Consider the following 68,663-nt stretch of genomic DNA (forward strand, 5'->3'; position numbering starts at 1 on the left):
TATCCAAAGGAAAAATGAAACGTATCTAAGAAACAGAAAACAATGATGACTACACTTTCTGTTGTAATTGTAAGAGGGAGACACAAATATGTATTCTAAGATAGACGAAAAGTTATGGACATAAAAGGTGTGGACAAAATGTATGGATGGACGTAAATTGTATGGACCAATCGGTTATGGACAAGAGAACGTGGACGAAAGGTAATGGACGAAACAAATTGTGGAACGAAAGGACCGCTCACTGAGAACAATACTAATACTGTGATTGGAAGAGATTGCACTTGAGTAAATTTCAAAAACGTCTATAAGGAATAAAGTATAAACAGATTGTAAAACGAGGTTCATTTCAATGTTAAGCCATGGCCTATTGACTGTCCTTACAAATGGCTTTTATAGAACCCGAAGATTCATTGCCACCCTCACATAAGCCCGCAATCGGTCTCTATCCTGAGCAAGATTAATCCAGTCCCTACCATCATATCCCACCTCCCTCAAATCCATTTTAATATTATCGTCCCATCTATGTCTCGGCCTCCCCAAAGGTGTTTTTCCCTCCGACCTCCCAACTAACACAGTAGTCTATATGCATTTTTGGACTCGCCATAAGTGTTACATGCCCTACCCATCTGGATTTACTTACTTACTGGCTTTTAACGAACTCGGAGGTTCATTGCCGCCCTCACATAAGCCCGCCATCGGTCCCTATCCTGAGCAAGATTAATCCATTCTCTATCATCATATCCCACCTCCCTTAAATCCATTTTTATATTATCTTCCTATCTACGTCTCGGCCTCCCTAGAGGTCTTTTTCCCTCCGGCCTCCCAACTAACCTCTATATGCATTTCTGGATTCGCCCATATGTGCTACATGCCCTGCCCATCTCAAACGTCTGGATATAATGTTCCTAATTATGTCAGGTGAAGAATACAATACGTGCAGTTCTGTGTTGTGTAACTTTCTCCATTCTCTTGTAACTTCATCCCTCTTAGCCCCAAATATTTTCCTGAGAACCTTATTCTCAAACACCATTAACCTTTTCCTGAGAACCTTATTCTCAAACACCATTAACCTATGTTCCTCTCTCAACGTGAGAGTCCAAGTTTCACAACCATAAAGAACAACCGGTAATATAATTGTTTTATAAATTCTAACTTTCAGATTGGGCAAATCGCAATATAGCGAACTTAGAAGCTCCGCCACGATCCCTTCCACTTTTCTCCTACTAGCTCACCAAACACTCTATGTGATAGGCGAGTGTTGTGTCGAATGCACATTTCATGTGGGTGGGGATAACTTCCTCTACTGGCGTTCGCTATATTGCGATTTATCCTTCAGATTTTTTGACAGCAGACTGGATGATAAAAGCCTATTGACTGTCATGATATTAAATATAAATTGGTTTGGTGTAATGAGTGAAACATATCGACACGAGTAATAACAAATGGGGGGGATGGGAAGAGTTGTTGATATACCTATATTGTTGCTTTCTGTATCGTAACAGGTCCAAGTATAATTGAAAAAAAAAAGTTATTCGATATTGCACACTAAATACAGTGAATATCTTTTAACTGTTCCGTAGAGTTGCAATTTCCCTGTGGCGGCCGCTGAGCGACTGTCTCCCCGCTATGCATGTACCTGCTGTTCGCCATTATGCATTATGTTAAATATTTTAAAATGTAACTTTTTCTATAATTCATGAAAAAGTATTAATAAAATAAACTAGCAGCATTGCTTACAAAATAAATGCATAAAAAATGCAGCTACCTCATAAATACTAGCACTAAAAATTTCATTGTTTGATTAATATTTGGCATAAAAAGTTGGTGTTGAATCAAGAAAAGTAAACTTGTGGAAAAATAAAAGTAAAATGAATATTTATGTAACATATACCCATTAAAATTCTTCTCCGCTACATTCATCTAGTAACTTTAGGGAGCCAACTTTAGAACAGAAAGTTACTGGATTTGTAATAATAAATTTATATAATATAGAGGAACCAAGTGTTTTTAAAATAATCATAAAATAGTTAGTTTTTGTTTTCAACACAATTTATTGGTAGAACAACATTTGTGAGACATACCATTTTAATTATGACCAGAATATTACATCTGGCATGTGAAATCCGTCTGCGTTCAGGCATTGTTGAAGGCGCTGACGAAAATTGACCTCTACTCTTCCCAGGAGATCTCAGTTGATTTGGGTGATGTGTTGACGTATTGCGTCCTTCAATTCATCTAATATTCTGTTAACGGCTCCATTAAGGTGGTAATGGGCTTCATCACTCATTGTAACCATCATGTTTTCATACTGCTTATGGAGTGCAAGCATTTCCTGTGCGAAATTCACTGTTGAGGGTAATCCTTTACATAGAATTTCTGCACAACCACCCATCTTGTATGGGTGTAAATGTAAATCGTCATGCAAAATCCGTCTTACCGTACGATTGCTGATTCCAAGAGAAACTGAATGTCTACGAGCAGAGGGGTCTGGGCTGCGCAGTGTCGCTTGTCTGACTCTTTAAACATTTTCTGGAGTACGCACTCTGCGTTGGGGGCCGGGCGGTTTATTCTTCAGTTTTGTGCCTTTTGTTCAAAGATTGTTAACCCAACATAAGGTTGTGTCACTCACGGGAACAGAATCATTGCGATTAATATTGAATCTGTAGCAAAACTCACGCCGTACCGTGGTCACCGACTCGACAATCCTAACAAAATAATCATACGCAAACATGTGTCCACTGCTCCATGACGCCGACTGCAGGTGAAATGCTATGAGCCACGGAATGGACTGTCACATGCCGCACGTCTCTACCTTTCATAATGACCGAGTACAAGCCATTCCAAAAACACTTGGTTCCCACGCCCCACCTTGTATATTAAAAAAAAAATTCTTTGATGAAAATAATTTTGACAGCTCTTTAAATGTCACGCCACTTTACAGACTTAATTAAAAAAAAAAAAAACATATTTGTAATGGGGTATGAAAATATACATTCTAGAGAAGTGAAATAGCCAATAAAATTATATTGGAAAATTTTCATGATTTTCAATGGGGTCTTCCCTTAAGCATGAGATGGTTCAATTTGTATCCTATATATGCGATGATTGTCCAAATCCTGCAGGTGACCGGTGTATGATTCGTAAATATGAAGCTGACAGGTGCACCATCCTGCTCAGTCCCTGATAGAGCCAGGTCCCATCCCCTGACAAGTACGTTGATAGGCCCCACTGCCCCGGAGCCCTAAGCCGTTCCTATATGGGAACCGGAGACCCGTTTTTTATCTTTATACTTAGTGTCGTGTAAAACAACGAATAGGCTACTTAATTCGTGTTAACAAATCACCGGAGTATCATTTAATGTCATTCGAATAAGGACATAGGATCTGGCTCCTCAGAATGCTGCAGTGTCATATGAAACGAACAAAAATAATGATTGAAAATGTTATTGTTCATTAGTTTATTAAATTTAAGTACAATCGTATAATTGATACCGTAGAAGCTATGTAATGAATACTGCATAATTTAATTACTACATATCTGCTTGCTTATTAGGCCTACTATAATGCTACAGGAAAACTAAGTGCAGAGTGAGGTCATTAAATGATGATTGTTAACTGAGTCTGCTCGTGACGTCTTCAAGTTTCATGCCAGTTTTCTCAAGGTTAAATCAACTGCACATCTATCTATTCAGAGAATAGCAGCAGTTTAACACAGCTGAAAAATAACAAGAGGGACTAGTTGAACATAGCCGATCTTTAAATTTTGCTTTTTATGTTTAGATATAGATAGCGCAAGTAACAAAAATATTCATTTATTACATGGTTATATATTAAAAAAAATGTAAATTTTTTAGTAATTTCCTATATGAGAATGAAAATAAAGTATTTATAACACTGCTACACATATAATTCACTATAACAGCATTTATTTTTAAATAATGTAATAGAAAAAATAAATCTCTAATTAAGACAATTAATATCAAGAAAATAAGGTAAGTTTTTGTTTTTTTAGAACTTGAATTTTTTTAATATTTGACGAATGATGAAAAATCATAGGGAGGCAATAATGTAAAGCACCTGGTTATGACGTTGAAAATATTACTTATGAAGGCAGTATATTAAAGTATGGAACTAAATTTCAAGTATACGAGCATCGTGATTCATAACTATTCGAAATTACCCTCAATGAACTGATTACCATATACCGCTTTAACATATAGAAAAGGAATATTTCTGAGGACTTTTTTGCTCCATTTTAGCTAATCGGAATCGATAGTTTGTCTTTTCACCGCTGCCGTCTAATAATTCCGACTTAGCTCTAAAGCAAACACATTTATAGAAATTTGAAAGTTCATTAAATTTTGTATATGAAAATCGTGAAATTCCCAATTTTACTTACATAATTTCGAAATACACTGAACATTATTTTGAGACAGTAAGGGAAAACCAGCTGCCACTGTATTAAGACACGGCGTGCTCATAAAATATTATGACATTAATTGTTTGACTGTATAGAAGTTAGTTTTAAATTCAATTTCTTGAGAACAAAATTTAAAAGATAGCATATCTTAATTCTTGACGGCATTAAAGCTCAATGCTGTCATTTTTCAATTGCTTTAATCGGGATCATCACTTACTGGCCTCACTGTAACGTATCTAGTGACGCATTATTTTTATTTAGAAAGAAATACTGTATAGTTACTATATCAAACAAAGTTAACATAGAAATTATTATAAATGCACTCTCACAAAATTAGTCTCCATTTAAATGCTGAAAATAAAAATCACTCAACCTAAAATACAAATATGGAACAGTTAATTGACACTGGAACACAAAATAAACTCTGTAACATAATGCTTAATAAATAATGCTAGCACCTCAGGAGCGACAAAATGAAAGTAATTATAGCACGATGCGCGTAATTCAATGTGTCCATCTGTGAAGATAGAATACAATATTAATCACGCAGTAATATAACCTTATTTCATATACAAACATATGAAGTGATATTGCAGTATACAATTTGCACATGAAGCGTGACAAACGTGTAATCATATTAGAACGTATGGAATTCAATGTGTCCTTCTGAGAAGCTGGGATACAATATTAATCATGCGATAATGAAAATGGAATACAATATTATTGATACAAGAATATAACTTATTTAAAATGCAAAAGTATGAAGTGCTATTAGTGTACATATGATTATAACCATAATATAAAATCAATACATGTTTAAGCGTAAGAAAAGAATAGCCATAACAAATAATGTATCACATAATTTATACTAAATTATAACATTGTTAGTGTGATAATAATTCTATTATAAACCTACCACTAGACATTTGAGCTATGTGGGTGAGCTGTTGTCATGGTTTTTATATTTGTTTAGAATTTGTTCAAGTCATGTTGTAATGAATGTATTTAAGATGTTTCTAGATTATACAGAGTGATTCAGTGACTATGTTACAAAATTTTAGGGATGATAGAGGTCATAAATATGAACAACTTTCGTATAAAACTTTCGTATAGAAACCTATGTCCGGAAGCTTTCCGTTTCGTAGTTACAAGCGTAGAATCGAACTCAGGACCATCCTTTTGAATTTGGTTGCAGACGATCTGTTCCTGCAAACGTTAGTGTTTTCTCATAAACATGATATAAGTTAGTCGGCATAGTAATGATATTTTTACCGTTGAAACGTTGCAAATTTCCTTCCATTTCCTTTTGCTCTTCCATAAATGAAATGCATTTAAGCAAGCTTCAAGGTTTAATCAATCAAAATGGCATGTGCGATGCCAAATAGCTTATACCATGTTTATGAGAAATTACCAACGTTCACAGGAACAAGTCGTGTGCAACCAAATTTCAAAAGGATGGCCTTCAGTTCGAATCTAGCTGGTTACATCGACTGACACATCTTGGCTCTCTACTACCAAACGAAACGTTTTCGGACATAGGTTCCTAGATGAAAGTTGTTCATAATTGCCTCCTCTATCATCCCTAAAAGTTTGTAACATAGCCACTGAATCACTCTGTATATTGTTTCTACATGAATTTCTGTCCTAAAGTTTGTCTTCAATTTAAGTATATTTAATTAAAAGTAGAAACATTTAGCTAAGGAAATATCTGTATTTACCTTGGCGCGCGCCGTTTGTTATTAAAACATATGAACGACGAAGTAACGTTGCTTTCGCTCTGAAGTTAAATATTTCCGAATTATTGTAAATTCATTGCTAACACAATATTTCAATTGATTTTATTCTCTAGTATGGAACGAGTTTTCATTATCCGCGGCTTTGATGCGGACAGTGCTAAATTAATTTTTATTTACTTTTTCGTACATACTTAGGTCTACCGAGTCAAACTCAAGACAGCATTCTTCATGGTCACTAATAATATAAAAATAATTAATTATACTGATGATAGGTCTTGATTCTCAAGGACACAGCATAGTACTTGTACAGAAATTAGGTTTTTGTAAATTATGATAATTTATAAACAAAAATATCTGAGATAAGTGTGCCAAATAAGGCCATGTACACCAGTAAGGCCAGTTACTGTTTTACGAAGAACTGTCAAATATTGGTGATAAAGGGCAGCATCTTCCTCTTCCGCATTCTATGCTAAATGTAAAGGCATATCGACCACTCGCTTGTTGTCAGTTGTAGTGGATGCATAGCGGAAGAAAGCTGTACATCCGAACCCGATTGTGTTGATACTACCACGCGCGAATTGCTTTCTTGTTTAAAACTCCTTATAAATTTCATGAAAATGTAGTGTGTTATGTATATTATTACAGTATATTTGATATACAGTATTTCCAAGATCTCAAAAGGAGGACGTAATCAAAAATATAATTTTGTGTGACATTTGTCGCAGGTACATATGTGCATGGAGATTGTGTTGGGATCTCAAAACAACAGAAAATCGTACATTTTGAGTGCCCAGAATGTGAAAATGATAGAGTTGTGATATAATTTGAAAAGTTTTATGTTATTCATAGTGTAAAAACCATCTTCTCAGTGACTTACAGTTTTCTTTATTATATTAAATAAAATTTATTTTTATTCAGTCGTTTGATACATCAATTGAAAAGTTTATCAACTCTGTTTACTTTTAAAATTTGGAAATTCAGAGCTGGCCTTATTTGGAAACCTTGTTCCTAATAAGGTCAATTATCCCTTTGTTGAATTATCTACATTTTAATAACAAATAATACAATTTAACAGTGAAGATATGTTTTCCATTTCCTCATGAATAAATTTCTAATTGTTTTAAATTTGAAAAAGATTAATTGAGAAGGAACCAAATGCCATCGAAGCAATACTTAGCATGGCCTTATTTGGTGGACTTACCTTACTGGTAATTTCAAAACAAAATTGATCTTTTCTTTTGGAAAATATTGCAACAATATGGAAGACAATGCTGTTGGTATGTGCTACACCAACAGTTAACTTTCATTGTTTATTATAACAGCTGAAATAAGGACACATTTCACCAAAAACCAATAGTTAACTACATAGATTCAGAACAACCTCTGTAACAAATTTTTCTCATTTCGTCTGAAGCTTCGAAGTATTTATGACCAAATTATTCTATTTTATAAGTACTGAAATGTTTATGTTATAAAGATGAATTTCAGGAATAGTTCTTCAGTCTTCTTGCAATCAAGTATAATGTTGCGGAATAGTTTTTCAGTTTTTGTTGTAGTTTATTGGCCCGATGTAAGTAGCCATGCCTCTGATAACTGCAGCGTGTGTGGTAGAATTATTATGGTCGCCTCGCAGTCTTCGTTGTGCTCTTCTTGCCACTCCTCTGTGAATGTTAGAAGTTCATTAATACAGGGACATCATTTTATTTTTACTAACATTTTTAATATTAAACTGGCTATACCTTTGGATTAATGATTGATACCCGAAAACACCGTTTGCTACCCCCTCCACGACTGGAGTTCGATGATACTGGCGTAAAATACAAACAAGACACTTTACTAGGTACAGGAGGGAAGAAAAGTAGTTCATCCATTTACGTAAAGTAGGAAATATCGCGGTTTTGAGTTTGATAATTTTCATTAGGTTTTGTTTAATCAAAATACAGTACAGTATTAACAATAAGTGTTTTTACTCACGAACTGAGTTGTCCATGCGAACGTACACATTATGCAGTGTATATTATACAGTCTACAGCACATTTAGCGTACGATATAGAGAATGAAGTTAAAATTGAAAATAATCATAATATGGATATTTAAACACATTCATTTCGATACAGGCTTCAGTTCTTTTGCGCATATTATCGTATTGTGACAGCGACGTGAGATTCGAACTCACGACCAGCGTCCCGTAAGAAAGCAGATCGCGCGGAGCACGGAGGGACGGCGCGCGGCGGAGAGTAGTGGGGAAAGGGGCCTACACGCGAGGGGAGGCTGCGCGCGCAGCTGCTACTTAACGCAGTGAATGGGGAACGGACCTTCCCGACTATTCCAGAAGTGCGTCGAAGTGGAGATATCCAGATAATTCTCTACACACCTGTAGAAATTTCTCGCAACTATGATTTTGCTATAAAAGAAGAAACGCCAGCGAACTCGAGCAGAGTTTTCAGTTATTCAGTCAGTGAGTAAGCCAGAGCAAGCAAGCCAGTCTTGTGTACCGGAGTTCGACTCGAGTGTGCGTCCGCAACTGTATCAGCATCCGAAGGCCTGAGTTCGAGTGCAGTGGACCGCAGTTGGAGGGACCTGAGTTCGAGTACAGTGGACTGTCTCTGAAGGTCTGTGGTTCGAGATACTGTGAACTCGAGTGACTGAGCTAGAAGAACTGTGAACTGATAGTTCTGATTTCTAAATAGTGCTTTGTAAATATTAGTTAAGATTAACAGTTCATTGTTGTTCGTACTAGTCCAAGTAAATTGTCATTGTCGTCGGTGGAGTGCTATAACGAATACTGTGTTGAGTGAAAATCCAATTGTTGACGAGAGCGTTTAAGGCGAATTGTAGAAAGGAATTATTGTTGGAAGAATGAAATCCTATTGTTGAGTGGAAATAAATTCACAGTATTGTAGACTATTGCATCTAATTCCAATTACCAGTTTCGTCCTTCATACTAGTAACTCATGTTGAAATAATTCTGTACCTACTCTATAAAAGAGTACCTTACGTACTGTAAATTCAGTCTTCACTTCTGCCCGACCCGCACAGATACAATTACTCAGACATGCTATCTAGTGTCCGTCCAAGTGGTTATGTCGTAGGATCGTAGAAAGGGGGGGAGGAATCACGTGATAGTTAATTACTTAATGAGGCCCTTTTATTTAAGTTATTTTAAACAGTTGCATAATATTACGTAGACGTCCAATTAATTCCTAATAGAAATTAATGATTTCAGAAAAGAGCTAAGAAAGCCCAGCCACTAGTCTTTACAGTGGAGCGAGCAGAAGCAGGTGAGAGAAATCGGGATGTGACATAGGCAAACGGACGACAGTACCTGTGCGAAAATATGATTCAATATTGCAAGTTTTCGTCACTGGAAAACGCGAACATAGTTCTGAAACGTACTACAATCACTAACTAAGTACTGTGGCCTTGGTTCTGTGTGGAGGATAGTTGGAACTTCGTTAGTAGAAGGGGTGGGAGTGAAGTACATTCAAAAACTCAGGTACAATAAAAGTTGAAGTAAAAATAAAATGATGTCCCTGTATAATTTTAATACCATTGCTACAACAGATGCAAGATTAAAAGTTGATTTATTTGTCTCATAGTTTGAAGAATCAGTTGTGAATTATTTCCTCAATCGATATGAGAATAGCTGAACTCTGATTTCTGGAACGAAAGTCCATTAATTGCAATGTGTGATAAGATGATAAGAATAGAATAAAGAATTGAAGGGCTTAGTGCAGGCCTGCATAAACCGTAAGTAAGGGAAATATGACGTCAGCCTCACTCCACTTCTATTAGGGGATGATCAACTTCTAATGAACTTACCCGAAAGTTTGTGCATTCCATAATTCTTAATATGGGCTTTGTTGAAATGTGATTAAATATTGAAACGACGAGTAGAAATAAATTGGACGGACACAGTAAACCAGCAATTCTTTCGTCTTCAACAACAAATTAATCATATTCCCATTTCCTTTGGAAGTAGTATTTCTTTACGGGTTTAGATTTTGCCATGTTCCAGTTCTCTTTAAACTACAGTATGCATATTGTGTATTTATTTGTTTTTTATTTATTTATATATTTATTTATTTGACTGGATTGCGTTGTAATATTGAATGACAGCATTGACATCCGGTCAAATAGCTATCACTCACTTATCAACGTACAATTTATATATCGTCATATTACTATAAAACCAATTAAGACCAATAATGCAAGTTTTATAAAAATAGGAATTAAAACTTCATTAATGCACAAAAAAATCTTGATAAATTCTTCAAATAAAGTAATTGGTTTGTTGTCTTCATGCTTTACATTATATGCACACATGCATTTTAAAATTGATTTTACATGTCTTTTAACTTATTTATTTCCTTCATTCATTTTTCTTTTACTTTCTAAAGGTATGTTCCTAAGGATTTTATTATCTCTTCATTTGTAATTATTGATAGCGTATTGTATACCTGCCGCCGCGAGAATAAATGTTGATGCAGCCGAGTGTAACTAACTGGTAGAAAATGTGCGTGTTTAGTTTCTGGCCAGAACTAAATACACTAGAAGAATATGAAATATACAGACACACAAAAACACACCCCAACGAATTCTCAACATACAACTCAACTTCAAAACACACACACTCTTTGACTCTACACAATGCCACAGGAACACACCCTCACAGGAAACAGAACAAGTGGCGCCAAGACCAACAACGTCCAGTTCTGAAGATGACCCATAAATAGGTCGAAACATGTAAACGAGGTACGTTGAAATTTAACACAGGAAAGTCTTACCATACATATTCCTTTATATTCACCTTACAAATATTTAGGTAGCTATCTACGTCTGTGTTTGAAAAACTATGTCACTTTATTTGACTTTACCATATGCAGTGGAGTTCGATTCCTGGGCAATTCCATGAGATACACGTCAGTGTCAAATAGATTTAGAAAAGATCTTGCCTTACCTCGCCTCATATTTATGTAGTCTTAGGTACCTTATCAATTGTGGCTGGTTTGTTTTCTTACCTAAGTTCGTTTTCTTCCATGTTAGACTTCCTTCTGGTGTCGCTGTTAACTCATACGCTTCTGTGGACCCTGAAAGACAAGTAACTTATAACAACACCATAGGAAATTGTAGCTGCATATTTAAACTTTACAGTTACATTTACAGACAAAGACACATCTGTATCGGGGGGCGTGTTAGGGCGGACAGGACTAAAATTAATATGATCAAACTCTGATGGTATCACATAGCGACACAAAGCTCGGGAGTCATTTTAAAGGTTGACCGCTGAATCTACGACATTCTTAAGTAATGAATATTATTTGTTTTAATTTCTCGCTCTATTTGTGCAGTTCTGAAGTATGGGTATGTTATTTCTTTATGATGAGTGTTAATGATCTTTATACCATTATACCAGAGGTCTGCATCGGACGTTTTCGCTCGAGCGCCAAGTAGTTCATAGCATAATCCGATAGGTAGCGCACATGCATGATGGGTAAAATTGTCACGAGCGATAAATCCTCGAACGGTATAAGCCGAGCTTTAGACATTCGTTCTTGTTACAGTGATGAACTGTGTAGTAACATCATAGATGTTTATCATTTCAAAACTTTGCAGTGTTTAACCAACATCTCCATAATACAAGTACAAAACTTGCTTTAAAATGTAATAGAAATGTTGTAGGTATTTTTTTTTTCCCATACAGGAGTGATTTTGTTTTTGCCACATCTGATAGATGTTATTGGATGTAAATGTAATTATTTATAAACGGAGAACACAATCACGATAATGCAAGAACTATATCAACTTTTCTAGAAATAATAATAATAATAATAATAATAATAATAATAATAATAATAATAATAATAATCTCTGATAATTAGTGTATCAAGCTTTGCGCGTCTGTAACATTTGTGCAGCATGATTATTCGTTTTATTATATTTTCTGTGACGTTATCTCTGTACTAATATTATTATTAATCTACTGCTATATCAATAATATTTTGTAAAACGTTTCTACATTGTCGCAGGATATAGGCGGAACACTATGTATGGACCTATCGTGTGGTAAATCAAATATTGAATAATTATTAATTACCAATAATAACTGTATGTCGAAGTTTTTCATAGTATTTTATTTATAACTTCATGTTCCTGTTTTGGTACGTTCCATTGACTGTTCCATTAAATGTTTGTCATAAACGCAGAAAATAAAGCCTTATTTTTACCGTGTGAGGAAAACACATGTGTATCTTATCTCTCGCCTTCCATACAAGATAAGACATGTCGGTGAGATGACCTTGTACTGTGCTTCTATTTATTACGAGCGTATCACGACCGATCGTATCTCACTCGAGGGTGCGACACTCGACCAAGTTCAAGCGAGCGATTTAACTCCAATGCAGCACTCTGCTTTATACCTTTGTGTAGTTTATTTTATGGTATCTTCTTCACCCTCCTCGCTATCCGCTTCGACCTACCAAGGCGGGCGAAGCGGTTAAATTGCACTCACATACTTAAACCATAGCCTATATCCAGAATTACATGGAAGCTTGTGAAACAAACAATAACTGAACATAAAATATAGATGTCAGTCTTTCGTTTGATGCCATATATATTTTTTTTCAAATATAGGCTACTCATTACATTTTATGCTATTATATATCACAGCCATTTTACTGAAAAGTTAACCGATTCACCCGCCTTTACTTTATGTATATACAATAGTTCCAAAACATTGGAAATCTTAGTCCCCCTTCGCGCGGTATGGAAATTCGTTGAATAAATGCTCATTTCGAGAAATTCTGATACCGTGTGTAAGGAGTCTTGAGTTCCAGGACACGGTAGAATATCCAAAAGTCTGTTTCTGAAGGCAAATGCTGTTAGATAACTAAGTAAACAATATAAACAAATCCATGTTACTGCCAGTATTTAAGCTCGGAAAAACACGTTTCTCTATTGTGTAACGGATTTCGTAAAACAATTTATGACTTTGTTATACTTTGTTCTTACAAACTCCACAAATATTATGCAAATAGTTTATGTAGGTTTGGTTCAAAGCTGTCACCCAATATGGTATAATCGGTTGGGTGACAACAACAAAATTTACACTTTCGCCACTGATATTGCTTCAAAAGCGGGTAATTTGGTAAATGAGATCAATTGATTATCCACGTACAACTTTGATTTATTCAGATTTATTTATTTTTTTGTAATTGAACAAAGTATATATATATATGTATGCATTATTAAAATATTATCATAAAGATCATCAAAAATATAAAGAAGACTAGCATGTCTATTCTATCAGAAATAATTTGAATTTAGTAGAATCTAAATGTCACATAACCTGTAGATTAAATCACTGCCATAGTTACAGGCTAAGGTTATACTACTTAATATTGATAATACATCCAGACCTACAGTAGGTATTATTAATTTTGATAAATTAGGGAAAATATTAAGCGAACTATTTTAAATTCATGTAGCTTTTTATTTCTTCCTTTTTATTCAAACTTCTATTTTGTTCTTGATTTGATTTTCGTCTTCGTACTAATTCCTCTTTTGTAATTAGGCCTATTGTATTACTTTCTTTTTAATATTACATAATTTTTATTGTATTGTATTTGAGTACAAAATTGTTATTTATAGGAATTCCCCCGAGCATGAACTTCCTCAGATGGGTTTGGGCTATGTTTATTCTGTGTGCTTATTTTGTATTGTACGTAGAAATAAATTTAAATAAAAATACGAGGTTAAGAACTAAACTAAGACTGTGTTTATTTTTTGCAAAGAACTGCAATTAAGTATTATTATCCATTTAAACAAGTAGTTAAAATTAACAAACAATTGCAGCTTACCATTAACACCGGAATTTCGCACACCATTCTGTGTTGCACTACCAGAAAGGCTGAATGTCATTTCAAGCTCTCCTGTGAAAAAAATAATAACATAATTATGTATAACACGATACTTTCATTAAGTTTTTGCAATGAATTAAGACACAGTTTCAATATTTTAACGTTGAAATGAAAGTTTAACGTTGAAGAGTGTTATGTTTCTTATACCTAAGACTACAGATTGTAGCGGAAAGAGACAATTGAGTGCTTTCACACATTTTATCATAGGTTTCACGAGTTATACAGCTGTAATTACTGTAGGTTTTTTTAACATGTTGCAAATTATAGTAGTCCTTTATAGTTCATTTTATTGAATTTCTGTACTATTCCAAAGATATAAGTAATTTACTGTACACCCAATAAAGACAAATCTTTGTACTCTATGTTCCACGCAGAACACATCCTTTGCAATCCCAAAAGTAAGGCATTTTATTTCATTAAGGAACTGTACTGCTTAATGTAGTCTTGCGTATAATATGGTTAATACAAAGTAAAAAACATAGTTGAAATCAGTATAATTTCTAAACATTGAGCAGTGAGGATGAAGTAACCGATTATGGAATGTATGGAGAACAGAATTGAGTTATTTAGTCCTAAAACAATTTTTTCCTTTATTCTGATGCAACAATTAACCTTTGAGAAAGAAGCAGAATTTTGCTAGGCGTTTGGCTTGTTTACTAAACATATTTTACAAAGAAGAATTTGTTTAGTGCAACGTTATTATGAATGTTGTAGGAACTTCAGTGCTGGACTAAGAAGATATCGGACAAAAGTGAATCTGAGAACTGGTGCTTGTTCCATGCTTTCTTATCATGCATTTTTGAAGGGGTATGAAAAAACTGCTTCAGTTCATGAAAATAAAATCTTCAAAACGAAGAACTAATGATAGGCTATTCAGGTTGTAGAGGTTCTTCATGAAAGCCAATTCCTAGTTAGAGAAAACCTATCAGCCAGCGATGCTAATGAGTTAAGGAAATGACATGGTATAACACTGTTTGAAAAATTTTACGCAAACTTCTAAAAATGTTTTAAGGAAACTTTGCCCCACTTTACTCTCAATGGTGGAATCAACGCTCACAGTTGTTGAATATGGAGAACAGACAATCCTCGTTCTCAGACTAAATTCCTTTCTTAGCACATTCCATAGCCGCTTAGTCATCTTGATTGCTCAATTTCTTTGGAAGTTATACTTGGTGAGTCAGGAGGAAAGACACATGGTTTGAGGGGTGATAATATTGATGATTCTGAACAAGAAACTTTATATTGAACATATGTCCTGAGCTTAACGGGTTCGGAGAAAACTAATCGAAACAATGAGGAACGGAAAAAGTGCAGGTGAGAGTAAATTAAAAGATTGTTGCCTAATGTTCTGTTGAATTGTGTACTTTTCTTTACAGGACATGTTCAAAAAATTCAGTCACCTTCAATGCACTTTGCAGGTCTTGTAGACAGTAGCTGTGTAGCTGATCTGAGCTGACGCGGATATTCCTTTACTTGAGCACAAGCATGTAAAATGCGAGCGAGAAGTTCCTCCCTTGTTCCACTTTGCGCTTGTAGACTTCGCTCTTAAGCCAACCCACAAACGTAATCAGAGTAAGGTCAGGCGACTTCGGTGGCCAAGAAACGACTCCACTGCGACCGATCCAACGTCCATTGCGCATTGAAATGGCCAATAAAGACAATACTACAACCTAATGTTGTTTCGGTTGCGACCGAATGTGAGTGCTGATGAAGGACCTGAGACTGACGCCGGTAAGTTCCAAACAGTTGTACGTCAGATACTGATATAAATGTTTTTGTTCAGAATCATCAATATTATCACCCCTCACACCATGTACCTTTCCTCCTGACTTACCCTGTATTAATTCCAACTATGTTAGTTACTTTCTAAGAACCCTGTAATATATTAGTGTTTTCTAATGAGGGCATTCGATTTTTTCATTTCAACCGTATTTAAACCGATTAAGTTAGTTTGCACAGTTATTACCGGTTGCTCTATATGGTTGTGAAACTTGGACTATGACTTGATAGAGGAACAGAGATTAAGGTGTTTGAGAATAAGGTTCTTAGGAAAATATTTGGGGCTAAGAGGGATGAAGTCACAGGAGAATGGAGAAACTTACACAACGCAGAACTGCACGCATTGTATTCTTCACCTGACATAATTAGGAACATCAAATCCAGACGTTTGAGATGGGCAGGGCATGTAGCACGTATGGGCGTATCCAGAAATGCATATTTTATTGCTAGTAAGTTTCAAATGAATAAAAATTAATAAATACAATGAAAGATAAACTAGCCCAATCCTGAATGAGTAAGACTCGTGCTCAGGAGGGGATTCCAATACAGACAAAAACAAAATTAAAATTGAGAATGAATACAGATTAAATAGTGTTTAATATGTTTAAATCCAAACTATAAATCCAATACAATTTTTTTTATTTTTTTTTTTATTAATATGCAGGGGATTCGTGGTTGAAATATTATTGGAATAAAATTTGTTTAATAATCTGGGACCTTGACTCATGCTATGATAAAAAGCTGCATTGGTTTTACATTTTGATTCAAACAAACGCAGAGAATTCATATTTTTAGTTCTATATATTATGTATATACCTTCAAAGTTATTAAAATTTCTATGAAAATATTTTAATAAAATAAAATAATACATTTGTTTAATGTTGAAAACTTTGAAATGTTTAAACAATAATTCAGTTGGGTAATCTTTCTGCTTTTTTAAACAAATATTTAATACTTTTTTCTGTAGTAAAATTAACGGATAAAGGTTGGATTTATAAATATAGAGTGTTAATTGGGAGACCGGAGAGAAAAAGACCTTTGGGGAGGCCGAGACGTAGATGGGAGGATAATATTAAAATGGATTTGAGGGAGGTGGGATATGATGATAGAGACTGGATTAATATTGCACAGGATAGAGACCGATGGCGGGCTTATGGGAGGGCGGCAATGAACCAGCGGGTTCCTTAAAAGCCATTTTTCTCCACACCTGTGGAGTAACGGTTAGCGCGTCTGGCCGCGAAACCAGGTGGCCCGACCCGGATTCGATTCCCGGTCGGGGCAAATTACCTGGTTGATGTTTTTTCCGGGGTTTTCCCTCAACCCAATATGAGCAAATGTTGGGTAACTTTCGGTGCTGGACCCCGGACTCATTTCACCGGCATTATTACCTTCATCTCATTCAGACGCTAAATAACCTAGATGTTGATAAAGCGTCGTAAAATAACGTAATAAAATAAAAGCCATTGGTAAGTAAGTAAGTTGTAAGTTAGTTTGCATGAAAAGGAAATTTCAACTAGGAAATTACAATCCTTTGAGAAATAAGGCCTTTAAAATATGCAAATTGCAGTCTTATTTTTAGTCCTCTGCCGGATATGCATTACAATGATATATTAATTCAGAAAGAAAATATTAATAAAGGTATTTAGGCCTATAACTTATTTTATTAAATACAGGCTGATTAGTTTTCGAAGTGAAAATCGCTGTAATTTGAGATTGGTTACTGTTTACTTTTCAGTAATCCGTGAATGAATTCTAGAGGGATAGGAGTTCACCACATTATACTTAAACGTGGCCACCATTGTGTACACAAATAGAATTCACATCGTGAGACTAATCCTCCTCCCCATATGTAACTTACAATTCAGGGTATTATTTAAAAAAAACCTGGGAGAATAGGCTATTTGCTTTGAGATCATTAATATCCCTGTTTTGCCGTGCACAGACATCTTCTGTACGAAACTACTCCAAACAAAGAAATATGGTATTGTAATGTCCGGAGATTTTGGAGGCCACATAATTAGACCACCACAACCGCACCAGTTAATGTCAAATATTATTCAGAAAATCAAAAACGTTTTTTCCTCTATGAGGCGGTGCATAATCCTACAGTAGCACCATGTCCATGTGACTTTCCTGCTGTAGCCATGATATGAAGAGTGGGCCTAAATGTGATCCATTTTTGCAGATCGCGTAATGCCTAAACATGGTTCATGCAGGATAGGGATAGAGTTTTAATAACAGTGGCAAGTTGTGTACTCTGCGGACAGACGCCTTAGATTTGTAATTGGGATCTTTCCAATTACTACTCATCGCTAAAACGAGTTCAACTGATGTGTCAAATTTTGTAAAACAAAACACTCATTTAGTTTCTCTTCTCACAGTAGACGGCATTTGGTGTAGTCAGTCGATGATAAGAGATGAGGTTTTCCTTTGGTCGTTAGAAGAATGATTCAAAAGTCATGTGTTTTAACATCATATTGAAACTGAAAATAAATAACTTTTTTAGGCTCTATAACATTTATTGTCATTTTATTTTATCCTTTCCCAAACGGATCAGACTATAATTCTTCGCATGATGCAAAATCCAAAATTCTGTTGGTCATTTTGTTAGATGTGATAGTAAAATTCCCAAAGAAAATAGTGAGATGGTTACAATACATCGTAATTTTGTCATTTTAATTCCAAATGAAGACGGTTAATATCAGAATTCTCCTGTACGACACCTACCTGCATTACTTGGACCTTCTGCATTGTCTTCAAGAGACTTGTTCTTAGCAGAGGGAAGTTCCCCTCCACAATTGGGACATATTTCCGGATTACGTTTGCAGACTTTGCATTGACTTAAGTAATTTTAATTTTGATAAATTAGGACATATATTAAGCAAACTATTTAATATTCATGTCACTTCTTTCTTTTTCCTTTATATCATTCGAACTTCCATTCTGTTCTTGATTGATTTTCTATTTTCTATCTTCGTAATTCCCGTTTTGTAATTATAGAATTCAAGTTTTTTTAATTTTATAGAATTTTTCTTGTTTTAAATTTTAGTACAAAATTGTTATTTATATGAATTTTTCCCGAGCACGAACTTGCTCAGACGGGTGTGAGCTATGTTTATTCTATGTGCTTATTTTGTATTGTAGTGTGTAAAATTAAATATAAATAGAAATAAGAGTTTATGAAGTGAACTTACACTAAGATTATTTTTTTTTTTGCAAAGAACTGCAATTAAATATTATTATCTATTTAAATAAGTAGTTAAAATTGACAAACAATTGCAACTTACCATTGACAACGGAATTTCGCTGAGCATTCTGTGCTGCGACACCAGAAAGGCTGGGTGTGAATTCAGTCTCTCCTGTGAGAAGAATAATAACATAGGCTAATTATGTATAACACGATACTTTCATTGCGTTTCTGCAATGAATTAAGACACAGTTTCAATATTTTAAAGTTGAAATGAATGTTTAACTTTGAAGAGTGTTATGTTTCTTATAACTAAGCCAACAAATTGTAGCGGAAAGAGAACAATTTTCTCATAGGTTTCAGAAGTTATACAATTATAGTTACTGTAGGTTCTTTAACATATTGCAAATTATAATAGTTATTTATAGTTCATTCCATTGAACTTCTGTACTATTCAAAATACACGAGTAATTTACTGTACACCCAAGTAAAGACAAATCTTTGTACGCTATGTTGCACGCAGAAGACATCCTTTGAAATCCCAAAAGTAAGGCTTTTTATTTCAATAAGAAACTGTATTGTTTAATGCAGTCTAAACAGATACTTGTATATAATATGGTTAATACAAATTAAAAAAAGCAAACTGAAATCAATATAATTTCTAAACAAATTGAGCAATGAAAATGAAGTAACCGGTTATGGAATGTATGGAGAACAGGATTCAGTTATTTAGTTCTAAAAACAAAATGTTTCCTTTATTCTGATGCAACAATTAACCTTTGAGAAAGAAACATAATTTTGTTACGCGTGTGGCTTGTTTATTAGATATATTTTACAAATTTTACAAAATTATTTTTAAATCATCAAAGGAGAATTTTTTGGTGCAACGTTATTTTGAATGCTGTAGAAATTTCAATGCCGGATTAAGAAGATATCGGACAAAAGTGAATCTGAGATACGCTCCTTGTACCATGCTTTCTTATCATTAGGGAACGAAGTTTGGACACCAAAACTTTGCCTAGGGTTGTTACAGGTTTAAGGAACACTGGCTGTAGGACAACGTTAGTTGTTTCCAGTACTGATGTACCTTCATGTTCGTACGCAAAGTGAAAGACGTCGCATGAAGGGAACTCTGTTCATTCGAAGTTAAATAGGTGCGGATTTTGTATTGTAATACTTTGCATTATAATATGTTGTTTCGAAACACATGCCTGTTTCTTTTTGAAAAGTAAACATTTCGCAAGGATTTCAGTTGTGAAGACGATTAATACCAGAATTCTCTTGCACAACACCTACCTGCATTACTTGGACCTGCTGCATTGTCTTCAAGAGCCTTGTTGTGCGAGGGAAGTTCACCTCCACAATCGGGACATATTTCCGGATTAGGTTTGCAGCCTTTGCATACATTGTTGGCGTCTGCACACATTGCAACGAGCTCCTCTGTGAATTTCTTGCAGGACGAACATATCAATGAGGCCTTCATATCTTTGTTGAACCTATTCATGTCTTCGACGTAATGCTACCTGCGAACATAGACATTTTAACAGTTATTAAACAGCGCTGAACCAACTGCGAAATTATCTTTTGTCGGAGGAACTGGTGATAGCGAGATGGGATCGATAATTGGCTATGAGATTACCTGACATTAGCTTTACAGTTACGAATATCTTGAAAAAAGATAACCACTTAATTAGCTCAAGCGAGATTCGAAACCACAAATGAACGCAAACTTGGATCTCGAGTCCAGATCACTATCAACTGAGCTAAACCAGTTGCGTGTAATAGTTGAAGCTGAGTAAAATAAATGTATGGTTTATTAGTCTTATTGTCATTATTAAATGGGTTTCAGTAAGTAAAAGTATGATACTATTAAAGTAAACAAATCTGGTATGAATGACGTAAGATTCTAAGTGCTATTTCTACTGCATACACGTTAAGTTTTACAAGACGCTAGACGATCCATGGATGCAGTGAGATGTTTATTTCCAAACCACATTTTCTCAAGATATGGGGACATTTCATGGCCTGCGAAATCTCCAGATCTGACAACATGCGATTTTTTCTTATGGGGATATTTGAAGAGTATGGTCTTCAAAAATCCAACTCCACAGAACATCGAAGAACTCAAAGAAAAAATTCGTCATGAAGTTGATGAAATTCCTGTGGACAAGTTGCGTCGTGTAATGGGAAACATACAACTTAGATTTGAAGAATGTGTGCAACGAAATGGGTCCCACCTGAGGGCTGTAGTGTTCAGAAAATAAGAATTTTATGAGGTACCGTGTAAGTGGGTAAAGTCAATCAGTGGTGTATAATCGATCATTTACGATTTTTATTCAAAATTATATATTTTCTCAGTTACACTTGTTACAATTTTGTTATGCTGGCTTCATTAGCCTGACATTGCAAATGTAAGCGAGATGGACAACAAAAAGCCTGCGCATGCCAACAATGGGAGCACAGTGTAATTACCGTTGAAATGAAAACTGTTATTCTCAACTTTTTTCTCTTAAACGAAAACAAAGTCTTACACACTCTAAATTATCGTCAGCAGTGAAAGGAGACAGTAAATTTCGTTGAGATCGTTTCCTGAAATAACAGTTTTGCAGTTCGTAAATGTAAGTATTGGAACTTATTATTTTAAGAAAACTTGTACCTTTGTAGGATTAAGTCGATCATGCCATCAATATACTCGAAGTAGATAGAACTAGCAGGAAAAATAAATTATTCATCGAAATAACTCGAACTAACACTTATAAACAGAAAAGTTTCATAGTATAGCTTATATTGATGGGGTAGTGGGAGAAGAGGAAGAAGGAATTATGGTGAATTTCTTGCGTAAGAGAAGCACTGCCAAAGGAACATATTTTGTATGTATACCCAAGATAAATATTCATACACCTACAAATGAAATTATGGGTCCAATAGATGACACTACATTTCTCTGTACCTGACGATGGAAACAACGTAGTTTCTGAAGTGACTGCTAATGGTATGGGGAGGAGAAGATTTCAAATAATATCTGACATAAACCTAAGCAATGTTGAATAGCATTTTAGATCATAATTGAAGTGTGGTATTTCAATGAAAATTTTGAATTCTTAAATCTTTATTTGTTGGTATGTGAAGTATTAAAATGTGTTTTTAAGTTTTATAAGTTGTCAATCATAGTCAAGTTCGTATAGTGTAGACCTATAGGTCTAATTGTATCGAAATACATCATCACAGTAAGAGAAGATGCACTATATAATCCTACAGGCATATATTGTAGATTATTATTGTTTTCTACACCCCTTATAACAATAAAATATATGTAATACACTTAATTGTTTTTAAAACATGAACAATGATCGACTTTACTCCGCAACATTTTAAAATCGATCTCAAACTAAAAATTCAATGGTGATCGACTTTACCCTACTTAACCAGGTAACTTCGATCACAAGTCAAATAAAAAAAAATCAGTCTTTGATAGATTGTAATTCACTTCTTGTCATCGACTTTACCCTACTTAACCAGGTAACTTCGATCACAAGTCAAATAAAAAAAATCAGTCTTTGATAGATTGTAATTCACTTCTTGTATCGTGCCTTTCATAAGTGAAGGATATGACGACAAAATGCTATTTTCTGAGGAACTTCGCTCCATTGCATAACCTCAATATCATAAAAAAATTGCAAAATTTTGATTGACTTTACCCTCATCTACGGTACAGTTAAATACTGATGTGTATACTTTGAAATGAACTTTCAGTTTACTTTTAAAGTAATCAGTGCGATGATTATTAAAGTTTTAAAATCGCCCGTTTCATTCGCTCACCTTGCATTTTGTTAGAATTACATTTCTTAACAAGAATAAAAATGTTGCTTTGCATTTTTATCATATTGCTGTAAGCGAAGAAAAAGTGTTAGCACTGAGTATGTGATGGTTTTTCCACAGTTTCTTTACTCACAGCCTTTTCTCGTAGGAAGGTGATTGGATAAGAGAGTTGTATGAGTGTATTATTTTAAATGGCGACTTCTCCTTTTCTCTATTGAACTTCCTTACGGCTGAGGCGCTTGTCTGCAGACCCGGAGTTGCGCTGAGGCGCGGGTTCGATTCCCCCTTGGCCTGATTACCTGGTTGAGTTTTTTTTCCGAGGTTGTCCCCAACCGTAAGACGAATGCCAGGTAATCTATGGCGAATCCTCGGCCTCATCTCGCCAAATATCTTCTTGCTATCACCTATCCCATCAACGCTAAATAACCGAGTAGTTGATACAACGTCGTTAAATAACCAACTAAAAAAAAACCTCACGGGCAAAAATTGTGTTGGTTAAGTTTATTAGGCCTACTACTCAGACTTCCAGGTGAAGCGGCTACACATTACGGTGAAGCGATTTTGTGATTTGTGACACGCAAATAATAGATTTAATACCTATTGTAAAAGAAAAGAGTACAGTACATTGTGTAAATTCAGTAGGTCTCATGGGAATTTTCTAACAATTAAATTAATCTTTCCATTAAAACTAAAACAAATAAACCTTCATATGAAAAGTTTATTTTTGTATGAGAAGGTAATCTATAGGCCTACTAATAATAAAGCTGTAGCCGAAATGTTCCTGGTAATTTTCGATTTTCCAAAAATAATTGGTCCTAACATATATAATTAACCACCCTAAAACCGAAAATCACTTTTTTGAAATTTTTGTTTCTATGTCTGTCTGTCTGTCTGTCTGTATGTTTGTTACCTTTTCACGCGATAATGGCTGAACGGATTTCGATGAAAATTGGAATATAAATTAAGTTCGTTGTAACTTAGATTTTAGGCTATATGGCATTCAAAATACATTATTTAAAAGGGAGGCTATTAGGGAGTCTGAATTAAATAAATCGAAATATCTCGCTTATTATTGATTTTTGTGAAAAATGTTACATAACAAACGTTTCTTTACAAATAATTTGCAATAAGTTTTACTCCTTGAAAAATTTTGATAGGACTGATATTTAATGAGATAAATGAGTTTTAAAATTAAAATAACTGCCGTCTAAGGCCGTGTAATGAATTAAAAAACAAATGACTTCGTCTATAAGGGGTCTTGGACAGCAACAATCGAAAGCTATGAAAGATAGCCTACAGAGAATGTTTCTGTGTTTGTATGAAGTAATATCGGAAGCTAAATTAACCGATTTGTATAAATAATTGTTATTTCACCATTGGAAAGTGTAGTTTCTCTAGATGGACATAATGCTATAATGTTATTACAGTAACTTCTGATATAATAAAATATAATATATAATATAATATAATATAATATAATATAATATAATATAATATAATATAATATAATATAATATAATATAATATAATATAATATGTAATATTATTTAATATAATTTAAGTTATTTGGAGGGTTCAGAACCAAGCGCCATTTATTGAATACGTAGAAAACAAGGGTTAAAATTAAGTTATTACCATAATTTAATGGAAACCTATAATAAGTAAAATAAAATATATACATTAAATCTAAATGATGTCAATCTTCATTAAACTATGGTTGCATGTAATAAAAATTAATAAACATGTTAAAGGAATTGTCATTGCACCAAATGAGTGTCTCTGGATCAAAATGATCGCATTTTAATTATTTGGATGCAATTTAAATTCAATAACATATTAAACGATTTATCCTTCTATCAAACACGAATGTTCCCTGGATCAAATGTCCTATTTTAATTATGTAATTACATTATATTTATTTCTAACGGGTGCAGCGAAGCGCACGAGTACGGCTAGTTTAGGTATAATTATTGACAATCATTTAAAATGGAATAATCATATTCATTATATTTGTAACAAATTGCGTAAAACAGTATACAGTATTACTTTGTTCCTCTGAGAAATATTTTGTCAACTAACTGTTTGCGTACAATTTATTTAGCATTATTTCAATTTATATTTATGTATGGTATTATACGTGGTGGAACTTATAAATCCAAAATTTATTTATTTACACAAATGAACTGTTGTTTAAACATTGAAAGTTTTCAACATTAAACAAATTTATTATTTTATTTTATTACTTTTATTATATTTTATTATTTATTTTATTTAAATTTCATTCTGCAAAATTTTCGATAGCCAAAAAATTCACAAATCATCTAGAAGAAAAATTAGTCGCAAACAGGACTCCGAAGTACAGAGCTTATATTTTATCTCTGCTTCTGTGCAACGTCACATTTGTGGTGGGGAGGAGAGGAGATAGGAAGAAGTTGCAGTGCTTTTTAATACGTTGACGCCAACGGCTAAGTCGAGACGCTTGAAATTTAACGATCACTGACCCGAAGAGAGATATTTTATTTTATGTTTTATTATTATTGTGTTAAATTGTATTGTGTATTCTTATTGTATTGTGTATAAAATTGTATATGTGTTGTAAATTGTATTGTGTATTGTAGATTTTATTGTGTATTGCTTATCATTTTATTGTGTATTGTTAATATTGTATATACCACTGCCACCGGGTGCTTGCCCACTTGCAGTGTAAATAATACATACATACATATCATGAAAGTCTGTAACTCAATCTGCAACTTTTCGCCCAATCTGGCAACCCTGTGTGGCACTGTCTGCAGTTCTCTCGTTGCGCAACACAGAAACTAGACGAACGGATCACATCTGGAATGGCTGCGAAGATGGGCTATAAGGTGGCAGTAATAGTACGCCTAACTATAATCATATGACGTCATGAGCATGAACCCAAAGAAAGCAAGGTAATCAGCTGTACGAGGAAGAAATACATGTACAGATGTCTCTGTCGGTCAGTGACTGTTAAATTTTAAATAGCTTGTCTTAGTCGTGGGCGTTACAGTATTAAAAAATCATTAAAACCTTTTTCCGCCTCTCTTCCCCTTCTCACCGCAAAACTGTGAAGTTGCGCCAGTGTTGCCAGATTGTGGGAAATTTCCCACAGACGAGGGAAAAGTATGAAAAAATTTTGACTTGTGGGGGAAAAAGGGGGGGAAAAAAGGAAACTTGTAAAAAACGTGGGAAATTTAGACCCGAATAAAATAATGCTGGAAATAGACAAATTAAGAAAAATTGCAGAATAGGTGACGAGGCTCTCGACAGAGTTGCTGAAATACGATCTAATTTTAAAGCTAAAGGATGCACTGCTGTTCATTCAAGGTCAATAACACCCATATGAGGCTTCAGATTCAGATGTTTTGTATTAGATTTGGTGAGTGATAATTAGACATCGGATTTTTAGGCACTAAAAATTGCAGTTTTAGGCGCCTAAAATAAGCTCAAAATTTGTAAAATTATGCTCTATTTTAATGAAAATAGGCATTTTAGGCACATCAAGGTATCATACTTATTTCTTTCGCTGAAATTTTTAGTTATACACTAAAATACGCACAAAAAGTATGTTTAAACATTAAAAAAGAATACTATATTATATTTATAAACAGAGCTGCACAAATTTAATATATTGAAACTAATGAAACATTGATTATTGATATCAAGATTACTCATTTTAAATTATTGAAATTCAGTTCCATGCTCAGACTTTATTATAATTATCTGCACAGTACACCACCAGAATTTTTTCTAAATTCTCCACAGTTAACCTTTGCCTTTTGTCACTGAGAATCATTTTGAAAGCAGAAAAACTTCTTTCAACCGAAACTGATGTGAGAGGCGCAAATTTTAAATTAGGTACATTTACACTTTCCCCCGATATCACTCTTGATACATTTTCCAACAATGAAAATCCTACATTCTTATTTAATACGTTGTCCCACTTATTTTTAACTTTTTTCCCAGTTTCGCCCAAAGCAGAATGTATGTTCACTTGAGCTTCCTTTACTATTGCTATTTGGCTACAAAGAGATTGTTTTTCACGTTCTAATTGTTCAATGCTTGCAGGTATGAAAGAAAAGTTTGATGTTATGTAGGCAATATAGTTTTTCACTCGTGAGTCATTCAGAAAATCTTTCACTGCTTTCACACACGCTCCACTATCATTTCAGGTAATTTATCAATAACTGTGACCACTTCTTTAAAATACTTAGAATAATACACCACTGACTGAATCCAGGTTCCCCATCGTGTAACAACCGGCTGAGGTGGGAGTGGGATATCTGGAAAGTTCTCTCTGAATATTGAAATCCTGGATGGGGCTTTACAAAAACATTTTTTTGTGTTAGAAATAAACGAATTGACAAGAGGAAATTTATTCCGGATTGTTTCAGAAACCCTGTGAAGCCCATGTGCTAGACAGGTTACATGCGTGAGGTTAGGATAAAATGTTTTAAGAAGTGGAGCTGCAGCAACCATGTATGAGGCAGCATCAGTACAAAACAACAGAACTTTAGAATCGTCTATATTACCTGAGTATAAAGACTGTAGGCCTTTATTTACAAAATAAGCAATGGCTTGGCTATTCACTTTCGAAAGTTCCTTAACACATACGAGGTGTGGAATCGAAGGTCCATCAGGACTAAGTTTTCCTACTACCATATTTGCTATATACCTATTCATAGGATCTGAGGTTTCATCCACAGAGACCCATATGTAAGAATCACCTATATCCTCCCGAATGGAAGCTAAAGTTTCATTGTATATTCTGTCTAAGTAATTTTTTCTTAGGGTCGACTCAGATGGGATATTTTGTTTGCAGTATTTTTGTAAAAACTGTCTTAAAACCGGATTTTCAATTGCATTCCAGGGAAAGTTAGCAGCAACAAACGCTCTGGTTAAATCAGCATAGAAATTGCTGCTGAGATTGATGAAGTAGGCTGTGTTAGTAAAGTTTGTTGCAGTTGATTTTTCTGCTGAGCTTTAGCCTTATGAGCCGCTCCTTGCACATGCTGCTTTAGGTGGCACTTCTTTTCTTGCGAAATCTAAAAATGTAAAGTAAACTGAATTAAAATAAAATCCTAATTGTTGTATTGCCGTATTTCTATCACAAAGTTAGTGGGTTCGAACAATCAAAATTTTAATGACCTGCAAATACTTTAACTATCGGAATTTAAAAGGTTAAAGTGTAGTGGTCTTAAAAAGAATTATACCTCAGGATAGCTCAGTCAATGTATAAATATTATAGGCCTACTCATTAAAATTAATAGAATTTATATATTTCAACTATTGTTACATACTTGTTTGCTACAAATCTTGCAGAATATTATTTTTCCATCATAAGTGAATTCTGAATATTCTGTTAGCCATTGCCGGATCAATGTAGATTTTGCACTTATATTTTTCGGCATTATCGCGTTAAACTTCACAGGAAAACGTCCTACCGCTCAAAACTTCTCAACACAAATAAGGTGAGGGAAAGAGCAACTGTTAACGAGCATTCAAATGAACCGTTGTTATTGAGATTCAATTGAACAAAAATACAAAGTTCCACTTATTGTTTCATTTCCTGGTAGTGTTAACACTAGGAGGGCCATTCTTTTAAATATTTTGTAACGGTTTACCCTACTAATTCGCAGTTTTACGACTTTTCATAAATATTTCAAAAACACTCTTTCTCCAAAAATTGTGATTTTATGACACTCTGAAGGGCAGTACAGCTAATCGGTTTCAGACCAAAAACAGTCATTTTTATAGTATAGTATATCACATGTTGTGATTGTTGCCTGCTTCAAAACTAAGGTTGGTTCTTTGTCGGCATTTATGCCTCCAAACATGTTAAATTCGGTGAAATCTATTGCGAGTGTCGTGAGATTCAAAACATTTTGTTTCTTTTATCAATGGTTTCATGGCCGGTGTGAAGCAAATTTTCCACTTTTTAAATGTCTTAAATTTCGCAGTGAATGCATGTATAAATTATAAAAAGTAAGAGTAAAATGCGAAACTTTACAGTGAGTTAGGCATTTTTAGGCGAATATTAACAAATTAGGCTCTAATAACCGTTTTAGGGCATTTTAGGGCACTATAAAACTCTTTGAATACCTTTCAATTTCCATGAAACACAAATATTAATAATTATTTTTACTTTTCTCCTAAAGAAACAAAATAGGCATTTGCCCTAGAATCCGATGTCTGGTGATAATATTTTTACTTCCAGAACGATTATTTAGTCCTGACAGCTCAGCGACGCGAAAGAGGGGAAATAATAGGTGTAGTGGGAAGAGTTCCGGAGTAGAGATAAGGGCGAGCGGTCGGTAAAGGAATGCAGTACAGCTTAACTGTACTGGAAAAACAAAGCTATACAGCATGTGCGATATCCGATCGCTCTGACTGCAGGCAACAGACTAACCTGAACATCCCTTGGTGTAACTTAATGGACTCGCCTGACCAAGGCGCACATTGTCGGCGACTGTCAGGACTAAATAATCGTACTGTACATAATTATAGGCCTGTTATTGCAGGCGGGACTGTGACAGGAAGAACTTGGCTATGAGATCAAACTGCGCATGCTCGGACTTCTCATGCAGTGCCAGCGTGGTCCTTAGTGAAATTTATTTTCGCGTGCACATTCCAGATCAAATCAAGCAGTTCCCTTCATATACCGGTTACACATCTTGCATATACGAAGGTTAGGTATGATTAGTTTAGGTTTTTATTAACCAAGTCCGCGCATGCGCAGTTTGATCTTAGAGCCAAGTTCTTTCTGTCGTGAGCCGCACGAGTAATTACTGTTTTTTTTATTAGTATGTGTTTATTTAGGCTGTGAGAAAAATCTCAGTTGTGTGAAAAATTGTATGCTTCTTTGTGAGAAAATCAAGGTAGAGTTTCTGGCAACACTGCATTGGACACAGGCAGAGATAAAATATAATATATATTATGTTGGTGTTTATCCACTGTTTATCACTTTACTCATTTACTTAGTTCATACATGGGCATCGTGCCTCACTTGAGAATTAGTGCCTCATTGACCTTAACAGAGCTTATCGCTCTGAGTGACATCATCTTCACAGTCTCAGTTCCTCCCTCACGTAGCTCCTAGGCGTAGGCAGGTTCTATATCAGTTTCATAAGCAATATCAGTGGTGGCATAATGGCATTATCAAAGCAGTGTGTACGCGTTAGAAAATGATTATTTCATGAGAAATGGGAGGAAGAGTTCTTTTGCTGTTTAGAAGGGGAGAACATACGATGTATGTTATGCTCGAAAATTCTATTAGGCATTAATAAAATATTTAATATACAACGACATTACTCCTTATGTCATAAAGAAAATGCTGAATTAGAAGATAAGACAAATTAAATGTTATTTTTTCGTACTATTCCGAAGAAAATTTATGACCTTAACATTTGCATAGTATACTAAATACGACATTATACCTTAACACGCTGCATTGAAAGGTACGAGGAATTAAATGTTGTTTGTACGTATTATTTCCAAAAGAAATTTATATATATATATATATATATATATATATATATATATATATAAAATATCAAATGTGCGTAGAAAACGAAATATGATTTTCTGAAATTATTTTAGGTCGAGAACGTGCAAATCTATTACGTAATCTTGATAAACGCCAGAATATTCAAGAAAATAAACGTAGACAACGTGATGGAATATGATTGGCTAGTTACGCAATTTCTCGCCTGCGACTTAAATCAATTCAATGATGGAGAAGTAGTAAAGAGGTTTATGATTAAACCTGCCGAATTAATTTGCCAAATTGAATAAAAGTTTTCGAGTCTCTCATGTTAACCAAGCGCTTTCCTAATAATTCGCCACTGACCGCCTTAGCGATTACGATAAGGTGACGCAGGTCACAGCAGTTTATATTTCCCATCGCACTCTGCAGTCTCCTCTCCTAGTAAACAAACTATTTCAAATCGAGTGCCTCACGTAACCGAAAATGGCGCCCGTGTATGACTTAGTTTGATGTAAGTTTGTGAAGACATTGCTTGGAAGAACTCCGATGTGTGGAGGCTTCACGTTATCTTTTCCAATAACAAATTCATGACCCCGTACTGTGCTCCAACCACGAGAAAGTCTTTCCGGAATGAAACGGAGGGGGGTGATGCTGTGAATGAATGTTGATATCATAAGATGTCATAAGGTCACACATGTGAGTACTCGTATCTCTATTGGCTAGCTCTCACAGCACAAACAATAACGTTGACAGACACATGTTTATACTACCCTAGTTACAAAATTAGATCACTATTAATCTCCTGGTCTTTTAATCTCTCCATACACATGCAGGAGAGCGCATGGTCTTTAAACTGACGTTATAACGATAATATCATCTACCTACTTCGCTCCAATAGATGACGCAATAGTAAGCACATTCCTTTCACGGTTGATCTTCTGGTTGGAGAACAGTACCTCACTCGCAGGTCATGAATTATCGGGCAAGATAACGCCGAGCTCCCACACATGTGAGTACACCTACGCAGTGTCAATCATAGTAACCTTATTATATCACTTATTTTAAGTGTAATAATGTTAGTGTAAAAATTCAATAGGCCTATTGTTAGATTCAATAAATTAGGCCTATAATAAAGTAAATGTAATATTATTGGTGATAAAGGTTCTAGTTGCAGAAAACTCCATATTTGTGACAATAATATCTCTTTCAAATTATTTTACAACGATTTATGTAAACACCAAGTTTTTACGTGTTGTCCTTCAGTTCAGTTATCTTACGCTCGATTCAACGTTATTGGCCCCTGTCCTTGGTTGTGGCTAGTGAGCGAGCTTTGTGTTGCGTCATAAGAAAGAAATTTAATCACAAATGTGCATAGGAGAAAAAGAGGAAAGAGGACGAATGAAATAATATCTGTGCTCGTAGCTGAAGAACACTCGTGTCAAGAAAATGCAAGTCATTATGGCATTGTTTTGTCAACAGACGTAGTGGTTACTAACGGGACGTGTGGAGGAATATTGTATTTTAAGACAGAGTGTACAGCGACATGATAAGAAAAAAGTGTTAGGTGTTATGACTGCGCGGCCTGACCTGTGTGACCCAGCCCGCCAGTAGTGATGAGGAACTCGCTCCTAGTCTATCTTCTTACTTTTTTAATGGGCCAAAATCCCTGAATCAAGGTGTACTAATAGTGACAGAAACTTCATAGTGCCCAGTTCTTTGTAAATTGCTGTGCGTTCCATTTTGTGTACGTACCAAGGTTTCATATTAAAAACTATTATTTATTATTTACGTTTTTCTAATATTAATTACAATAATAAAAACATGGTTCCATAAGTGTAGTGTATATAATTGTTACGAGCTGGAACACGGCTGGTCAAATAGGAGTTCTGTCGCTTCTGTCGCATGAAAATAAAGAAAATTCTGTGGAACACATGTCTTCAATTGAAGGTAATCTTTGAAAACTTAAAATTGGCATTAGAGGAAAATAAATAATGTGACTATATGAAAAAGCTGTTTTGAATTAGGCTAGGCCTATATTTATTGGTCATGAATTCACCTGAGAAGACGAAAATGGTCATCATGTTTCGTCTCTTCCAATCGGCCACATTATATTTTTTAATGTCAGTTTATATTTTGAATGAATATTTTTAAATTCTTAAATGGAATTTTCTGCAACTACAATCAAACGTTGATACATCACTTTGGTAGATTTAATTAATTATTGTGACATGCTTTCAATACAGCTGTCTTTATAAAACAACACTCCACTTAACAATTATGCCAGAATTTTTATTTCACCCATAATGTTACATTTACTTTATTATACGTTCTAATATATTAAAACTAATAATATTGCATTTTTACAGTAAAATTTTTGTTTGTATAATAATGAAAATTTCTTTACGTATTTTTGAGAAAACATCGTCTGATTTTTCATATAGTTCACATTAAAATTAATTAACTCAAAATTACTGAAAATTGAAGGGCTCAGAACCATAGTGGGCCAAGCGCCATTTACTAAAACCGTAGAAAACAAGGGTTAAAATGAAGTTATTAGCATAATTCAGTGGAAACATATAGCAAATAATATAAAGTATACACATTAAAACTAAATGATATGGCAATCGTCATTAAACTATTTTATTCACTTAACTTTAACCCTTGCTTTCTCCGTTTTTAATAAATGGCGCTTGGCCCACTATGGCTCTGAACCCTTCAATTACGGTCTTTAGACAATATCTTTCCCTTTCACTGCTTTGCTCACACTTCGTTTATCTTTACAGCTATTAGCTTTATTGCCATTAATACCACCCATTTTATCATTGTTTCAGTTCACTGTAGTTTTATTTTAGACAGTTTTCTTCACTAGAAACTTTTCCATTATCAATAGTTATATCAGATTTACTGATCGCTTAACAAGCACACACTCAAACAACGATCATCACAAAAGCGATCACTGAAACTGAATGTTGGTAAGGGTTACTTTTATATTTCGAAACAAATTTAATTTTTTGTGAAAAAAAAAAAATGCTGGACACTAATAAATTAGACTATTTCTTATCTGTTATTAGGCAAAAGTAAATGCGAAAACACTACTAATTTGAACCGTTAATTCAGTAGATCAATGTTTCCCAAAATATGGCTCGCGACCCCCTGGGGGGGTCGTCTTAAGAGCTGAGGGAGTCGCGAGATGATTTAGAAAATACAACAAATACAAAATTCAACAACATTTATTTTGTATTCTGAAAAATAAACAAAACTTTTCGTATCATACGATACTTACTTACATACTGGCTTTTAAGGAACTCGGAGGTTCATTGCCGCCCTCACATAAGCCCGCCATTGGTCCCTATCCTGAGCAAGATTAATCCATTCTCTATCATCATATCCCACCTCCCTCAAATCAATTGTAATATTATCTTCCCATCTACGTCTCGGCCTCCCTAAAGGTCTTTTTCCCTCCGGCCTTCCAACTAACACTCTATATGCATTTCTGGATTCGCTCATACGTGCTACATGCTCTGCCCATCTCAAACGTCTGGATTTAATGTTCCTAATTATGTCAGGTGAAGTATTCAATGCGTGCAGTTCTGTGTTGTGTAACTTTATCCATTCTCCTGTAACTTCATCCCTCTTAATCCCAAATATTTTCCTAAGCACCTTATTCTCAAACACCCTTAATCTCTGTTCCTCTCTCAAAGTGAGAGTCCACGTTTCACAACCATATAGAACAACCGGTAATATAACTGTTTTATAAATTCTAACTTTCAGATTTTTCGACAGCAGACTGGATGATAAAAGTTTCTCAACCGAATAATAACAGGCATTTCCCATATTTATTCTGTGTTTAATTTCCTGCCTAGTATCATTTATATTATATTATATTATATATTATATTATACTTATTATATTATATTATATTATATTATATTATATTATATTATATTATATTATATTATATTATATTATATTATATTATATTATATTATATTATTTTGTTACTGTTGCTCCCAGATATTTGAACTTCTCCACCTCTTCAAAAGATAAATTTCCAATTTTTATATTTCCATTTCGTACATATTCTCTTCACGAGACATAATCATATAGGTACTTTGTCTTTTCGGGATTTACTTCCAAACCTATCTCTTTACTTGCTTCCAGTAAAATTCCCGTGTTTTCCCTAATCGTTTGTGGATTTTCTCGTAACATATTCACGTCATCCGCATAGACAAGCAGCTGATGTAACCCGTTGAATTCCAAACCCTCTCTATTATCCAGAACTTTCCTAATGGCATACTCTAGAGCAAAGTTAAAAAGTAAAGATGGTAGTGCATCTCCTTGCTTTAGCCTGCAGTGAACAGGAAACGCATCTGACAGAAACTACGATACGTAGCAAAATTTTCCGTGAGTTCTTTAATGCACTGAAATGAATAAATTCGCTTTTTGTCCAATAATAATAATAATAATAACAATAATAATAATAATAATAATAATAATAATAATAATAATAATAATAATAATAATTTATTTTAGCTGGCAGAGTTAAGGCCGTAAGGCCTTCTCTTCCACCCAAGCAGCAAAAAGTATACAGACATAATATGTATGAGTCCACACCTGTGGAGTAACGGTCAGCGCGTCTGGCCGCGAAACCAGGTGGCCCGGGTTCGAATTCTGGTTGAGGCAAGTTACCTGGTTGAGGTTTTTTCCGGGGTTTTCCCTCAACCCAATACGAGCAAATGCTGGGTAACTTTCGGTGTTGGACCCTGGACTCATTTCACTGCCATTATCACCTTCATATCATTCAGATGCTAAGTAACCTCAGATATTGATACAGCGTCGTAAAATACCCAATAAAATAAAAAGAATATGTATGAACTTACAAGCTACAAAGAATTCAACAATTTGATTTAGATAAGAGTTACATGTATACAGGAGTTATTTATGAATTAAACAGCAAAATATTATGGACTATTAATTAAACAATGAAATACAAAATGTGTAGCAGAATTAAACTAAAATACATAAAATTTTAATATATTTCAAATAATATTAGATAATTGAAAGAGATTATTATGAGACAATTTTGAAAATACAGCGCTATCAGGATGAAGTCGAAAGGAAGAAGTAACAATGTAGTCAGTGATAGTTTAAGTCAGTATGATTGGAGTGAATTGCTAAGAAGGTTATCTTTTAAGCCATTGGTTCCCAACCTTTTTTGACTGACGACACACTTTGCTGAACTCCCACGATATCGTGACACGTTTATTATTATTATTATTATTATTATTATTATTATTAATCAATGCTTTTCTTCTGGAGAAAAATATGGTGGAGCTCTGTGTAGAATATTTTATAGCGGACGGGGAGATTCACTGCACGGGAATTTTGTCGTTTTTAACCTTCTTTTCGTCCAACTAAGACTTTCAAGGTCTAAGCGGAATTCAAAGAAAAATTATACCGGTATTGAAATCGTTGATATTCACACATATTTCGATTCCATGATGAAGAATGCAACAAAGTGCCGGATTGCCGTTCCAGCGCCTTCCCCGAGAGAAAAAAAAAAAGCACTGAAAACTTCTATGTAGTGTCGGACATCCAGTGTCGTAGATAGGTCGATGTTAACATGCAACCGGAAAAAAAAAACAAGCAGCAACTTATTGGCATTAGAAAAAAACAAAGGTATGTGTCAAAAATCCCAACCTATATATACTGGATGTCCGATAAAAGATTTTCATTATCGTTTTTGAAAACTCACCTATTTGAATTAATATGAAGTCTGCGCTTTGTGGATTGCACAGAGTTTCTCTATACGTGGTTGACAGGCCAATACGTAAATCATCTTCAAGATCCAGCAGTCTATTCCTTTGTTTAGATTTCACTATTGGTATGGTAGAAAATGCTGATTCACACAAGTATGACGTTCAAAACGAAAGTTCTAAATGTATTTTCAGTTTATTCGGCACGAATGACTGTTTTGACAAAACATTTCCATATATAAGACACTCGGGATTTTGTATATATTCATCTCCACGCCAGGTAAAACCATATTGCAAGTATTCATACTATATTAACGAAAAGCAGGGAATTTTCGCTCACATTATTTGAATTAGCAGTACTGCCATCTAACCCAGAACTTGATTCAGATTGTCTTTTTCGAATTAAAACTTTGTCCATGATAAAATCTAAATAAAGCACTTTTGATAAAATAGTCGCAACATCACCCGCTCACACGTATATACTGAAACTGACTATAGATGGTCGATATTTCACAAACCGATATTTTGTCACAGGTATTTTTTTGTCACAGATAAACTTGTGACTGATGACATGAAATATCTGTGACAAAATATCGCTATCGAAATCTGCTCCGTATTTAGTACTCTGTGACTGATATTTTTTCCTCTACGTCGTGAGTTTGCGCATGAGCATGATACAATAACAGCTATCGGGCGGTACGATTTAAATAATAATAATAATAATAATAATAATAATAATAATAATAATAATAATAATAATAATATTTGTTACCAGTACTTTATCTTATGTAAAATCCTGTTTGATCAACTGTTTTGTTTTGTAATTATTTTCCAATATTTTTCCGAATACTTACAGTATGTTTCGTTAAATTTTATTCTATGACTCAATATTATAATGTTTAATGCACGACTTAAAATAATTTATTCATTATATATACAACAAAAGGATCAATTTTAAAACGATTAGAATAATCACATAACCTCAATTTCTCCATATCCAACTACATTTAAAAATTATCAAATGATTCACTATCTACAATATAACCTCTTGGTACATGAGGTTAACTTTCGACATGTTACTGTTTAGTTAGGTAGGTATTTATTTGTTAATGGTACATATACATAATTTATTTGTTGGATTTTCTCATATAAATCATTGATGTGTGGTGTGTATAGAGAAATCGCATTCACATTTCATTGCTCTTTAATATTTCCTGTTAATTTTTATCGGTGTGACAAAATATCGGTCTAATTCATGTATATTGTGCTTACTTATCGATCTAAAATATCGGTGTGACAAAATCACCGATAAAAGTCACAGATATTTAATTGTCACAGTCACAGTTGTCATAGATACTTGAAAATATCGTTTAAGCTCATCTCTAAAACTGACAAAAATGTTCGGACGATTCTAAACTCTGTTTATTACTGTCATCATCATCATCATCCTTCACGAATTAGGCCTCTGTAGACCTGTTTCGGCCCCATCTAGCAGTCTACTTAAAGGTCTTCCTGGTCGACGATGTCCTCTAGGTTTATATTGCATCATAATTTTTGGGATTCTTGAATTTTCCATTCTTCTTACATGATCTAGCCAATTGAATTTGTATCTGCTGATTTTTTCTTCTACTGACTCTACTTCTAATTGTTCTAAAATTTCTTCATTCCTTTTTCGGTCTAAAAGAGTATATCCTGCTGTCCTCCTCAAAAATTTCATTTCCGTTGCTTTGATTCTGTTCATGTCTTTTTTCTTTAATGACCAAATCTCGCTTCCGTATAAAAGGGTGGGTAATACTAGTGTATTATATATTTTTTATTCTTGTAGATTTTTGTACTAATTTAGCTTTTAATGCATTGTTTATTATTCCTAGAATTTGTGTAAATTTGGTAATTTTCTTGTTCACATCTTTTTCATTTTGATAAGATATTTCACTAAGTGGGAAAAATAAACGAATTACTAAGCATTGTTGCAGGTGTTCACTTTCATTCGAATTATCGCCAGGCAAAAAAAAATAAAATGAGCATTGTTGCAGGTGTTCACATTTCGTTGGTAAAGTCTGTCTCAAAATAAGATGTACCATATCAAAGACAGTTGTAAATAAAAAATGCATTATAAAGAGACTTTCTGGATGGCATAAAATTTATTTCTCAATTCCAAAATTTCGCGACACACCTCATGGGGCTGCGCGACACACCGGTTGGGAACCACTGCTTTAAGCTGTTTTTGAAAATATTTACTGTCTTGCAGTCCCTAATACTTTGTGACAAGGAATTCCATTGTCGCGAGGTGGATACTGTAAAAGATGATGAATAACAAGATGTTCTTTGAAAAAGTGTACTTAACGTGCCACAATTAAGTGATCTGGTATTTACGTCGTGATTAGAGTAGGCTATAAGAAAGAGAAACGAGACGAAAGGTAATTTGGTGTTGAAGTGTGCAGAATTCGAAAGAGTAGGCTAAAGACAAAGAGTAATGTCTACCAAGTTTCCTTATAAATCCGTCGAGTTTATCTCTGGCTGTTATGTTAACATCTTGGCTTCGCAAACTACTATTTCAAGTGTTCTAAGTATTTGAAAAAAATATATCAGAAAGGAAGACCAGTCAAAGAAGCCAAAAATAAATGAAATAGTATATTACGATACAATGTTGAGAAGTACTTTTCACAAAATCGAGGACAAGTTTGAAATTTATGAGATTTTGTCATGCACTTCACAAACGTGTATTGTAAAATATTTTTTTCAAGTTCATATTTTTAAAATTGCAAATACAATATATTTTGCAATGAAAATTTAGAGCAGTATTATTCCAAAGCCTTCGCTAAACTGCACTGTAATTGTAACTAAGTAACAATAAGCGCACTGTAATGGGTGTATTTCAGTATACTTTTATGTTATGAAGAATGGTTTCCCTAGCAACAAGTTTCTATGTGAGAATTTTAACTTTCAAGGCCTAACAACAATAGCTGTAAATACAGCAAAAAACACGATCGTGCAAAAAAAAAAAGAAGGTTTGCGTATAGTTGTTGTTCCTGCAATAACTCTAAGTTTATGTGCAAAAGATACAATTTTTCAGTAGGAAGAAAAAACACATTTATTCATCCTATGGCAGCAGTACATAGGAGACTCAGGTTTCTTACATTTTCGAAACAAAGAAATATAATTACATATAGGATATTTTTATCATTTGCTGTATCACTATTTAAGTTATTTAATAGAGCAAAAATCTGAAAATCGATAAATATGTCACATAGGAGTTATTGCAGGAGCAACGACGATATTGCAATTTCTCGTCTTGCAGGTATCGACACAGAAATTGGATGGTATCTATTGGTTTTGAGTAAAATTATCGTTGTTCACGATCTTACAGGCATTTGTATTTTTCAAATGGGATAATTACTAGTATGGTAAAGGGGCGGGGGATCGCAAACAAATGTCTCATCCAAAAGTGGGTGACACCTTCAAAAAGTTTGGGAACCACTGCCGTAGATTAACTTCTACACGAATGTGAGAGCAAAAAACTCTTACAAAACATACTCAATTATTGGCCTGCGTTTCCCCATTCTAACACCGAACTTCAAAGAGGGTTTAGTCAGCTGATTGATGAATCTAATGAAAATCGAAACCAAGAAACCAATTCAACGTTAACACATTACATACAGTGCAATGTTAGATTTTCACTCAATTTATGACCGGCCATGGAAAATTCGGTTCCTATTTTGAAAGATTTAGGATCAAAAGTGCAGAAGAATCTCTGTGCATATGCAGAGACAATCAGACTATTGAACATTTGATTTTTCACTGTCCAGTGTTCGAAAGAAAAAGACACTTTTTAAGATATCATATCTCGGACTGCAATTTAAATTACTGCACACCCCTTTACCATTTACTTAGGAAAAAATGTTGTTATAAACAATTCACAGAGTTTATACACCACTGTAGCTATTAAGTGTACGTAAATTAATGATGATATAAAAATCCTAATGCACTATCTAAAACAAGGTGTCTCTCTTTGGGACATAATAATAGTAATAACAACAATAACTATGTTTGTATTATAGATTTTACTATTGTTCAGTATTTGATGACAGGTACTGTATATAGTTTGTAACCGTAAGTAATTTTGTTTTTATTTCTTTACTATCGCAAACCACCTATATCATAGGTGTTTAATTTTTAACTAAGCCAATTTTGTGCATTTTCTCTTTACTGTTGCTTAAAATTATGTATAAAATCTCAAATTTATGTAATATTCGTGCAATTTCTCTACACCTTCGATTATAATTTCTAATTTTATTTAATTTTGTTTTAACTGAATGTAATTATTGCATAACGTATTTAGTATTGTTTACTGTCTATTAATTAGTGTATTTATATTGTAACTATGACTCATGCCTACTACTACTTCTTTAAAATTTTGTATTATCTCTACATAATGTATTTCACATGTAACAAACTACAACCCTAATATACCAAAGGTAAAATAGGGTTTCAATATTTGGATAATAATAATAATAATAATAATAATAATAATAATAATAATAATAATAATAATAATAATAATAATAATGTTAGGTTTGAGATCATGAAGGACGGGAAATGTTATCACAACTACGAACTACCAGAAGACCTCGTGAAAAAAAAATTAGAACGGAATCCTAAGCTTCACAAGAGCCACAGTTTTACTCAAACGATGTTTCAGGCAGTACAGTGAAGTTAGTTGGGGACGCTCGGGTTTTCGCCCAGAGCCGGCACGGCTGTCAATGTGTTGGTTACCGCGAGGAACATGCGCGCGTCTCCGACACTTTTAGGCCTACAATTCTACTGTTACAATGCTTAGAAGTTACAATACTTACCAAGCTCACATTCGTTGCTCAAAGTGTCCTCCATTTACTGCAACATACATTTGACATGTTTTTCTTATCAAATTCGCAGTCACTCTCGGAAGTTCTTCAGCACTGATAGAATTTATTGCATCTCTTATATTCTGTTTTAAGTTCGTTGCATTCTGTACGGCCTTAATTTAAGTAATTTTGTCGCTACACGAGCATAATTTTTATTTATTCCAGTTTCCTGCGCTAAACTCTGAGGGATTTTTGAGGAGTGTGTTCAAATCTTTTGCTAATCTCGTCTAATTCCTCTTCCGACAGAACACGGCATTCACTTTTCACTTTTTCATCGTTTACCGAACCTGTCCGTATGAACTTCTTATAAAGTCTTCTTGTTGTAGGCCTACTGGCAGCTGGAACAGGTCTCTCTGGAAACTTATATCGAAATTTGTAATACGTAAGAGGGGGGCTAATATGTAAGGGGGCGGGCTACAGCAAAGTTCATTACAAAATTGAGGTAGGCCTAAATATCGAACGATTTTTAAGATGAAAGTATTTGTGGCTGCAAACTGAAATCACTGTCACTATATAAATAAATAACAATGAAGCCAGTAAAAGAAAATAAATTTATGCCTTTTCGGTGTAGCTTTACTGGAGAATTACCAAAAATACAGTTTAGGTAACTCAGTCTGTTTGGTCGTGGCATTAAGAGTACGGTACCTTATTCTGATGTATAAACATCGATATTGATTATGACATTTGAAACATAAATAGGTAGTTGTATTTTTAGTTTACATTATAGGCCTAGGTCTACGATGGATGGTATTGTTCTTAATAGCTGTCGAAGTTGATTCAGTTTTATATTCGTCCATTTTACTCCCGCATTTTAAAATTAACCCGCAATTGGTGAGGTGGTGGCTGTGAGTACCCCAGCTATTGTAAGAAAAGAAGCTTGCGCCTGGTCGATGTGCGGATATATATATATATATATATATATATATATATATATATATATATATATATATATATATATATATATATTTTCATTGCTTATTATGCTGTCTGCTTCCCTAATTTTGAAGAAAACCTAGTTAAAATGAATATAAGTACTTGATTATATAAATTAAATATTCAGTTTGATTATCTGAGTGCTACGATACAAGCTTCTAAGCTGAGGTAAGTACAATCCCCACCTCACCAGTTACGTGACTAGAAAAATACCTCACCACTACCGGGTTAAAAATATTAAATTACGACATCTGAGAGAGTAATTGGTGAATCTTTCTTATGTCCCAGCCACAAATAAATAAATAAAAAATACTTTGAAAATGCTTTGGATTTAAAGCATTAAGTAGTAGAAATTGATGTGATCACTGGGAGAGTTGTAATCCCACCCGACGCACCCTAAATACATACCGTACTTTACTTATAAACGTAAATCGTCGTGTCTGAACGAAGAATACCGCCATATTTCTTTAATGTAAAGTGGATTTCAGTGTTGCCAACATAGTAATAATACACACCTAATCAAACTTAACCTAACCTTTTTCATAATACTACACACCTAATCAAACCTAACCTAATTTGTCACGTAATGCACACCTAATAAAATCTGACCTAACTTGTCACTACACACCTGTAGTAACATTTCTCACATCATTTCGTTTTCATGTATTGCCGGCTCTGCCAATCGTGTCGGTTTCCATCTAGTAGAAGTGGATCGTACTAATACTATTAATTCGAAAAAGAAGCAATTACATTTTACATGTTTCGTGATATACTAAATATGTTCATGGAGTAATAATTCTCTATAACTTATATGGTACAATAAGATTTGAAATGTGTTGTGGTTGTGATAAAAGTATTGAAAATCGGTTTATAGCGCCACATTGGCAGTGATAAAAGTGTGCAATATTCGTTCAGTGGATGGTGGATGCTCTAGATTGTCCGCATAATTATTTATAGAAGTTTAAATAATAATATTACAATAAGTGTGACCATATACGTAGGCTACGTTAAAATAGCAAAATCTAAAACGACGTACAACTTTATACCCACGAATACAAAATGGCGCGTCGAGGAACAAAAGATTCGAACTCGGTATTCTCCTACCAAAACCTAGTTGCCTCTGCAATCGTTAAACACTAACACCTGTACTTGATTTGCATAAGAACCGTGAATTATGAAGTAAAAATACTTCTGTTTTCATAATAAAAGCAAAACAATGGACTTACAAAAGCTGTTGCTATCACCTTCAGTTGCCGCCCAGACTTCACACGTTCGAGCTCCTCAGGACGCAAATCACCAATGACGCTACTAAGCTACTGTCAGTGTTGCCAACTCGTCAAATGAAATGTCACCAAATAATAGCAAAAAATCACCAGAAAATTACCAAAAAATAAATTTTATTAATTTTATTTATATGGGAGCATTTGTGTTAATGTACTAATAAAAGATACGGGTCAAGTTTTATTACCTATAATTAGGATTATGAATCCTACAACGTCTTTGATTGTGAACTGCCACTCCCAACGAATATTCACACGTTTATCACTGGGATTGTGGCGTTTGGAGGTCAATTTAGAACACTTTTATTTCAGCCACGACACATTTCAATTTTTATTGTACAATATAAATGCAATTATCACTACAATGACACAATACTTCTTTCAGATAACACAGAAACAATTTCGGAAACGTAATTAACAGAGTCGCAGTTTCACTTCACTTCCACTAGATGGACTCAGAATTCCAGCAGACGATGTGGTACAGGCGTAGCAGGGATGCCAATATCGGCAAACGAAATGAAACTGTGAGGAATGTTACAACAGGTGTGCTAAACGTTAAGAATGTTACAATAGGTGTGTAGCACGTTAGGTTAGGTTAGGTTAGGTTAGGTTTTGTTAGGTGTGTAAGATAATATGAATGGTTACCACAGTTGGCGACACTGCAATCATTCTCCCACTCCACCTCAAATAACGTCACAACGACGGAATATGGCCGCCTTCTTCCTTCAAGTACGACATTTTCCTATATAAGTAAGGAACCTATTTAGGGCGGGTTGGGTGGGACCACATCGAGTTTCTACTACTCCACACTACAAAACTAAGGTATTTTCAGTGTTTGTTTTTAATTTCCTATACTGGCAGTACATTAATAAAACTTCACCAAGATACGTCCCATTATTCATAAATTGTAATCCTATATGAAGGCTGACAACATTTTCTGTTCTTCATCTTCTTCAAAGATCACATCATCGTCTCGAGTCGTCGCTGCGGGTGTAGGCTATATGACTGAAAGGTACTAATTTGTTTAACTTTGAGAACATTTGTTGACTCTTTTCAAGTCGAATTTAATACACATAACTGCATAAAGTGTTCCAATTTTAATTTATTTCGCAAATTAAATTTGGTCAAATTCACTTCACTGAACACGCGTTCATCATCAGTATTTAAGTTTCGAAGAGTGAGAAATGAGAAAGCAAGAGTGGAGAGAACTTCACTAACGGCAGTGCTGTCATGGAGGCCATACGGGGCCATATATCGTATGGGAATCTGCAACTTTTTTAATTAATGGTATGGGGAGAAAAAAATTTTGTCTCTATGGAGCCATACTGCATATGGGTGTCTAAGTTTTGTATGCGGAGATCTGTACAGATCTTAGATCATTTCTTGCTGTTCCTAATGTATTTTGTTTGATGTTCATAAGCAAAAATTATTGTTCACCTCTGCAGCACTGAAATCCAGAATTATATAAAATAATGGTTCAAAAACAAGAAATGCTGCAAATGCACACTCCAAGATTCGAGACAAATGTGCATCTACGGTGGGGTGAAGATTTCTTATTGCCAACCACTATAGGAACTTTATAAAATACTTTGAAAATGCCTTGGATTTATAGTATTGATTAGTAGAAATTGATGTGATCACTGGGAGAGCTATAAGCCCTAAATACGTACCTTACTTATATACGAAAATCGTCGTGCGTGAAGGAAGAATACCGCCATATTTCTTCAATGTAACAGTGGGTTTCAGTATTGCCAACATAGTAATAATACTACACACCTAATCAAACCTAACCTAACCTCTCTCATAATACTACACACTTAATCAAACCTAACCTAACATGACACATAATACACACTTAATCAAACCTAACCTAACCTGTCATATAATACTATGCACCTGTAGTAACATTCCTCACATTTAGTATAATTTCGTTTTCAAGTATTGCCGGCCCTGTCAATCATGTCTGCTGCTATCTAGTGGAAGTGGATCGTACTAATTCCAGAAAGAATATGGCGACTTTCATAATAATTACATTTTACATGTTTCGTGATATATACTAAATGTGTTAATGCAGTAATAATTCTGTATGTATGATACAATAAGATCTGAAATGTGTTGTGATTGTCATAAAAGTATTGAAATTGGTTTATAGCGCAACATTGGCAGTGATAAAAGTGTGCAATATTCGTTCAGTGGCTGGTGGATGCTCTAGGTTGACCTTAAAATGTAAAGCAAAACAATTTCTTTACTTCACTCATTTAATTCATTTAGTGATCTGCCCAAGGGCAGATCTTTCACTGCAAACCCAGCTTTCTCCAGTGTTTCCTATTTTCTGCCTTCCTCTTTATTTCCTCATATTATTTATAAATCTTAATGTCGTCTATGATCTTCTTCTACACCGAACTCTTCTCTCATTCACCATTCCTTCCAGTGCATCCTTCAGTAGGCAGTTTTTTTCTCAACCAGTGACCCAACCAATTCCTTTTCCTCTTCCTGTTTTTTTGCTTCTTCTTTAATATTAAAAAAATCATTAAATGACAGTCGGAGGGTTAGAGAGAGGAGAGTAAAATATATTTCAAGAGAGGAAACAAGGGGTTGGGGCGTATGGCCAAGAAAAGAATTACCATGACAGCACTGACTAACAGTAACACTGAACTCCACACACACAGCACTTCTTTATGAAGTACCTACGGTAAAAGTTTAAAAAGGCCGTTGTGTAGCTAAACGCTCCGGCAACTGACTAACAAAACGAAGTGCTAATGAAACAGAACAACGATACACTGACTTCTGTACCTCTTCGTTCCTATAATAATTTCCGTTTCCTCATGCTCATAAGTTCAACTTCTATTTTCTGAGTTGATTCTATTTACTTGTCTATGTTTGACAGAGTGATGATAAGGAGGGGAATCCTCACCTGAGGACGTTACACATTATTGTGAAACTCAAAGTGATGTCAAATTTTTCTCAGTCAATTAAGATTTGAAGTTAATTAAATGAAAAACCAAAACAAATCAAATATTAACTTTGTGCGTCCAATACCCCAGAGTTATCACCAGACTTACTTTAAAATCACCAGAATTTCGACATGTCGCTAAATGACATTTTTTGGCACCTAATGGGTTCCCAAAAACACCAAATCTTGTGGCAAAATCCCCAACTTGACAACACTGGCTACTGTTTGTGATACATAAACTAGAGCTGTGCGTTTTCCAATTCATGCCTGCCTGCCCTATATCATTCAGAATACAGTAGGTCTGACATCCCGCTCTTGACCATGTAAATTAGATCCTGCAAAACCGGCTGAGATAACTTAAATAGGATATACCTACTAGTGGCCTGAAGCAACAATAGCTGCTTGTATATTGGATGACTATTTCAAAAATAAATACATATGCAATTAGACTAAAAAATAAAGCAATAAGGAACACAATACCTTTGTAAAATATCATTGAAGGCAGCAATTCGATTCAAACACAATTCTTTGTATAAAATCTAACTTTACATATTGAATATGCTAATAATTGAGTCAAACACAACACTGATTGAAAAAACATAACTTGACATTTATATTACAGTAATATTTCTTTGTAAACAATGTTTTTGGATATATGCTATGTCATTATCTTGGCCTTGTTCACTTGTATTTCTAATGACAACTTGTGGCTATATCTTGAGGATTCTTGACACGGTTGAATGTAATATGGGTGAACACAGGCTTAGAAATGTGGATGTCAAATTTCTGCCCTTGTGCCTTGTTGATTGTCACAGCAACAGTCAGCCTCCATGGGAACTGCAATCTTGTCATTGAGAAAGGTATATTTGGATCAGTAGAAATTAGATTCCTCCGTGAGATAAAAGCAATGTTTCCCTTTTCATCAACTGTAATCATTTCAATTTTCACAGATTTTTTTCCATTAAGCCACGTAACATCATGCGAACTCCATTAACTAAGCCAGAGCCCAATTTCATATTCCTGATGAGCATAATAATTGCACCAACTTTGAAGATGTGTTTGTGTGGTGGCATTCCTGAAGGTGTAATTGAATTCAGATATTCTAATGATATATTTAACTTTTCTACCGGGTCATCTGTGATGATTGAGTCGACACAGCAGTAGGCCTATTCCTTGGAATTCCCTGCAATTAAGTGCAGCACTTCCTTGTTGATTTCATAACAATATTGTCATTGAGAGGACACAAAATAACGATGCTGAGCGCCTGGAGGTGTAGGCAGTATGCAAAGCTCTACCATCATACGGACTGCTTTATTATTCGGTTTATCGCAGGCCCGATTTGTTTTGCTCTCTTTGTGGGAGGATGGGTGCGTCGTTAAAGGCCGATCACGTCATTGAGGCGTCCCGATATTACAATTACCTATCTTCAAGAGCAACAACATGCAGTGTACAACTACATCCATCAGGAACCTTAAAGTACATTTTTTGTTAAACATTATATTCTTTCTTAAAACTGATATTCTATCTTCTTAGGAATGACTTCTTAATGAAATTATAATGCATGCGTACTTACAGTAGTTAAAAAAAAATATACTGCATGAATAAAACTTTGTTTTGCAATTCTTGATATGTAGGTTAATTATTTTTAACATATGAAGGGCTCGGTGCAATAAGGTGCTAACCCTCACTTTTGTGAAAATTGAGATTTATACACAAACATACGTGGAATAATATTGTGCACTTTCTGTCAAAAGATGGCTCTGGTATGAATATAAATTTCGCAGCAGTAAATGCATATCCTTTTTCTAATCAGTGTTAAGAGTCATTTGTTTTGAGCAATAAGGCGCCAACCTATACCAAGTTGGAAGGAGAAAGTAGCTAAATGAACAGATTCTAAAAAAATAAGTTAATTGAAACGATGTGAGTAACTAAACTGATGATAGCATCGACGACCCAGATTATATTATATCTGACTGGAAATGAAGGCACATCGGAAGAGGTAAGGATTAATTTAATTTCTCATTATTATAATAGTATTGAGGGATGACACCTTCTTGCATCAAAGTTAAACGTTATATATATATATATATATATATATATATATATATATATTACTTTACTCCACTGTTTCAGTGTGAATTAAACATATCAAGGGAACCTGAGATCAGTCACATCAAATTCCCTCCAAACAGGAAAAGAAAGCGTCACCATCAAGACTGGGAATGTTTTAAACATAATAGAAGGAAAAATAAAGGACAATTAACTTCACTATTCAACAAAGAAGTTATTCAAACTAGAGCGATCGTGATTATGGTCGCATACAGTTGAGTTGTATTCTCGGAGATATTGTTCCACCGTTTATACTACAGAAGACTGGTCATATACAGGGAGTATCAAAAGGTCAGGTCCTTTACTATTAAACTATGTAAGGTTATACAGGACTTACACACCGTTTGAACGTAAAACGTAACTGATAAACAGTATATAAGCTATTTTATACATAAGAAATGTAGAACTACATGTACACATGATAATAGTCACACAATCAATCACCCAAGTTTAAGCCTTGCACAGAAGGCCAAAATGACCGACTCCGTAAACAGCTGATTGTTTCTTTCCTGATTTTTTTTTTCGAAAACTGAGCTAAATATCTCCTGTAAAGAAAGTTTTACAGCCGAAATGAAAGATTTAAACGAATATTTAGTAAGTACAGAGGGCATTAAAGACGTTGATGGTATAAATAATTGTGGAAATAGAAAAATAAAGCAGTACAAAACTCGTTTTTGTTCATTTAAATTTGACGATGAGAATTTTAAAGGAAAATGCATATTCACCAAGCAATATATACCAATTGTTGCTGATGTTGTGAAAGAAGATTTGAAGCAGGTGAATCTGTAAGTTCTGAACTACAAATTTTAATAGCACGTCGAAGTGTTTTTTTTTTTAAATTGCTGTATTTGCACAAATATGCAATTCCGAAACGATAGACCTTCACCTTCCTTTTCAGGAATCTTTAATTAGTCTACATTAACACTGTCAGTCAAATCCATTGTGCTCTACTGGAAACCTCCTCTTGTAATAATAATAATAATAATAATAATAATAATAATAATAATAATAATAATAATAATAATAATATAATAATAATAATTTATTTAATCTGGCAGAGCTAAGGCCAGTAGGCCTTCTCTTCCGCCCAGCCAGACTCTAATTCTAATTGAATACAATTTATTCTTTACATAGTTATTTCATTAATAGACCATAAAACAACATGAAAGTGAATAATGAAAGTTGGATAAGTAATGTTAGTGTGATAATAATAAACATTGGTAAGAAATAGTTATAATAATAATAATAATAATAATAATAATAATAATAATAATAATAATAATAATAATAATGAGATAATTTAGATATTTATCTGTGATATATATAGGCCTAACCATTAAACATTGAGAAACCTGAAACAGCTATTATTGTTAACAAGAATTGTTAGAAAAATAATTCGTTAGTCTATTCTTAAATTGGTTTGATGTCTGACAGTCCCTGACATTATTCGGTAGGGAATTCCAAAGCCGAGGAACAGCCACAGTGAAAGAAGATGAATATGAGGATGTTCGGTGGGAGGGAATGGATCGCACATGGGGAAGAAATGAAGTACTGACTTAATTTTAAATAGGCTTATATCTACGAATAGGCCTACGGTGACTAAGTTATATTATAGATTCTGTGTCCGAATTCGGGAAAATGAATAGGCCATGCCCTTTTTTTATATATCTTTCCCTGTCCTGTTGGGTAGGGAATGGATTAAAGTGCGCTTGACTTTTGTTACTAAATGCACTTGCCTCTAAATTGAATAATTAAAAATAATGAACACAGATACTTTGAATCAAAATGTTTATAATTCTCTAGGAAAGCTACACCAAAGAAGTCACAAAATATTGTCCAGTTTTCATAAATAGGCTAAGAAAGCAGGGCTCTGGTACGAGTGGATATCTAAGTGCTTATAACTGTAAATTTAGGAGTTGAAAATTAGAAATGGTTAAATGGTGTTTTCTTCATTATTACGGAAACAAACTTTCTATTTGCAATAAATTAATGAGAGAAAAACTTGTCCTTTTCAGTAACCATTATTTAGACATTTAGCTGCATATCGGAAGTCTGGCTAGTATAATATGTAGAAAGTCGGCGATGTATGCAATGGAGAGGAAAAGAAACTGGCCACTCTATTCCATTATCTCCTGAACTAGTTGCCTTATAAGTGGTGACTTCTTGGAATCACTTGTGAGGTCCAGACTTGTCTTCGGACAGTTGACTAAACAACAATCTACAATATCTCCTTTTTGTCCTTGTAGCCAGAATAAATACCGCATATATCTCGTTTATGATATTGTAAAATATTAGCTGAGTATTCTCGTGGCTTATTAATATAAGCTTACCTATAATGAAAGATGTTTATTAATATACACAATGACGTATTTTCCTCTGATTGAGGTTCTAACTGATATGTACATCCAGGGGCGGCTTTCGAAGAGGGGCTGCGGAGCTGCAGCACCCCCAGACATTTGTGGCTCTTGTCTCGTTTTATGTTGTGAAAAACATTTATTATACAGTCTCTATTTAGCGGCTCGAATTTTTTTTTAAATTTCGCTCTCAATGACATGCACGCAATCGTTAGTGAAGTCATTTCCTCCCCTGGTGCTGCCAGAGCGAAACCAGAGACAAGGATTATAGGGTGAAGCCACTTCCTCCCCTGGAGCTGCCAGTCTCGTTTCGGATGCTTTGCGCGTTAGTTTTACCTCTCCTCCCTGCTGCCCCTTGCCGTGAATCCAGAGTTTCCAGGCGCTGCAGAATTTGCAGCAGTTTGTCAGTAGCGTGCAGTTTTAAATACATTTTCTTTAATGTTGTGAGTATAACAAGTGCAAAAATGTTTAATTCTGTACAATAATTACAGTTTATTCAGTTTAGTACCTTAACAATTCAGGAGAAATGTGAAATTAAGTGCCCATCAGTTGAATCTCATAATGGAAAGAGCTGCTAAACAAAACAGCCTACAAAGCTCGCATATTTTTTGCTAATTTATCCAGTATCCCTGCTTTCTTCTCTCGATCTCCACACAGTCTGTATTAGATTAATGTATTTCAAAGACAATTCCATCAGCTGGGGCAACAAGATGGATTTAAAATAACAACAGTAAATGTTGTTAATGAGAAGGAGCCATTGCTAGAATGTTTTCAAACCATAATGGAATCTGAAACATCTGACATCACAATAAATGAGGCAAGCGCCCTAGTGCGTACTCTTGAATATCCTGAATTCAATTTCTGGCTCAGTTATTTTTTTTTTCATTTATTGATGTATCATGTAGATATATTATACAACCAACTACAACATCGCCAGTTAGAAGAGATTTCTAAGGTTCAAATCTGCATATAAAAATTAAATTATGGTTTATTTAACGACACTCACAACTGCAGGGGTTATATCAGCGTCGCCGGTGTGCCGGAATTTTGTCCGCAGGATTCATTTAAATGCCATTAAATCTACTAACATGAGCCTGTCTCATTTAAACACAACTTACAAGATAAGGCGCATGGAACTAATCTTTAAATAAAGTAAGTTGCTTGGTTTATTTTTGTATGCAGCCCCCCTTAATTCAATTCCCACGAGCCGCCACTCAACCAGGATTAAAACTTGCTTACATAGTTGGACATAAAACTGGATCAGAATTAAGTAATTACATACTGATACAATTTAGGTACATAATGAGATCAAAAGAGGTAGTTACATAAAAATTTACCTCATAAAATAAAAATAAATATAGTGGAAGACATATTAATGTTGTTACAATTAAATACGAATCACATAAAAACAGAAGCCGATAATTCAATAAAAAATGTACACAGTAGAAATAAAAATAAACACATTAGTATACATATTAGTATTAGATTACAATTAAGTAGGATTTACATAATTAAACCAGAAACCGACAATTGAATAAAATGTACACAAAAAATAGATTAATAATAAAAAACAACACAGTGGGATACATATTGGCGTTAAGTGATAAATAAACACGATTTACATGATTACACAATAAAAATAAGAAACAAAAAAAAAATAAAAAAAATAAAAATAAATACAGTGGAACACATTCTAGCTTATTAAATATTTGCAACGCGTTAGGTCTGGCAACTCATCATAAGATATTTTTCTAATTTACATTTAAAGGAAATTAAAGTTCGGCAGCCTTTGACTTCAGGCGGCAGAGAATTCCAGTGACGAGAAGTAGCAACAGTGAAAGATGAAGAATAAAGAGAAGATGTATATGGTATTTAATATTTATATATTGTCCCAATTTGGAGATAGTGTTTTCTTCACTCTTCTCAGTTTTTCTGTGTAACATTTGTGCTCTAAACCATCCGCGATCTTACATAAACAGTAAACACTTATGTAATATCGATTACGGTTAGCGCATTGGTCGCGAAACCAGGTGGCCCGGGTTCGATTCCGGGTTGGGTAAATTACCTGGTTGCGGTTTTTCCGAGGTTTTCCCTTAAGCCAATATGAGCAAATGCTGGGTAACTATCGGTGCTGAATCCCGAACTCACTTCACCGGCATTATCACCTTCATCTCATTCAAATGCTAAATAATGTAAGATGTTGATAAAGCATCGTGAAATAACCTGCTAAAAATTCGATTATCGATGAAATTCAGTCGAAATGTGTCGAGAAAGAGTTATGACGTAATAAAATGATGACGAAGTTATGACTTAGAGTACTGTTGAACACTGGTAGGCTATAGTAAAACACCAGCTATAATGCGTTTATTGATAAGAAAAATATACGTGGCTTATGCACGTCTTGTTCTGTGTAAAACTATACCATTGACTGTACTGATTAAAAAATTCTACGGTTGCTTCAAAATACTGAAACAGATATTCCAGGGAATTAAACCAACTGCAGCAGATAAAAAAGGGGCCCTGTTTTGTGGGCATAGTTGCGCCCCGTTCTCACCAGGTAGAGAAAAGGGACATGGCACAGTTGCGCCCCGATGAAATAGGTAGAGAAAAAGACATTACGGGAACTCAAGACTCGTAATCAACCAACCTTATTGATTTCTTATTCGATTTAATATTCATTATCGATACCGTTAAAATGAACACCACAAAGTTGACAGTACTTTATTAAGTTTTTTCTACTGTTTATGCAGTGATTATCGATAGTCTATCGTTAAATGAACACCATGAAGTTGGCAGTACTTTATTAACTGACATATTCAAATGAGTGAGTCGCTGGAATATGGGACCTTAGCAATCTTGACATTTTATTAGTGACTTTCACACCGTCTGTGGTGTATAGTGAGGTTAATTTAAAATGAATGTTATGTTTAGTGAAAAGGGTAAAGAGTTAATAATTCACAATGGTTGTAAGTTTCGTTTTGTGAAACCCTATACCGTAGGGATAAGATATCGGTGTACAAACAAAAAATGCAGTTCATTTATTGTGTGTGATTGATAAAAAAAAGTGTTATATTAAATAGTAAAATTGACCATATGCTACCTGATTTCAGTGCAGCTACCACTATAATATTTTTAAGTAGGCCTAATTTATTTATTTTATTACAATCACTTTCGTGTGTACTATGCCCAACGGGGCGCAGCTATGCCATGTCCATTCTGCTACTTGACTTCTTCGGGGCGCAACTATGCCATGTTCATTCTGCTATCTGATTTCTTCGGGGCGCAACTGTGCCATACCGGGACGGTCGCCCTCGGGTCACCGAACCTGCGGATTAGGAAAGCGGAAAACAAATGGTGACAGCAGTCGTGGAGGCGAAGGGAAAGCACAAGAGAATAGAAGTTAATGCCTGCCATTACTCTTACAGCCAATAATAACTTAACAATGAATGTATTTCAAAATAAATGGCATATTCCAAAGGATCAGGAAAATTTAGTCATCGATGGTCCTGCAAGTCATAGAAGAGAATAATAGAATTTCGGGTTAATATACGTTTCCAAATGATTTGTTATTCCTTTGCAGCCAATATCTTCAAAACGAATATATTTATAAAAAAATAAATGTTAACAAAAGAGCCATCTCTTCGTTTTTATCGTAAAAATGAAAATTTTCGCAGAAACGGTCAATTTTCGTAAAACTTAACTACAAAATTAGTCTTAAATCAGTCACATTTGTGATAAATCGTGCATAAACTTCTTGCTGCATCTCTCAGTTACATTTCGCGTTTATCGCTAATAAAAAAAACTCCGGTCGTGGTTATAACACTCATTCATCAGCAACTAACACATTATCTCCGTACTGGAGATAGATTAGTTTTCTTACACGAGTTAATACGTTCTACTTTTAGCATATCAGATAAAGCAATAAAATTGTTCAATATCAGTTGATCAGAAACAAAGATAGTTTAGTTATAGTGCGAAAGACAAGACTCAAGAATGGAATAATTTCATACCATATGATGTAGTTTATCATTAATGTAATAAAAAATGGTGCAACAGTTTATATTCTACTTTTGCGACAGCGCGTCTGATGGAATGTTAATTTTATAAATCTATTCCATTTCACGAATGATTAGGGAAAACGCGGAAATTCTACTTGAAGCAAGTAAAGCGATAGGGTTGGAAGTAAATCCCGAAAAGACTAAGTATATGATTATGTCTCGTGACCAGAATATTATACGAAATGGAACTGTAAAAATTGGAGATTTATCCTTCGAAGAGGTAGAAAAATTCAAATATCTTGGAGCAACAGTAAAAAATATGAATGACACTCGGAAGGAAATTAAACGCAGAATAAATATGGGAAATGCCTGTTATTATTCGGTTCAGAAGCTTTTGTCATCTAGTCTTCTGTCAAAAAATCTGAAAGTTAGAATTTATAAAACAGTTATATTACCGGTTGTTCTGTATGGCTGTGAAACTTGGACTCTGACTTTGAGAGAGAAACAGAGATTAAGGGTGTTTGAGAATAAGGTGCTTAGGAAAATATTTGGGGTTAAGAGGGATGAAGTTACAGGAGAATGGAGAAAGTTACACAACGCAGAGCTGCACGCATTGTATTCTTCACCTGACATAATTAGGAACATTAAATCCAGACGTTCGAGATGGACAGGGCATGTAGCACGTATGTGCGAATCCAGAAATGCATATAGAGTTTGTTGGGAGGCCGGAGGGAAAAAGACCTTTGGAGAGGCCGAGACGTAGATGGGAGGATAATATTGAAATGTATTTGAGGGAGGTGGGATATGATGGTAGAGACTGGATTAATCTTGCTCAGGATAGGGACCGATGGCGGGCTTATGTGAGGGCGGCAATGAACCTCCAGGTTCCTTAAAGGCCAGTAAGTAAGTAAGTAAGTAGGCTTAAGTAAGTTAGTAAGTAAGTATTCCATTTTACGGATTTCAGCTCTCTCTCTCTCTCTCTCTCTCTCTCTCTCTCTCTCTCCTGTGTCTATGTTATTTCTTTGTCTTGTGTTACGGTGTATGTGTGGCTTTCATATATTATAATGGAAAGTGACGTAAAAAGAAGTAAAATTAAAATACCTACAATATTTTATTTTATTTAGTGTCATAAATACAGTATAACCCAATTATAAGTTACTAATAATATGCTGTGTGTTAAGATTTTGTCCTAGGCACATATAAAAGGCAAACATTCTTTTCTTACTCATTTTGTTGTAGCTGCCTTTCATTTGTTATGCTGCCAAGCCTACTAAATACCTTGCAGCGAACTACAAGGCCGAGTTTTATGGCCCTCTGCTTGAAATAGGTTATGAAAGTTTTCTACATGGCGACAAGCCGCCATGTTACTGCCAACATCCTGTCGGCTTTGCAAGCGCTTTGGAATCGAATATCTCAACTCCTCTCTTTTAAAATGACCTTCTAGTTAATTGTCTTCGTTTCCGTTACCAAAACAGCAAATTTCTTCCCTTCATATAAAATAAAAACATATAAGTAAGAGATTGTAAGAAAACAAAACAACCATTAGACACTAATGAATTCTGTGTTGTTTGGAGACTTAATAAAAATGAGTCTTGAGATAAATGAAAATTAAACTTCGGACCCTTATTGCAAATAATTTTCTACACAAATAAAACCATCAAATGCTAGTATTCTTTTGATTTTTGCACACCCACTTGTATAATTTAACTTGTGTGTTCATCTGAGGAACAAAATTCCATCTGCACAAAAAATGACATCCGTTTTTACAGGAACACCTCAGAATTATTCCTTTGTTTCCTACTGAATTTTGACACATCTTTAAAGTGCCACCTGTGACAAATATTACAGACCGATGTATACTGGGTCTCTAGCGTTGAAATTATGTAATGAGAGTTATTGATAATGAGCAAACGATAAACACGATATTTAAAAACTATTGATGCTTATCAAAACAAACATCATAATTCGTTACGAATGAAAAGAAAGTAACAGTTGAGGTTCAGTGGAAGAATATAAATAATAATTACTGAGAATTGTTGAGAACCAGGGGGGGAATTAAATAAGTAGTATCGTCCTATTCATTACGTGAACATGAGGCTGGCTTTGTGAGACTGTCAAAGGCTAGACGTATTAAAATTCACTCACTTCTTAAAAAGTAACTCAATCGTTCTCGTAATAGAACGCATATTTTTGCCGCGTCTGTGACGTTGGTCCAGTGTTGCCATACCTACCGATTTAGCAGGGGATTTCCTGTTTTTCTATTGAATCTACTGCTCTACTGATTTTTTTTTGTCAAAAGTCCGAATTTCTCCTTCCTTTTTGGCATGCCCGGATTTTCAACTCGTTACTTTAGCACACATATATTATGTCATCATGTCTTATTTTTGCATCTTATACACAAGTCAATGTTTTCATTTGTCACCCTGCTCATAATGCGTTGCCACAATGATGCTTACAAGAAGCAAGGAGTCGCCTCTCGCCTGGAGTCCAGCGGCGGATTATGATATCAGCACACAGCAGGTAAAGGCAATGTTTTATACACGTGACTCACAGTTATGGGTCTCTCCAATCCACTCGATAGTCTAAACATAATTACAGAATGATAGAAAACGAATGTTTGAAACCATACGACGAAAGCACACACACACACACACACACACACACACACACACACACACACACACACACACGCTCTCTCTCTCTCTCTCTCACACACACTCACACTCACACTCTTCATGCAACGTTAAGCATGTGATAACTGTTGTCGATTTGCAAAAGGAGACATGTCGAAAATAACACAGTGTTGGAAAATCGCAAAAACTATAAGTTAAATTAAAATGTTCATATATTTTTTTTCTAATTAGATCACTATGGATACATACATTCAGGATCCATGAATATTTTAATATTTTAAGTCTGTTATGATTTTTTTTTGTTGCGGTTTTCCAACACTTTGTTATATTGGACGTATCCCCTTTTGCAAATCGACGACAGAATTAAGTTATTTCATTATTGTTTTGGGGACTCGGGGAACAGAAGAAGAACGAAACTTATTCAGTAGTGAAGTTTGTTTTTGATTGTGTGCACGTGAAACAGTGAGAGAGTGAAGTGTAGTTAATGGCATTTTTGTTCGATCTTTTAAAATGAGTGAAAGAGTCCCATCAAGAAAGAAAAGTAAATAGGCTACTCTCAGAATATCAAATCAGAATGGGAAAATGATGAACAGTTTAAAGGATACGCAAATCTAGTCTTTCAGGTGTAGCTCCCTGTAAAGCAGATTTGAATAATTTCAAGGGAAAAATTGTTCCGGGGCTGGGTATCGATCCCGGGACCTCTGGTTGAACGTACCAGTGCTCTACCACTGAGCTACCCGGGAACTCCACCCGACACCGTCTCAACTTTTCCCTTTATATCCACACAACTCGCGTGGGCTGACGAAACGCCAGAGACCCACGCGAGTTGTGTGGATATAAAGGGAAAAGTTGAGACGGTGTCGGGTGGAGTTCCCGGGTAGCTCAGTGGTAGAGCACTTGTACGTTCAACCAGAGGTCCCGGGATCGATACCCGGCCCCGGAACAATTTTTCCCTTGAAATTATTCAGTTTAAAGGATAGTTATGTAAAAGTAAGAAAGGGAATAATTTTTCGTCTGTTATAGTCGCAGCTAATGCAGTACTATATTTAATATCACCTTTAAAATAAATCTCGTTTTATCGAAAATCTTTTGTGAATACACGAAAAATTCCTGATTAATACATTTTGATGCGACACATTGTCAATAAGACGTTACTGTGTAAAAACAGAATTTCATGACTTAGTTACGTAAGCTGAGTAGAGATGACAGTAATTATATTTAGCAAAATTATTCCATTTCATTGGTTAGGGATGTGGTATATAGTAATACAACAGTATCATCTTTCTTACAGTACACTGTTTTGTAATTAATATTATACTGTAATACAGCGAGGAAATTCATGTTTAATTAATCTACTGTAATCTCCTGTTTTCTTCGATGATTTTCTCCTGATTTTCGTGAGTAGTTCGTGGCAACACTGCGTTGGTCTTTCAGTCTGGCGGCCAGGGTTCGGTCCCCGCAAGTTGTGATGTAATCCGTGGTAGACAAAACAGACGCTGCAGAAGGTTTTTTATATAGGTATTCCCGTTTCCCTCTTTTATTCTATCAACACACTCCACCTTTTCTTCATTTCTTCTGTCATATGAAATTGTTGTAACTAGGCTGGGGTGAAGTCTTGCGGGTGGTATTCGTTTCAGATGCAGACATAGGAAGGACCTAGGGCTGCGGGTCCTGGAACTTATAAGAGCTCGGTCACGGGTCACCGAGTCATTGGATTGCAGTTACACAGTTTCGTACTCTAGACGTCATGAGTAGGGACCGGATTTTTATGCAATATCAAGGTGTGAAATATGTACATATTTATGTAAGAAAAATAAGCTGAATATGTACAAAAGTATGTAAAATCATGAAAATATTTAATATCAATATCTGGCAGGTATAGGATAGATAAGACACTCAGTTCTGATTTCAAGGAGCACCCGACTTTTTACCGCACACTTGGCACATTACTATTTTTCCATCTGTAGTGAAAGCTTCGTCAATCGCAATCCGTGATTTTATTTTTGTCGTTAGGGTTGAAGATACAGGGGTCATTTTAGTTAGTTAAAAGCAGTAGATAAACTCACTTGCACTTTATACTGTAAGTACTAAAACTATAGAACTGAGTGAAATGAATAACACAACAGTACTGCAAGCACTGTTTCGCTTCACTGGATTAGGAGAAAATAGGAGATGTGGGACACATGCATTTTAGCTGCTCCCTGTAAGAAACAATGTACCTACTAAAACCTCAAACTATAGGCATTTACTAACTGTTGTTTGAAAAGTGACATTCCTGTCTCATTCAGAAGTGTAGGATTATTTCACCCGAGAACCATACTTTCTAATTGCTCGGAAAATCCCATTTCCGTATAGGTCTACTAAATTTAAAGTAAAGAGGTCAAGCAATAATCTGAAAAGCTATTTATTTTAATCTTTCAACATATTTCCAATTTGTTCCTCTACTTCAGATTCTTTTCAAAAGTCGGCTACTTTATTGCGGCTCATGTCAGATTTGATAAGCTTACGGGTTTTCCATGGTACGATTAGGAAGAGGGTGGGTAAGGTTGCAAATTGCGTGGGAACGGCTTGTTAAGACGTGTGCAGAACAATTATAGTTCGAGACAAATCATGTAATCCTTATCCCACTCCACCGCATGAGGCAACGCTACTTTCCGAGGGATTTTTTTTACAATACAAAGTAGTTGTATGAGTAAGATTGCCTTTTGTTCACTCATATTTACAATGGGCGGTATGGGGTGAGTGTCTCTATTACTTTCTGGAACTAAGGAAGTTATGTTTCGTCCCGAAATATATCCTTTCTTGGATAAGTAAAAAGGCTTTTTAAAACTGCGTATTTCAAATTGTAAACTTAGATTTCTGTTTTATCCTTTTAGAGAAGTAAAAATGAATAAAACCCCTAAATATGTAGATTTATGTAATAGCAAGCCATAATATGTAATGTGGGGTAAATACGTAAAAATATGTAGTATCAAATTTTAATATATTAATCGTAATTACAAGTTTCGCAAAGATTTGTTATTTATATACGGTTAGGTTGAAAGGAATATAATATGTAATTACTTAAAAATCCGGTCCTAGTCATGAGACAGGTGTCGTGTTTGGATTCTTTCGGCTACGATACCTTGTGGATGGAATTGGACCTGGCTCTCTCAGACGCTGTGGAAGGATGGCCTACTGCCTGAGCGCCAGCTCTGAAACCGCGGCAGGAATGCAGCGTCGAACGGATAAGGATCTGATGACGTAAGCCTGTACTGTACTAGGCTAAAAATATACAACGCGGCAGGAATGCGGCGAGGAAGCGATAAGCGGGTAATGGCGTAAGGCTCAAGAGCTAATGTTTGTAGCTACGAAGGGACAGGGAACATATGGTTAAAAATGTGTAGGCCTACTTCATTAACACACACACACACACATATGCCAGTTAGTCTGTCAAGTCGGATTTCGCAAATCTCAATGTTGAATAATTAGTGTTTTTTTCATAACTCAGTACAGCATATGCGCTGAATCTGTTTAACTCACGCAGTACTTTCAGGATTTTCTTGTACCAGCGTGAAGAACAAATAATATGATAGGCCTACTAAAGTAAATCCATTGCGCTGCAGCCCATGAAGGGCCAAGACCGACCAGCCGGCTGCTGCTGGCCTCACTTCCACATGCAGAAGCACAGGTGGACGATCATCCAATCAGAATGGAGGTATCGTGTGGTTAGCACGATGATCCCCCCAGCCGTTATAGCTGGTTTACGAAACAGGATTTTCGCTATCTATCGTAGCTCCCCAAGTGCATTACGATGCTGGGTGGGCACCTGTCTCATACACTGGCCGAAATTTCATGAGAAAATTTCTTTCCCCATGGGGATTCGAACCAGCGCGCATTCCGTAACGCGAGTCCTAGGCAGGATGCCTTAGACCAGTCATGTCAATTGATACCCACAGGAGCAAGCGCGCGCTTTAGAGCTCAGGAGAGCCTGAGCACTTCACAGCGGAAAGGAAAGAGACAGACGAGACAGTACATGCAGGGATGGCCAGCACTGATTCAATTAAAGGGAAGAGAACTTATTAAAACTGTGTCCATGTTAGTTTTTAGATTTGTCTGAGAAGTATAAATGCATTATAAGAATGTAAGTTTTAATTTCAATGCTCATTTTTCACAAGTTTGATTTTTTATTCAAAAGAAATATTTTCTCAACTTTTTTCTTATAGGAAAGTGAAATTTTCAGATACAGGCCTATTTATTTAGTAGCTTTACAAAATGTTTTCGTAAATCTAATATACGGTAAATACGTCATATTACTGAAGATAGTGTATTGAAAATTTTGAAAATATTCGCATGGAAATTGTTTTTAAGGAAATGAATTAACAAAGCAACTACTGTTACATCATAAGCAAAAGATACGTGCCCATGTGTTGTAAAAATGTAAGCTCTATAGCTTGAGCACATTTCGAGAAAATAATTTAATATTCTGATGATAGAAAGTTGCTCACCAAGATCACCTTAAAAGCATAATGCGATAAGAGTTTTGTTATGGAATATTAGTTACACTTAAAACATATACAACACCTAGGTAACTTTGCTTTGTACTGTAATATTGTTTTGATTAGTTCATTGATTACTTTTATAAGGCTAAAGGTACCATCAATATCAATACCAACTTATGTCATACTCAATCTCTTTTTTTGGGATATCACTTTCTTTATGAATGATGTGTTCCATCCATCTAGTACAGTATAGTTGTACTACTATAGAATTTATGTGAATATTCCCTCTTAACTCTTTATTATGTTATTAACGTTTAAAACACAACTGCAATATTAAGAAATTGGTATTAGTACTTTTGTTTTACAGACAATATAGATAATATCAAACAGAAAGAAGCCATATAAAAATAACGACATAAAATTTGGCGTTCCGTTGGACGTTTGTGCACCACTGTTTTCTTAATCCAACAGGCTGTTTATTCATACACACAACCCTTCCTCTTTCCATACTTAGCGCTTGATGCCCGCGCACGACGTCAAGGTCAGAAAAATGCGCTTGCTTTGACATCACTGCCTTAGACCATGACGCCATGGCGCGGGACATGATAAGCCTACTGATGTATTATATCTCTGCCGGTGAGTACCTTTGAGTTTCAAGTGGCTTATCTTGGTCGTGGGCTTCAGAGCACTAAAAGCAAGATAAAGGATATCTGGTTGCCTTCATTTCAACGTTCTGGTCACTGCTTGCCTGAGAATAGTCTGAAAAATACTTTCTCATACATTAATAAAAACCTTTAGCTATCTCTGTTCCCCTCACGTAAACTGTGACGTTGCAGAGAAACAAATATATATAACCTGTAGGCTAGTGGATGACAATACACATTTCACAGTCTTGGTAGTTTTAGGTTCACAAGTGAGCAAAAATTGCTCACATATGTACGTACTGCCAAATATAGAAATAAATTGCGCGGCAAATCTTCATATCCCCGAATATAGTATAACAGGATTTAAAGCTTTGTAAAATGTGAGACCTTCTTTACAATCATAGAGTTTATTTGCTGGTGCATCATTGATGAAGTCAATACTTTCTAACGGAAGACCTGAATTGTCAAACATCCCAAGTCCATTTAAGTATTTTTTTTTCAGGACAACAAAGAAACTATATATTATAGGTTTGCAATATAAGAATACCTATTGAAATAAAATACTTGTATAATTAAAAAAAAAAAAAAAAAAACAGGCCTAGACACGGACTTGGGATATTCTTTTTTACAGGATGGTAGTCTATGGAAAACACAACATGTCAGGTAAAAAATCGAATTCGATAAATTTTGGACTTGCAACTCGTAACTGACATGTAACGAGTCTATGCTATTAGGAACCATACCCTTTTGTTTGTACTTCATTCGTAAACTAAATGCGATGCATTGAGAAAGAAGCTGTACATACATCTACACATATATTTACTACTATTTAATGTTAATAGAAACACAAAATGTGAATACATCATTCTGTAGATCGACTAATAATTTCAGGCGTTCGACACTGTTTCTCTTTGAAACTAAATAATTTCCAGATACCAAAGAGCATCACCTTATCTTTCACTCACATAAGAAGTCAAGAGTTCAGTAAGCCTGAAACTTACTGAATAATTTCTTCGTCAGTGTGTAATGTACAACCGTTGTGTTCACCAGTGACTTGTACCTGCGTGCCCTGAGCAGCGCATACGGGCTATGAGGCACATTTGCGCTCTCGTTGACATCACTGGCATACTTGACCTTATCATTAGCAGAACATTTAACATGGGCAATTATTTACATGCGGTTTCTTAACTTTGTCTTTATTTAATTAATCTGGCTAAATAAACTCTCCACCTCATCCTTTGAATGTGGAAGAAATAAAAATTAAATTTCTACGTACAGTATACAAATACGCAAATAGATTTTCCCCACCACTACCTTTGAAATCAAGAACTTCATACCAAATACTTGTACAACCACATTTCTTGTGTTTTCCTATTTAATGAAGGTTATATTCTATTTATTTATTTTTATTTATTTATTTATTTATTTATTTACTTATTTAACCTGGTAGAGATAAGGCCATCAGGCCTTCTCTTCCCCTCTACCAGGGGATTACAACTGCAATATTAAGAATACAATTACAATTATAATTACAATATGTATTCCTATTCTGATTTTAAATTTTATCAATGGTGTCTGGTGACATTTTGTGAAATTGTAGCTTTTCTGTTAAATATGCTTTATGGAATTTAATTCATTTTGAAATGAAAGAAGTGATATTTGTTTCAAAATGTTAACATTATCGGGCAGTCTTTGACATAATTAGTTCTTTTATCAGTTCTGTCCCGAACTTTACAAAATTGTCCATTTAGGATAATTTTATGTCTGTTCATTCTTAATGCAATACCTTCTATAGTTTTTGGTGAATGGCCGGCAGCGTTCCACCTACCTTTGGCTCTGAAACTTGAAACAAGAATTAAAATATCTTACCATTACTATAATAACGTCAAGAGTTTTGTTTGGGTTTATTCCAGCAAGGTTCAGAATCGATTCTGAACTGCCTGCTCATGCGCAGTAGCTCAATGTGCGTTCCAACAAGACTAGAATTGATTCCGAACCAAAACTAAACTCGCAGTTCCCTGTTCCAACGTGCTTTAGAACTCGTTCGGAACGAGTGAAATTGGTTCTCGAGTAAGAGCAGGAACTGGGAATTCTGAACTGCTGACGCATGCGCAGATGGTTTAATTTGAAGTTACGGTTAAAATGCTTCGAGACTAGGCAGGTTAAAATAAAAAAAATGTAGTCCGTCATAAGTGATTTGGAAGGTGATAGAGATACTGTATATTTTACGAAGAATTAAGTTCGGAAAATGATTATAATTTTAATAGGCCTATGAGAACAAACTCCGAAAGCCGTGAAAGAAGAGTTCAAGAAACGTTCCAACAACGTAAAACCTCGAACTAGTTCTGACACCGTACACAACTGGGGCAAGCGTAGAAAGGATTTCGGTATTAATTCGGAATGTGTTCTGAATTGCTTGCTGGAACAAACCTAATATTGCAATATGAACTTTAAGATAAATAAAACTATGTTAAAATAATAATAATAATAATAACATTACAGCCTTTATAGTTATTGAAACTACGAGTACCATTTAAATATACAGCTTTTTATATTCAGAATTTTATCAATTGAAGAAACTACTTTTTGGGCAACGTGTGGAGCAACCCCCTACTCTCGTCCTTGTGGCACAGAATAGCTGCTGTTGCTACCTATCAAACTGCTTATTTTGGATTTTGATTGGTTGTTTCTTAGATCATGGGTGACACTATCGATGTTGGCAGCGTCAGTGGTCAGTTTGATTCGGGACTTTCGAATGTTGTGTTGCATTTCGCGTACCGGTTGGCGATTTATTTTATTTTTGTATTTATTTAATATCGTTTCGTGTGTAAATATATTTACTTGTGAAGTTTGTACTAAATTCGTGTGCTGTGCATAAAGTATGTTATTGTGAGTGCTCAGTTTTGTTTGTGATATTATTGTGGTATTTGTGTTAGTATTGCCGAATTTGAAAAGAAGATGGGATTATCAGGTAGGACTATTATATTCAATAGTACTAATAGTAATATGTAGTAATATCACAGTCTACTATATACAGTCGCGAAGCTCAATATGTAGTAAAAATGCAAACATGGGTAGTTGCCCACCACTAGGATCGCTACTATCGCCTCATCATCACAGATCTCTCCTAGCAGATGACAAAATATGTTACACTTTCGTCGTCGTGTTCTTTTGGAAAAATTAGCACCTTCCTTCCATTATTGAAATTTTAAATGGATAAAGTTCTTTTATTATTTTAATGAAGTATATTAAATTCCACCATAAACTCGAAGATACCTGCAAGAAATAGGTTAATATTATTTTTGTTTGTGCAAAACGAACTGAAATTTACTATAATCGCTTCACTCATTCAAGATTATAGCGATAATGAACTATGAAACCAATAAATATTAATTTGCATTTCCCTTTACAACAATAATATAATAACAATAATAATGGAAATATGAATTAATGGGAATAACTTACGTGTACCGGCACTTGTAGTAGTAACAAAGTGGGATGAGGTTAAGCAATAATAATCACACCAGAATTGGAAATAAAACGTGATCAATAAATTTTATTGTAACAGATTTACTTTTTCTACGTCTCTAGTAAAGTAACAAATAAAAATAACAAAATTAACAGCTATAATTAAAAACATATCCTTTGAAAAAAAAAGTAGGCCTAAGTTGTCTGAAAATGTACAATTATTCAAGGAATCAGCTGATACAGACGTAGAATTAGTGCAAAGCTTTTGTTTCTCAGCTGCAGGTAATAACAGAACAGGTTTATTTAAAACATCAAATAAAGTTGGAACTGCATTCCAGATTAATTTATTTTTGTTTTCGAAATGTTGTGTGTTTTCGAAATGAAGAGAGCAAAACTTTATATTATTATAAAGATATGCTTCATTCTTTGTCATTAGATCTTCCCTCCTGCTGTTTATTAACCACTTTTTGCACCTATAAGTAAAATAAGAAATAGATGTTAGGATTTTTCTTCACGAGCATCAATGTGAAATACGCAACAACCTAGCACTCGATGGAAATGCGACTCAGTCCACTCTAAATCCAAAGTCGACCGTGGACAGTCTATTGTTTCTAGTTGCTAACCGCTTGGAGTGCTTTATCGCGAGATTTGCAAAAAAACACCTCAAGCTTCGCGACTGTATATAGTAGACTGTGGTAATAGTCTATGACGTTGATAATTTCGGAAAATAAAAATGCTTCCTTTTCAGACTTAACTTGCGATCTCTGAGGTGGATGACCACTATCTTCTCTTTTTGATTAATATTAATAGAAGACTTGCTTGGCATTATTTCTATTCTCTTTTTTATTCCATGTCACACTGATAAACAGTATTTAAACGTTCAATTACTTTTGGTGTTAATTAAAATTTTAATTGTTTTTCGTAGCTATGCAAGTTTTTATACTAAGTTAATTCACATGGCTAATGCTCATGAGATACCCAATAAATACAATTAAAAAAAGAGGGGACACAATTACAAGAGTAAATTTTGTTCAAGAATATAAATGTTTCGACAACACAACATACCTTCTCAGCTATAAATGGGGCCTGCATAGTTAGGTCTATCAGTGTTTTACGTATTGACAAAGAACTAGAATACGGGGGTCACTCGCCGCTAGTGTTACAGCGTGTAACAGTTTCAACTATTTTACGTTACATTCATGTGCACCTAGATTAATGCATTACTTCTTATTCCCAAATTGCCTTTGTAATGTTGGCTACCGTGACAATATTAATTACTGGTATAATTTTATTCACATAATAATTACCTCAACAATTTTGCAGCATCCATAATTAGCTACCGATTAGGCAATTATTTCCTAATTTTTTTGGTTGGAAATAACATCTTCAGAGTATTCTAACTCTCTGCAAACTCGTAGTATTGCTAAGAAATTAACTATAATAATCAGTAGACAGTGGATGCGGGATGACTTATCGTTGACTGTAGGTGAACATTTACTATATGTTACTTTTTTCATTCAGACCATTGACTCAACAGGTTTTAAACGTAAACAGACGACGTCAATATGCTACTATATCTCCGTACAGTCAGAAGGGAAAGAAAAATTACGTACTGTAGCACATACCTTGCAAGGTTCAGTTCTCGTAACCATTGATGCAAATACCAGCGTTGCAGTAAACGACGATATATTCTAGTAAGTTGTCGAACATTAGGATGCATAATTAAACTGTAAAGAATCAAGTTCCTAAAGTCGTATGATTTGTAACAATTGTTGTGATAAGTGCGTAAGAATAATGTTATTTTTAGTTAAAAATTGAAAAAACAAAATCTGCACAAAGCAATTAACAACATATTTTTTAGCTTCAGAATACTACCCAATTAAAGAAATGACACTTGTGAATAGTTCATTCTCTATTTGTAATATTTTTTTTTACTTGTACCTGTAAAACTAAAGAAAAAAGGTATTTTGCAAATTAATGTAACTTTGAAAATATTGAGATTAGGGCAAATGTTTATATGACATTTTTTGCTCAGAATCTCTTCGGAAATAAGCTCCGTAAGGGACGGTAAATCCTCGTGAATCACCCTGTATTTATGTTAGGTGTAGTCCTTTTTTAATCTGAACGCATTATATTATATACGACATTATAATTTGGTATGGGATTAGGTTAGATGAGGTAATAAGGTAAGATTACATAAGGCAAGATAAGATTAGATGCGGAAAAGATAGGGTTGGATTAGATTAAGTTAGATGGGTGGATCGTCAAATAGAGATGTAGACATGTTGTAACGGGTATTAAAAAAAACATTGTTTTATTTTCTTTAAAATCCCAAAATCCCTTGTTTTTCATCGTCACAGTTGGCTTCGCTTTTCGAGAGAAAAGTTAAGTTCGGGATGAGTCCTTATATTAATCATGATTTGGCTCAATTTGTGCCCTAAATATGTGATGATTGTCCAAGTCCCGCAAGTAGCCTGTGTAGAATTCGTGAACCTGAATCTGACAGGTGTACCATCCTGCCTCAGTCCTGATAGAGCCAGATTTCATCCGCTGACGAGCATCCTGGTAGGCCCCACTCGCCCGGAGCTCAAGTCATATTTACATCAGTACTGAAAATGCATTTTTTAGATTTATAACTCGTTTTGTGTGAAAGTAAGACAAAGAATACTTGGTTAACAAATCACCAAAGTTTGGTTTAGTGGCATTCGAATAAGGACATAGGATCTGACTCCTCAAAATGCTGCAGTGTCATGTGAAACGAACAAAAAAATGATTCAGTATATTATT

At 34.7% G+C, this 68,663-nt stretch overlaps 1 protein-coding gene across 1 annotated transcript; it reads right to left on the reverse strand.

The window, feature by feature from the left end:
* Window positions 1–3,453: 3,453 nt before the first annotated feature.
* LOC138698270 (uncharacterized) lies at window positions 3,454–43,243 on the reverse strand. Its single transcript, XM_069824057.1, has 6 exons — window positions 43,179–43,243; window positions 20,337–20,559; window positions 19,141–19,212; window positions 14,015–14,086; window positions 11,177–11,245; window positions 3,454–7,816 (listed from the first exon to the last, which is right to left on the reverse strand). Exons 2-6 carry the CDS (start codon window positions 20,542–20,544, stop codon window positions 7,713–7,715), a joined length of 525 nt encoding a protein of 174 aa, XP_069680158.1. The 5' UTR covers window positions 20,545–20,559; window positions 43,179–43,243; the 3' UTR covers window positions 3,454–7,712.
* Window positions 43,244–68,663: the final 25,420 nt, after the last annotated feature.

The sequence above is a fragment of the Periplaneta americana genome, chromosome 4 (assembly GCF_040183065.1).
Source record: "Periplaneta americana isolate PAMFEO1 chromosome 4, P.americana_PAMFEO1_priV1, whole genome shotgun sequence".
Classification (NCBI taxonomy): domain Eukaryota; kingdom Metazoa; phylum Arthropoda; class Insecta; order Blattodea; family Blattidae; genus Periplaneta; species Periplaneta americana.

What these genes read in the sequence shown, in the direction of transcription:
- LOC138698270 (XM_069824057.1), bottom strand. Translation starts at nt 20,544, where the DNA reads ATGAATAGGTTCAACAAAGATATGAAGGCCTCATTGATATGTTCGTCC. An exon ending in AGCAGGTCCAAGTAATGCAG is followed by an intron (nt 19,213 to 20,336) that starts GTAGGTGTTGTG and finishes TTCTTCTCACAG; the next exon opens with GAGAGACTGAATTCACACCC. An exon ending in ATGGAAGAAAACGAACTTAG is followed by an intron (nt 7,817 to 11,176) that starts GTAAGAAAACAA and finishes TAACATTCACAG; the next exon opens with AGGAGTGGCAAGAAGAGCAC.